This window comes from Phycodurus eques, chromosome 3, assembly GCF_024500275.1.
Source record: "Phycodurus eques isolate BA_2022a chromosome 3, UOR_Pequ_1.1, whole genome shotgun sequence".
Taxonomy (NCBI): domain Eukaryota; kingdom Metazoa; phylum Chordata; class Actinopteri; order Syngnathiformes; family Syngnathidae; genus Phycodurus; species Phycodurus eques.
In genome coordinates this window covers 4,252,834-4,316,756 of record NC_084527.1, presented here as the reverse complement: position 1 = coordinate 4,316,756, position 63,923 = coordinate 4,252,834, and the positions used below count along the sequence as shown (strand labels likewise).

General features: G+C 43.9%; 2 protein-coding genes across 11 annotated transcripts; both read right to left on the bottom strand.

Annotated features, from left to right (window-relative positions):
- Positions 1-15,189: 15,189 nt before the first annotated feature.
- ebf2 (EBF transcription factor 2) lies at positions 15,190-46,498 on the bottom strand. Of its 10 annotated transcripts, none has more exons than XM_061673288.1 (16): positions 46,288-46,498; positions 44,837-44,993; positions 43,617-43,680; positions 40,100-40,155; positions 39,912-39,985; positions 38,127-38,195; positions 19,700-19,781; positions 18,210-18,351; positions 17,188-17,318; positions 16,948-17,074; positions 16,747-16,835; positions 16,529-16,594; positions 16,148-16,322; positions 15,876-16,066; positions 15,638-15,719; positions 15,190-15,466 (listed from the first exon to the last, which is right to left on the bottom strand). In XM_061673288.1, exons 1-16 carry the CDS (start codon positions 46,419-46,421, stop codon positions 15,435-15,437), a joined length of 1,671 nt encoding a protein of 556 aa, XP_061529272.1. In that variant the 5' UTR covers positions 46,422-46,498; the 3' UTR covers positions 15,190-15,434. The 10 variants fall into 10 exon arrangements, with proteins under 10 accessions (XP_061529272.1, XP_061529268.1, XP_061529270.1 ...); XM_061673284.1 differs by having other exon boundaries at positions 15,638-15,808; positions 15,884-16,066; XM_061673286.1 differs by having other exon boundaries at positions 15,638-15,808; positions 15,884-16,066; positions 16,136-16,322; positions 17,188-17,320; positions 18,236-18,351.
- A 5,409-nt stretch (positions 46,499-51,907) lies between these two features.
- On the bottom strand, positions 51,908-58,439 carry LOC133399757 (eosinophil peroxidase-like). The gene is made up of 16 exons (XM_061671541.1): positions 58,352-58,439; positions 58,151-58,216; positions 57,990-58,074; positions 55,949-56,124; positions 55,563-55,695; positions 55,309-55,435; positions 54,992-55,198; positions 54,553-54,907; positions 54,298-54,458; positions 53,960-54,218; positions 53,718-53,888; positions 53,396-53,633; positions 53,121-53,320; positions 52,984-53,031; positions 52,704-52,781; positions 51,908-52,637 (listed from the first exon to the last, which is right to left on the bottom strand). The coding sequence occupies exons 2-16, from the start codon at positions 58,209-58,211 to the stop codon at positions 52,228-52,230; spliced, it is 2,709 nt and encodes a 902-aa protein (XP_061527525.1). The 5' UTR covers positions 58,212-58,216; positions 58,352-58,439; the 3' UTR covers positions 51,908-52,227.
- Positions 58,440-63,923: the final 5,484 nt, after the last annotated feature.

The following is a 63,923-nucleotide window of genomic DNA, read 5'->3' as shown; positions in this document are numbered from 1 at the left end:
ATGATGATTTTTCTCTTCACTTTTTCTTGCAATAAACACACTTTCCTCATGCCTTCAAACGCCACTGACTTCGCCCAATTCTGATGTGCTAACCAGTCGCCCAACGTGCCACCCGAGATTTAAACAATTGTATTATTTTGAAGGATTAGCTTTGAACGGTCAACAATCAGTTAAGAGAGTAAACATGTTATTTCAAATCATGCCTCTACAGTTACAGTAAAAAAAAAAAAAAAAAAAAATACAAATAGTTTACCAGGTCAAGTTTGTAACCCTGTAACAGATGAATTATTTTTCAGTTATTTTCTAGTCTGAATCCAAACAAATTGGAGGTTGGCCAGGGTCAATAAACCTTAGTGGCTCCACTGTAAATACAAAATACTGCTTGATCAAAATCTGATCATCAATTTTCCAAATCGTACGCTAAGGAAACTCCTTCACTCATTCACTGCCAAGCCTCCCAGTTAACATGGATATTTGACATCAAAAGCCGTCAATAGCAGTGAACGAGTTTTAAAATGAGTGATTACTCTTCTATGACTCAATGAGATCCGGATCCACACCGAAACTTAAACTTTGACTTAACGTTTATGACTAAAGGTTAACAAAGTTTTCATTTCTCTGAACTCGGTCTGGTGGAAGCACCAGGTCAAAATGAAGTGGCTAAATGATCAATGACACTATCAGCATGATTTGATGGACACCTGCAGCCTGTGTGCTTCTGACTGGTCCTCATTAGGGTTGCGGGTAACTGGAGCCTATCGCAGGTCACTGTGTTCCAGAGGCGGGGTACACCGATACATAGAAACAAACAACCACACTTATATTCGTACCGATGGACAATCTCGAGTCTTCGATGAACCTAACGTACATGTTTTGGGAATTTGAAAGGAAGCCGGATACCAAGAGAAAATCCACACACTCCACACAAAGATGTTCCAATTGAGATTCTAACACGGATTTCCTGCCTGTGCAGTGCCCCAGATTGCACTTAAATGGTCGCATTTGTACCCTAAAATGTGGCCACACTTCAGTCAGCTGGTTTGCCAGCCACATTAACTCCAAAAGCAGAAGAAAGTAGACGAACACTAAAGAAGAAGAAGGCGGGGCGTGTGCGAGAGCCGGGGAGAGCAAATGACCATTGTGATTGGCTAATGCGTGAAAAGAATCGGGTCTTGGGCGTGTTTCACGTGCTTCGCTGTTGTAACACGTGCAGAATATGGTTTGGTTTGTCTTGCTGAAATAAGCAGGGGCGTCCATGAAAAAGACGTCGCTTGGATGGCAGCATATGTTTCTCCAAAACCTGTATGTACCTTTCAGCATTAATGGTGCCTTCACAGATGTGTAAGTTACCCATGCCATTGGCACTAACACAGCCCCATACCATCACAGATGCTGGCTTTTGAACTTTGGGTCCATAACAGTCCGGATGGTTCTTTTCCTCTTTGGCCCGGAGGACACGACGTCCACAATTTCCCAAAACAATTTGAAATGTGCACCCGTCGGACCACAGAACAATTTTGCGTCAGTCCATCTTAGATGAGCTCGGGCCCAGAGAAGTCGGCGGGGTTTCTGGGTGTTGTTGATAAATGGCTTTTGCTTTGCATAGTAGAGTTTCAAGTTGCACTTATGGATGTAGTGCCGAACTGTATTTACTGGCATTGGTTCTCTGAAGTGTTCCTGAGCCCATGTGGTGATATCCTTTACACATTGATGTCGGTTTTTGATGCAGTGCCGCCTGAGGGATCGAAGGTCACGGGCATTCAATGTTGGTATTCGGCCTTGCCGCTTCCATGCAGTGATTGTCCTTAAACTGTTCGACTATTTTCTCACGCACTTGTTCACATAGAGGTGAACCTCGCCCCATCTTTGCTTGCAATTCAGGGAAACTCCTTTTCTACCCAATCATGGCACCCACCTGTTCCCAATTAGCCTGTTCACCTGTGGGATGTTCCAAACAGCTGTTTGATGAGCATTCCTCAACTTTCTCAGTCTTTTTTGCCACCTGTCCCATCTTTTTTGGAACGTGTTGCAGCCATAAAATTTTAAGCTCATGATTATTTGCTAAAAAACAATAGAGTTTATCAGTTTGAACATGAAATATCTTGTCTTTGTAGTGTATTCAATTAAATATAGGTTGAACATGATTTGCTCATCATTGTTTTTATTGATGTTTAACACAACGTCCCAACTTCATTGGAATCGGGGTTGTACTATCGTCATCTGGCCCTGTCACGGAAGGATCACGGGCGAAGTCAATGCTTTATCCGCTCTATGGTTGCTCATCGGACGACAGGAGGCGCTCAGCCAAATCTTTACCCTGCCGCTCATGTCGGATCAGCCTGGACATTTCCGATAGCAAACGTCTCCAGTGTGTGGCCACGGTGGCCTGCCTGCAACTGTCGTGCGTGGGCCTGCACCATCCTCGGCACCATCGAGTGTGGTGCAGACTTCTTTTAGCAGCTTTGGGATACCATGAACAGGCTTGGTTTCTGCTCCCACAGTATGGATGAAGTTTGAGGACCTTTTTGAAATTTCCAGTGGATCAAAGGATCGTAACGCTGACCTTTTAACCGCGTGAATCAGATTATCATCGTTGCATTTGCAGGAGATCAATTGGAATGGTGACAAATAAGCAAACAGTGCGGATTAAAGGTCACCGGGCTCTCTCTGCTGGTGGATTTGGGATACTACAGAGATCAACCAGTATCATAGTTTGCTGTATTCGTTCGTGAAAGAATGTACGCTAAATTGTGATAAACAGTCAAATGGTTATTATTACCGTTTTAAATGAGTAATGATCATTGCTGCCGTTATTTATCGTCATGTGTTTTATTTCTGTGTCCAAAAGTGTAAAGAGCTGCTGATTTCTTGTTTCGGTGAGTTATTCTTTTCATCTTCGAACTTTTTCTTCTCTAGAATAGAACACACTGTTAAACAACCATATCATTCACCATCTGCAATATTGATATAATGCATTAGTATCAATTAAATGATCAAAATGTTTGGATAGTAAAATGTCAAACAACATATTGAACAAAACAACTAATCTGAAACATAAAGGGTGATAATAAACATGCAGGATGTAAGTGACAACCACATTCATTAGCTACTGAACTATGACAAATTCTAGTTTCTTTTGGATTTTACATTGACCCCCCCCCCCCCCAAAAAAGAAAAAACATTTTTTTTTTTGCAGTGATCCAAACAAGACATAAAGGGCTTTTGAAATCAAACACAGCTCAGAAAAAAAGTAATAATCGAAAACACAATTAAAAAACAAAACAAAAAAACAACCCTGAACAGATGAGCTCATCGTGAACTTTGCAAGCAGAGCAAATACTTGACATTTGGCTCTGAAGGGAGGACGCGCTCGGTCTTTTTTGTGTGCGTCTCTCACTCCCTCGACGGCGCAATGCCAACAGTGAGAGCTCTGATCGGCAAAAGCCATACGGCAGATGACAAACCAACAGCGGGCTCCACGTCCGCCGTGTAGCACAGCTCAGGCCTTCCGCCACATCATCAGGTGATGTGGCGGAAGGACTGAGCTGTGCTACACGGCGGACTCCCCTCTGCATTCTCTGGAAGGATTTGATGGCGACGAGGGACTGAAGTGTCTGCAGCTCAGTTGCCTGGTGTCGCCTCACAGCTGCAGGGGTGATCGGACTGCAAATCTAAGTTGTCTGTGCTGTGTTAAGGGAGGCCGTCTAACATACGGCCTACGGGCCAGAACCGGCCCACTAGGCGGTTCGATCCGGCCCGCAAGATGCGTTTGAGAGTGAAAATAAATTCTGCAGCAACACTGCTGTTAGGCGTTGCGTTAAAGGTTCTGTGGAAATAGACCCATGCATGATTATAGTTGAAAAATGTGCAATTAAACGTTAGTCAACAGCTTCACCGTAAAAGAGTTGGATGTGTTGGAATCCTATTATTCATGCAATGCCATAAAATATACAGTACTAAAGTATTTTTATGATATGGTTAAGGAGTACAGATACATTTTTTTCTTGTACATTTAAAATTGTGCCCGCTTTAGTTTGCATGTTTCGGGAGTCAAGTCAGTTTTTGAGAATTATTATGAACATGTAGAAAAGGGACGGAAAATAATCCATAGAACTTGTGTGCACCATTTTTCAGCTCCAAATACCTTGTGGCTTAGTTTTGTGGCTTTATATAAAATCACTGTGATCAGTTGGAATGCACACAGGCAAAGGATAAACTAAAGCAAATAGTACAATTTTCTCAAGAATTCTGACATTCTTCTTCATGATTTGTAAAAGGATTGTTCAATAAATAAAGATATTCCCAATGTACTTGTATTGCCTTGCATTAAAACAAGGGGAAACCACCAACTTATTGTTACCTATATTAATTGTGCTGATGATTTTACTGGTCCAGCCAACTTGAGGCGTAATTAGGCTGTCTGTGTCCCCTGAACTCCAATGAGTTCGACACCCCTGTAAAGCAAAAGCAAATCCTCTGTAAGTCTCTTGAAATGGAGATTTGCATTTGTTTTCCACCCATTGATGAAAACAAACAAAAGTCAGTGGAATTCCTGCAGCGCTATGAGGTTTCTGAAGCACTTTCCAGATGGACTGTAAATGTAACACGATTTATGGACACAGAGGGGAGCGCCACGGCCAATTCACTACTGCCCTCTAGTGGTAGGACAGTGGTACAGCGTGGAGCAAGGTTCAATCCAAATGGCCGCTCGTCCTCATCCGAGTCACGTGTGAACTGGAGCCTATCCCAGCAGGGTGACCCCTGAACTGGTCGCCAGTCACTCACAGGGATCACTCTGAAGTCTACAAGGATGTTTCCTCAACTTAGTCAGAATCATCAATAAATAACATTCAAATGTCATGTACAGGGGACGTTTTACACACAAAAAAACATTTTTAGATACATTTAGCGTCCATCATTTTCTATCGTGCAGTGGCAAGTAAACATTTGCTCCAACTGAGCTGCGAGGAAGAATTTGAACACAAGAGATGTACACAAGATAGCGCCAGGTTTCACTCTTGTTAGCTTAGCTAAGAAAAGCAAAATGACTCTCAGCAAAACTGAAACAGAAGACAGATTGCACAATATAAAAGCAGCTTACAATGCTGCCCAAAAATGGAATTTTGGACAATGCATTGCGACAACCCATACGTACATACGCCGAGATTATTTGCGTGCCGCTGTTGAGTCCTGAAGCAAAGCAGAGAGATGGAGCAGATTTGAAAGTACTGGCTTTTCATTCATTTCAACATCTAAAATCATTTATGTTTACCTTTGTGGGTAGCGAAAACCAACGAAACGCTAGCTAGCACGTCTGCCTCACAGTCGATAGGTTCTGGGTTTGAATCTCAACTAGAGCCTTTCTGTGAACAGACTTTGCGTGTGTAGGACGGTGATTCTCCAAGTACTTGTCGGGGTACACGGGTTCCCTCTAGTGGATACATGAAGAATCTCAACCTAAGTACAATTCAGTTGTGTTTAACTTTTAAGTTCAATACATTTGCATTTACTCTTTAGGAACTGCATGCTCTTAAACAGTAGCAACAATTTCTATTTAACTTTTATGTTCAAATCATTTTAATTGAATCGTTAAGTACAGTTCCCCCCCCTCCCCCCCCCCCCTCCCCCCTCTATTTAAACACAGAGAATGTTCAAACTGCATAATGTTACAGTGGCTTACAATTATCTTAAATATACTTTTTAGGCATCAAATCTTTGACATACTTGGCAAATAAAGAGGATTCGGATTGCGATGGTGGCACTTGAAGGACTAAATATCTTTTAAGGTGTTACTTGGTGTAAAAAGTTTGAGAAAGACTGTGGTAGGTCAACTCTCATCGCCCTTGGAAGAATGTGAGTGTGAATGGTTGCATTTATAGACATGCAATTCAAAAAAGATTTCGAAGGTAGACCGGGTAGCGTCCGCTCGGATGGAAGATGACATCATCGCACTAAAACAGCGTACGCGTTCAGCGGAGCTCAGTCTAATAATGGGACGGGTTGAAACCGGAGATTTACATCAGCTCAAAAATCGACGTCAACTTCGCAATGCAATCAGGTCACTAGAACCAAAACCAATGGATTGGATTGTCTCCATTGCCTTGCGGAATCTAAAGGCAAAAGAGGGTGGGGGTGCGGGGGCGGGGGCACAATCCAGTAATACAACTAACTAATATAGTGTACAGTGAGAATTAAAGTATATTAGGCAGATGTTTCTTTTTAACAAGGATGGGAGACTGTGACAGAACCTGGCCGGGAGTGACCACAAGCAGGCCAAACGGTAATAATTCAGAGGGTAAGACCAAAATGAGGAATGAAAGAAGAGGAAATGGAGCAGGAAGCGTTGGGGAGGAGGCCAAAGGCCGGGGCGGGGGGCGGGGGTGGGGCGGGGGCGGGTCTGTCACCACAAACAGTTGAGACCTCGTCCCCCGAGTCCCATTCCCTTCCTCTCGCTCCTTCCTCATCTCTTCTCCCGTACCGTCGCTTTTCCTCTGTGTATTTTTCTTCTATGGATTCCTTACAAATGGCTTCCTCTGGTTTTCCCTTTGCACAAATGATTTCATCCTCCTTTCAGCTCCATCAATCTTTGGCCCACAGGTGCTCGGCCTCCTTTGCAAAAACGTGCACACCCTCAATCAGAAACACCACTTCTGTACCGACGGGCTCGTTAACGGCGGTTTCCCGATATTACGCACAGAGAGATGCTGTCCGTCAATGATGGCGGTGTTTCTACATCGAAAGCAATTTCGTCCATTACATACGTATGTTGTAGAAATGAACTACACGGGAAATAAAAGGTACCGTGCTGCCAGAAACATTCAGCAAAATCTGTCAATATGGCATTTTCAAAAATGCTCAATTTCATTCAATTTGATCCGAACCAGAAAGAAAGAAAGAACATCTGGTGATATAGTTTGAGGTTCCGAGTACTCCAATACTCTCCGTGGACCGTTGGAGTAATTACTGGTAGTTTTTTACAAGGTGTAACCAGAGCCAAAACAGACAGTAACTCCCCCTCATGACACTCAGCGAGTCCTCACTTTCTCCCAGTCTGCTCAACTAGATGTAACGCCCGCCTCCTTCCACCTGTCCTCTATTCTTCCTTTCTAATCGAGCGTCCCATGCCAATCAATTGGATCACCGTGACAACGGTTCGCAGGCTAGATCGGCCAAACGCCAACACCCGACCCGATAAACAAAAACAAAACAAAACAAACCCCCCCCCAAAAAAACAAACTCCGACAGCTCAGGATTGATGAGGGAGCATCTTGTCAAAGGCCAGAGATTAGATTAGGCCTGAAACACACACTCACACACACACACGCACACGCACACGCACACCACAAATCACAGGCAGCAGGTGCTTTTGGTTAAACCTTAATTACATGATCTCTGATTTCTCTGATTGGTATGCTAATGACTACATAATTAATGCAAAAGCAGAAATACCGGCAGCCTTCTTAATGAGTGGATTTATTTGATTAGTTATCCTCCTGCATATTCAAGCATGGCGATGTGTAAAGGGGGACGTATACAATGGTTGTTGTCGTCACAGTGTCGCAAGTACTGGCGTGCTTACGACGCTGCTTACGACGCCATCCCACACATACGATCACCTTATTCGTATATATGAATATAGTAAGTACATAAACAGCGCTAAACAACGTGTGTTTCATCAAAACAAGAAGAGACGTCATTAAGTGCGTTCATGCGAGCGCTTTCGATTTCGGTGGCCTCTTGATATTTTACCATTTTAAACAAGAATCCGAATTTTCAAACTGAACACCATTCAACCACTAAAACATTTTCTGTTCAGTAATGCAAGGAAATAACACAAATTTGACATGTCATTCAAAGAAAAAATAATGCTTTACTATTTTGCATTGTTTTTGGAAAACAAAATAATTGTCAGCATTCAAAATATGATTTCTTTTAGAGAGCATCAATAGGCGTATGACCCACAAACAGAACTCACACTAGTTAGTAACTTAGTTAGTTAGTTAGTTTTGAGAGTCCAAAATATTAGGAACTCTCAGTATGATGCAGTACAGTTCTTCACTACTGCAAACTACAAGAACAATAACAAATATATTTTTAAACTAAATTGAACATTATCATTATTTCTTCTATTGGATATCATTGCGTGGTGCAAATGTTCATAACGTCGTGGATGCTCAGAGTGTAAATAAATGAGCACTGACACAAATCAAGTTAGTGGTGACAAATGAACGTGATAAAATACTTCCACAGAAGCAACACCGCCATTGGTGTGTGTGTGTATGTGTGGGGGGGGGGCGAAACTTACCGGTAGGGGGCGCTTTGAGGCTGCTCACGCAACAGGACTCGTGCATCCTCCACGCTCAAAAGTTGTAATCATGCACTAGTTGCCATAACATGAGGCACACATGCACAAAGAGGTGTAATGGAAAGATATTTATGATGATTTATCAACATGTATTTATTATTGTGGTTGCACTTTGCATTGTGTAAACTGGACTGCATCACACTGAGGTGTTTGCATTTTTTTTTCTTCGTCTCTGATCTAAAAACCGTGCTGTGCACCGCAGTCAACTAACGCAGTAAGTGTTGTTCAAATATACTAAATTACAATTCGAAAAGCCTTCATTTTCTAGTTTAATAGCAAAAAAAACAACAACGGCTTTTAATGACCGAATTGGGGATGATATCATAAATAAAGAAGTTGATAAAAATGTTTTTTAAGTCAGTCGGCAGCTGTTCTGAGAGAAGCGCGGGGGTTATTGCAGCATTTTCCGGGCTCGGACAAAGCTATCGGCTTTAGTTTTGAGATGAGCGGGTGACACGGAGAAAAGAAATGGTCGGAGGAGCTCAGGGGCCAGTTGGTGTTGGAAGGCCTCGAGAAGCGCGGACAGCTTTGGAGGCGATTCCAAGGACTTTGAACTGTAGCCGATATTTCAGAAGCTGTCAAGTCGGTCGTGCTCAAAATAGTCTTCTTTGAAACGTACAAGAGGTTATCTTACATTTTATTTTGGGAAACCAACCGAAGATAACTCTTGCTCAAGGGCACATTGACAGTCGTCTGGATGCAGACTTGCGTCTCTCCAACAATTATTATTATTTCTTTTGTTTGTTTGTTTGTTTTGTCTGCAGTGGGACTCAAACCACAACCATCTATTCCTTACAGACGCGCTGCCCGCCAGCAGAGAACTTTTATGACAGCAACGCTGAATCAGATTAACAACTGAATGAGTTAAATTTCATTGGATATTCCTTGTGGGTAAAATAATAATAATAATCAGCATGTTGGAAAAGATTGTGTGCAACCTTTACGGTTAAACTGTATCGTTACTCAAAACTGATTTGATCCATCTGGTACTTGATTCGATTGTAAAGGCGTAGCTGTTGTTGAGTGTGTTTACATTCATAATATTGTAAAAAGCAAAATTCGTCATCGACTGCAACTTTGTACTTGCCGAGCAGAGAAACGCCATATGACAAGTCATCTTTAGGGGATGAGTAATCCCTTCTCCCCCCTGCCTTGACTAAACTCCAATATATTTTCCTATAAGTGGGAGAGTGAAAGCACATGTGGGCCATGACCAGGTGTAGGAGGTCCAACTTCACACTACTCCATCTTTTTGGGGCCCGAACCACACCACCCACAAGGCTGAAGACTTGCACGCAGGCAGCTGAAGAGGAATGGCTCAAATGACTTGATTCGCCCCTTTTTTCACCACAACCGAAACAGCGCCATATTTCATTTCAGGTCACTTTAGAACAAGTCCAAGGGCCTCTTTGGATGGTCCAATCTCCTAACCTTTATCCCACCTTTACTTAACCTTTGTTGGAATACGTCACAGCGTCACGGGGAAATGAAAAGGTGTTTTTTTTTTTTTTTTCCACACAGGAACTGTCGAAAAGCAATCCGACTCCACTTTTCCTCGCCGACGTCATCGTGCGACGGCCAGTGGCGCTGACTCTCCAGTAAGTCTCCAGCTTGCGGACTTTACCTGCAAAATATATTCTTAACAATAAAACGAAAGATGTATCTTTGAAAACATTTCACTGATTCTGCCCGTGTAAAGTGTTTCGACAATGATTAAAAAAAATCTAAATCAAACAATATATTAGGACCATTAGACACTGCGAAAGCCATTAAAACCTCGCCTCGATGTGCTCTTTACAACGTGTTTTTGTCTTTTTTGCTACTGATTGGATGTCATCCCCTGCCGGCGATTGTGCTTGTATGTTCTGTTTTCTGAATAAATAATGAAAAAAAAAATTGTTTTTGTCCTTTTACTCTCCCACTCCAAGTTTTAACCCTCGTACATGTTTCTGTATTTTGTGTTTACAGCTGTTTTTTGTTTTTTTTCAAAATATGAAAATAAGTATGCGGGGGTCTACTGTATCTATCTATCTATCTATCTATCTATCTATCTATCTATCTATCTATCTATCTATCTATCTATCTATCTATCTATCTATCTATCTATCTATCTATCTATCTATCTATCTATCTAAATCCCAAAATAGTGATTAGGGACTATAGAATGAGTGAATCATTACAAACATATGCCATTGTTTCCATCGGTTCACTCCCTGTACTTACCATTTCCTAGATTTGCCATTTGTAAAAGTGGTTCATATTCTGTTCTGTCATGTTGTCTTCACTTTTTATACTTCTTGGCCACCGTAGTTTTGACTTGTATGGTTTGGTTTAGTTCCCACAAGGTGCTTCAATGAGGAAAATGTGACATAAGACAACACCCTGAGACACTTACCAAAAAGGGACCGCTTTCCAAACGCTTTCCAAAAATCTGTGTGTTATGTTGCCAACTAATTCAATTGGGGGTCGCGAGCTTCACGACGTGCTCGCCGAGACAGACGGCGAGAAGCTAATGCGGGTAATGAATGGCGCCTCGGTTAACTAACTTACCTCTTTCTTACGGGGCCACGCTTGATGGATGGCCTTACAGAAGCCGGGTCAATTAGCCAGGCAGACTTTCCCTCCGTGTCGGCAGCAGACAGTACCACCGCGGAGTTCACCTCTGTCACACGCCGAGTCTGTAATTAATCACCCACCCACCCACGCCACGCCACGCCACGCCACGCCACGCCACGCCACGCGGGCTCTCCTCACCTCACTCCGCCGGGGGCGCGCACCCTCAACCAAAGCACGCGCCTGACCACATGTTTTATGCACGGCCCTCTTGTAAATATTGTAAAACTAACAAGGATAACTATATCCTACTACTCGTATATTTATAAAGTGAAAAGTGACCACACGTGAACTGAACTCATCTTGAGCCACAGAATCACTCATGGAAACCCTATTTAATGAGCAAAATATAATACCTCACAATTATTTTGTCAACAACAGGATCCTTAATTAATAGATAACAAAATAAAACTCCCAAATTAAATTAGAAAAATATTTTGTCCGCATTTGTAGTCATTGAGTAGAACCATTACTAATTGTGCCTTTAGTAAACAAGTTGTTTACATATTAACGACCAACTCGACTGATGTAATGTAGTTTACATATGGGCAAAAAAGGGCTGTCCCATGTAAAATCAACCAAGAAAAGTGAGAAAACAACGCAGGACATAAAGCGTTTTAGTTTTAAACCTCTAATTGAGACAGCTGTAAGCTAATAAGAAGCTTTATATCATTTTCAAGCTCTATAGTGCTACAAAACTTACAAATGTTGAATTTTTCTCATAATAACATGGTAGACACTACAGGATGTGCAGTTGAAGCTTCCTCGTAAATGTTGTATACTAATACTTTTTGAGTGATTATGTACGAGTCAATTAATCAATCAGTTGTGTCGTTTCAAATGTTTCAAGTTGTGAGGTCTCTCTAATTAGCCGAAAATGAGTGAGCCCATACCTTTCTCGTGGAGGTTTTGAACAAAAATGCAATCCAATCCAATGTCACTATGAGTGATGTTTGATTTCATTTGACCAATCAAATGGAGCCAGGCAGTCGCATGACCCCACGCAGAAGCAACGTTTTCAAAGTGAAACGTGACAGAAATCAATCGTTACCGTACAGGTAGGCTCCAACGGCCCCCGTTTTTTCAGCTCAAGGATTTGACCGTCGTAAGGGGGACACGCTGCCTTGAAGAACCAACGAGGCAATCATTGGCTAGACGCGATTACCGAGCACCTCTTTGAAGCAAGTTCACACATGCGCATACGTGGACAGAGCACAGATTGAGAGGTAAGGACAGAGACGTCACTCTGCGTTCACACAACTTCCTCCTGAGCTCGCGACAAAGGAGGCGTGCTGACAGATGAGGCTTGTGTCTGGGGGCAGGGAAGTTGTGTGTTGCCGCTGTGCTGTGTGCGCGCTCTGCTTATGCATATGTGTATACATGCATGTCTGAGTGTGTGCACCTATACGTGTTTGTGTGTATGTGTGTGTTTAGTTGAGGAGGGGGGGGGGGGGGGGGGGGGGGGCGGTCTCATGGGGCAGCTCTGTGTCTGTCCCATCTGCCACCCCACTCTACTGACACCCAGGGGAATGGCATAAGGGGCAGGGGATTCATTTTAGAAAAAGGAATTGGGGTCCAATGGTCTAATGGGCAACAATGCAGGTTTTACTGACCGGCTCAAGTCAAAGGACACTGGCTGTGCGCGGAAGCCAATCTTTTTGACAAAACAGTGGGCCGCCCCTGTCAAGCTTAGCCTCATACTGCCTAATAAGGCATGGCGCAAATGAGAAAGGGGTGCTGCATATTTTAGGCACACACACGTATCGCATACACCCGGGGCTAACGTCAGCCTAATGCATGGCCATGCTGTGGCCGGAGGGCTAATTGGGTATATAAACACAAACATCTCCCTTGAGAGTAAAGAGGGGGTGTCTGTTTTGGGCGACAGAACTGTGCCTTCAACTTGGAAACTCATCAATACATCTGCAGTATCAATAATGAAAGATAACGTGGTCTTTGCTCTCATTAGAGCAGATGCTGCGTTTGCTCCCAAGCGGCGCGTGCAGTGTGATGTGTAGCGCCTCGGTAGCAGGTGGCATCTCATCTTGTCTTCGTGCAAACTGCGATCAGAAGGCAGTAAATGGTGCTGATGCTGGCGCCGCGAGAACGGGCAACAGTGGGAACAGTCAAGTGGAGAAGGAGCATATGGCTCCTGCACCGCCGGGCAGGAGGAGCACTCGCTAAGATGAATGCGGCGGCGGCGGCGGCTGGAACAAAGCTGACTGTAACTACGCAAATTAAAACCATATCAAAGGAGACAAGAGTCAAGAAGGACTTTTTTGGGTTACAAAAATGGAGCTACAGTGGAGGTCACATGACTGCCAGGTGGTTTAAGCGCCACGTTTTACCAGCAGTCGATTCTGTTTATCCATAAATATATTCGATAAAGGCACGGGTGCTACCCTGCCCCCTTATCGCTTTGAGCGCTATGTTAATGAAACAGTTGCCGTTTCCTGGCATTACATTAATTACCCGATCAAAATAGAGTGGGTAATTAACTGCCCTCCTTTACCAGTGCTAATTACATTAACGGAGAAGGGACATTTCAGGAGAACAAAACAGAGAGGCACCAAAGCAAGGACGTCGCCGTGCCAGATAAAGAAAAAGCAAGGAGCCATACGACATGTTCCGTGCATGGGAGTGCATTTGTCAGAGTTGGGGAAAGACGGAGAGGAGGAGGCCACGTTGGAGGGAGACTCATGTGGTTCTCACTTGTGGCCCCCAGACGTCGGGTCCTCAGAGACAAGCAGGCTTATTGGCGAGGAGAAAGGGAGAACGATAGGGGGGCTTGGGGGGGTTGCTGGGTGTTGTTGTTTATCTTGACACGCTCTACTCAGTCTTTAACGCTCGCATCGCAATTAAGATGCTGCGGCTCATCAGCTGCGTATACAAAATAAAAGCCGCGCGAGCATACAGGTGACTGATCCAAACTAAATCCAGCTCAATACATTCGGAAACTATTAAGGGCCAGTTTAATTGGTACTGCTGAGAAACCGATTTCAAATCCATGCCGTAAGGGCTAACACGATTAAAAACCAAAAATGCTCAATGATTTGCTTCATTGTTTTATTCGGAGCACAAAATATAATTACACCTTGGGATATACAAATCACATTTGCACCATGTTTGTACCGTTTTAAAGAAAGATGGCTTGAAAACAATATCAAAGTTGCTAATATTTTTTAAATAAATAAACTTAACCAAACTTGAAAAACAATAAATGTTCTCGACTCTGTGTGTTTCTTTTTCTTTTCACATCCTGAGAGTGGCGTTCGTGTCGCAGTTTAGTATCAGCGGCTAACACAGAATAATACGTTTCCACCCTTGATGTACTGATGTCTTTTATTGTGCTTTCATTTACTGCACTGCATAGTGACTCACATGTGCTCTGCAGATACTTGCTGAATGAAGCTGAAAATCGTAATGTGATGCTTTTGAGTCCAATTTGCAATGTAGGATGACATAATTACAGCGCCGCGTTGGTTCAACAAAGCATGCGTTACACATGAAATAAAAACATTTTGCCCTTTACACGAGGACAATAACCTTTTATGGTGTGACTCAATGTGCATAACATTCATCCTCGTTATGCAAAGAGCTTGCAAACTGGGGATGTGTGATTCCAATTCTTGCTATGAAATCCACACGCAATAAAAAATGTCTAATCGGATGGCATTGTTGTTGAACAAAGTTAATCAACAGTTGGAAAAAGAATCACTTTTATAAAACATGTTTATATTATTCCCTAAACTAGCTATAATAAGTTAAATTGCTTGTACTTAAATAAATCAATATATGAATTCCTTTAGTAATAAACCTTGAGAAGAGAGAGAGAGAGAGAGAGAGAAAAAAAAGAACATTCTCACTTGCAAAATCTTCGAGATCAGAACAAAAAAATAAAGGGTCTATTTTTCTGGAATGTAAATTGTCTTCAAAAAGTCTACTACAAAAAAAACGTGTCGCTAACTCACAGACAGTGTACACACATGCTGTTTAAAGTGTCCATAAAGACGAATAGCACCCCGCTTAGAAGAGCTGTCCATCATTTGAGAATGTTCAGTGCTCGTGTATACATCTCTGGCAAAGGTTTGGGCAGGTGTTGGAAGAATCAAGAATATGGCATGTGATCGTACACCAGAACTAAACACTTGAGCTTTTGAAGCTTGCGGTTGAAATCGGTTTGCCTCGTGTCACAGTGTGCTATGGTCCGGTGTGGTTAGCAAAGAAACATTGCCTGCCTGTGGTAATCGCCTCTACCTGTGGAATAGATGTTTTGTCTTTGGATAGTTTCTAAAGTTTGCCCGTTCATCTGCCTGGGTAAAAGAGGACTAAGAAATGGCTGGATGGGCTCAGGTAGCCAAGTTATTCGTGGTTGCTATTGATCAATTTTCCATTCTCCCTGCCCTCTTAGTGCCAAAAGAGGGGCTAAGTGAAGCAGTGGTCTGGGGTAGATTTGCTACATCGGGTGGACAACCAGGCCGGTCATCGCTGGAGAGAAAAAAATATGCAAAATCTATGATTCTAATTTGGCATTCACGTACTGCACATCCAGCAACTTTCTTTATCTCGTTCAGTCAAAGCTCGTCGTGGTTAGAGGAAGTGGTTAGACTGCATTCGTAAGTTCAGAGAGCGGGGTCAGATAATGAGTCGGATGGCTACCTCTGAAGCTGTTCCCCCCTGAGGCCGGGCAGGCAGGGGAAGGGGAGCCCTGGGGCCTGAGCACGGGAGCGAAAGCACTCTTCTGTTTAGCGGCGGACGGGAACGAGGAGAAAGGCAACAGAGACGACGATGAGCTGGAGCTTCCCGGTATGGTCGGGCTGGAGGGCATAACTGTGGAAGAGAGCCTGACGTCAGTCCCGAGCCTCGACAACGCAACAACGCGTCGGGCGATCGCAACCGTCTTACTGTAGGACGATCCTGTTGGGGAAGCGCTGCTGAAGCCAGGTGAGCCGGGAACCCCGAGAGTGGTCATAGGAACGGTTCCGTAGCCTCCGGTCATACCGCCGCCGCCGCCGTAGCTTGACTGCTGAGGCGTGGAAGCCGAGGGGTAACCTCTTGGCGATAAGCTGCTTGAGTTGCGAATATAACCTGGAGGAAAATATTCAAAGGCTGAGTTGTCGATAAAACGATCAAATGTAGCGTGTTCAAATGACAAGCCGCTGCGCTCACCTTGGCTGCTCTGTCCTGGCTCCCCGATGCTGACACCTAATTGGGAAGGGTAGGAACCCAAACCCATGACGCTGCCGTGGGCTGGTGAGCTGGGCAGTGCTTGCAGCTGACTATGAGGACGCGGAACACTGTAGAGGGCTTCCGCGATGTCGGCTGCTCGTTTGAGCAACATGTCCTACGGGAGAGACGCCAAAAACGAGTACGGTCATTTCTCCGCTTTTTGGACGACGAATAAAGCAAGTTATGGGACTCCGCTGAAACATAATTAGCGGGTACCAAACGATCTGAAATGCAAGAAATGTGTGAGAGATATTTGTAAGTGTGGTTAACCTTTGCATTTTGGCCACAGTGTCTAAACATCAAGTCATTTTTGCTTCTGACCTGATTACTGTGTGGATTCCCATACAGAGCCTCCACGAGATCTGCTGCTCTCTTCAGCAAAATCTCCTGCAAATAGTTGGTCATTATAATATATCACATTTTGTCCGAGAATAAAGAAAGATACGGTTCAAAGGGGCACCGGTACATTCGGTGGCGGATCAACATCGAAACCACCCCCGGTTCCGCCGCCTCTGCGTTTGAATGTGTGGGTCTCTCACCTTAGCCATTTTTTCTGGGTCACCGGGATGCCGTGGAATGACTTTCTGAAGCCGCTGGAAACCGTAGTCTATCGTCGGCTCATTCAGGGCTAAAATAGACAAGCATATGGTACCCCAAACATTTGTCACAAGTTCCAACTGTGAGCAACAACACTCGCACAGCCTCTAATTGGCAAACGCCACAATCTGTTGCATGATCACCCGTGTAGATGAATCGTCCGGGGGATCCCTTGCAGAATTGTTTCGATTTATAAGACAATGTGACCTCCACCACCCCTGGAATGTGGCGAGGTGGAGTCTGGACACGGATAGCGTGCGGCGTAATTAGCTGCGGGGAAATCACAAATTCATGTCAGAGAAAAGTGGAACAGAATACATGTAGAACGTGTGTATGTGTGAAATGTCACCCGCAGTAACGAGATGAGAAATGTTCCTTCTTACCTCACTCCAAACTAACATGCTTCCGAACACCACCTGCAGTCCGTCGAAAAAGTTCTCCCCGATGACGATGACCATGGCCCCGCCTGTCGTCCAGCCCTCGCTGGGACTGATGGCTTTGATGCAAGGGGTGGCTGAAAAGAACGGCAACGCAGCAATTCGGAATTACTGGGAGCGTTTTGCGCTTTGCGATGTGATGCGTGGGAATTTGGAGTTCAACATGGGGACACAATTGGAACTATTTCACCCATACGTCAACTAATGGGCTATATAGAGGTACGAGTCTGTTGCTGTAGAGTTTTGGACAGTACATTAAAACAGTTTTATTCATTTCTCAAATATATGGAAATGTTGTTGTTTTTTGTTGTTTTTTTACCAAATGATTTGATCATTTTCATATTTCTAATAATGGCATGGAAGTATGGTGCTTATTTGATTGCATTTAATAATAATCTTTCATTATTATCTATGCATCTTTTTTTTCTGACTGACCAGGAGAAATTTCCTGCCACATAAAGCATGTGGCATCCATTTCAACATTTCAACTCATATTTACGCTCGCATATATGAAACTTTGTCTTATAATGGGCTACAACTAAACTGTGGCATATGCAACTAATAGCTCACATTATTTTATTTATATATATATATATATATATATATATATATATATATATATATATTTGATTAGATTATTATGTATATTTTTATTGTATTTATTGTATTACATTTTTATATATTTATATCTATTATAGAATTATTATATTCATATATATTACTTTTTAGTTATACATTTGTGATTATTATCAATATGTATTATTTTATATTACATGATCTACTAAAGTATTATAACAGCGTAATTGCCCTATGAATAATCTTATATCCCGAACTAATCTTTTCCTACATAGTGTAATTATGAATGACAGTTGAATAACTGAAGTTTAGTATGCCGCTTTATGAATATGCTGCATGTTTCTGGACATGAATGCAGAAGTAGATGTTAACGTCACGCAGTATTTTCTCACCATACTCCATGGTATTGTCCGCGGAGTCGCCTGGCTCCAGCCTGCGAGCCCGCCGACCGTGTTTGGAGTTGTTGTGGACGAACATGTTGTCAGACACGGCGAGGACGTGGCCGTCCACGCTCACAGTGCTGGACAGGACCACCTGACACGGACAAAATGACGCGTGAGCGGGCTGCGCGTGACTTGGACAGCGCGCTGGGAATTACAATCTCTGGTTTCAAGCGGCAACCGCCCCCCGGTGAAGCAATTTGTTTCGGCGCAGAGGTGATGCTATGATTTCTCAGTCTGCAATGTGACATGAGTGGGAACTTCATAATATATCTGCGTTCACGCAGCCCTCCACACTACTCTTTTGGGTCTCCATCTGGCCTCTCCTAACTTTGTGATTCATATAGCATGCAGCCGGCTCGTCATCGCTGCGCGATCCTTCAATGACACCGAACATATGGAGCAAATCTCCTACTTTTGCTGGCTGTTAAATCAGGGCATGATATATGGGGTCCTTAATTTTCTCTGGACACACCATGTGTGGGTTCTATCACGCATCTGCTACGCAAGGATGACACGGCCGGAAAAAAATGAGAGGACACTTGTGGTGTGTCTATTTGATATTATTTTGAAAGTGATAATCAGTTTCAATCATCAGCGGTTAGTTAAAGAAAAAAAACTAATAAGGGATGTTGGATTGAGGTCAAATATAAATTTTTTGTATCTAGTATTGATTTTTCTTTTCGAAAATCACACCACTGTTTGAAAATAAACGGGTTCATAATTTTGCCCATAAAAAAAAACCCCAAAAAACAATTGGAGGAGAAAAAGAGAAAAAAACCTGCTTTAAGTTATACAAAGGGAGGGTCGCTCTAAGAAAAATAACTGTAAATTATCGATCAAGCAGCTGACTTGTGTCCAGCACTGAGCACCTTTTAACCCAGAGATGAGAGTCTTTGTGGGCTCATAACTTCTCAGCGTGTGTCACATCCCAGGAGTTAAAGCAAACACGGAGGAACGTGCAAGGCGGAAAAGGGGACAGGGTTAGCCGGGAGAAACTGAATGCCAGACAGGGGCCGCTGGTGCTGAAAGATGGCAATGGAAGTGAGGCAGGAGTGTCCCCGGTGACCACTTCCTGGGTCACGGAGTGTGACCTCTTCCATCTGGAGCCAATCACTCAATTCTTGACAACTTCCTGAAACACCTCAAACTATTTCCTGGATCACAGCAGCCTCTCTTAAACATATAAAAACATACTTTTGTCTTTTTATCTCACTCCTTAGTGATTTAATTTCACCTGCATTCCCTCTTGATAATCTTGTGCAAACACTTGATTGTGGTTCATCATGTTTTGACAAACATCTTTGAGATTGAACCGAAAAAAAATCAGAAAAAAAAGAAGTCATTAAAGTTGTGCGCATTAAATGTTATGTTTTGCACAGCGATGGATTCTGCATCTCATCATAACGCCTCATCCTGCAAGCATACATTTGTTTTTTCACCTGAAATCTCCTCATGTCCCTGGGGTTTCCTGCCGTCTTCAGACAGTTCTGGTTGCATTTCAAGAAAAACTTCAAGAAAAACCTGCAGAGGTAAATAAGAGGACACGTGTTTGCATAACTACAGCAAGTAAGGAATAACATGAAAAAGATCATGTGTAGGATTACTTTGCTCACAAACAACACGAACTGTCAAAGGAGACATTCATTATTTTCAGAGGCAGTCATGGTGGGTGCAGGTTTACGTAGGTGTTGATGCAAATCTATCTGATTGTAGCTCTGACATCAATCCCAGCAGTTAAGTTTATAGTCTGTTAAGTCAATGCTATTAAAGTGATGAGAATGAGAAGGGGAGTCCGGCGAAAAGCTTTGCTGTTTTTCAAAGTGAACTACAGACAGCGATGTATGCCTGCAGACCCGAGGGAGCGCCGTGTCCCACAATGCCATATCTGAACCGCCGCATGGGAATGAACAGGGACGGATATGAAGTACAGAGAAAGAGGAAGGCGGTGATGGAGACCGAGGCGCTGGCACGGACATCATAAATTTCGTTGGCGAGTACACGTGTTTCATTATGGATGTGAGTTTATTTTGAGTGGGAAAGGCTGCATTGAGAGGGCTGCTGGTAGCCTCTGCTCCACCAAAGAAAACCAGAAAGAAAAAGACGGAATAAATAGGGGAGAGGAAGACTAGGCAGAGACTCCAAATCCCAGGTGTACGCAGTTCGGCAACATAGCCCGCTACCATGGCAACGCAGCTCTGCCGCAATCCCAAAGTCCCCACGCTGAGAGGCGAAGACAGCGATGCGAAAGAGAAGCTAACAACACATCCTGAAACCACTCTAACGCAAGAAAAAGAGATGCTTTGCAAGGTGAGATGCCGAGGAATGAGGTGGTGGGGGTTTGCTGGGTAAAAAAAAAACACATTAGTCTCACAGTGAATTAGTCACATGATGTGAACCAACGCACAACAAAATGATTTGAAACAACAGTTGGCAAATAAAACATCCTTCGGAAGTCCATTCCTTCCACGGAACAAGTTGCCTATGAAAGACACAACCCTTAATGCTCCGATAAAAGTGTTTCCCCCACCCACGCACACTCTGCTAAATAAGTTCAAATATTATCACTTATCTTCAGGGAGCGCGGAGGGAAACTTCACTTTAGCCCCTGAGCACAACACACCCATCATATTCTAATCTCGCCTTCATTTTGTCATCTTTCACAAATATTTCTTCTATCACTCTTTCCAACTTCCTCCCTTGTGAGAGCAACATGGCTCGCATAGCTCCAGTTCCAATTGTGTATCCAATATATCATTTATATATTCATTAGAGGACAATCAATATTGTTGTTGGCAGACAGTGATAATAATTTATGCCTAAAAGGTCAGGCATCCAATTGGAGAACAATATACTGTGAATCTGACTTTGGCTTGGGCGTAGTTCACATCTGTTAAGTCTGCAGCTTGATCTTGAGCATGAGTGATCCTGTCAGCCCGGTTGATAGCGACCTACGGGAAATTGTCATGTCAATTGTACGAAGGAGGAAGAAAAAAAAAAAAAAAAAAGTTGTAACGTTCGCTCAAGTCGTGCCTGTCGCTCATGTCGTCCAATCAGCCAGTCCGGTCACTAAAGGAAATATCACCCACAACCTCCGGCTTGGCACACTTTATGAGGGCCCTTGACCTTGTTTGTTGACTTCTTCTTATCATTCATCGATTGTATGACACCAGATGCTTCACACAACAAACACATCCACATGCGTGCATGCACACTCTAATTCATTTACAACCCCCCCCCCCCCAAAAAAAAAACATTGAGTCAACTTTTCACCCCCCCTCCGTTCGGACGCACACAGCTGCAAATGCTGAAATTAAAGCGAGACATTGACGCATATATTAGCATGTATTAGCTGCTTTCCCCTGCCCACTTAACATGCAAATCTCCCAGCCCCGTCGCCTCGCACCTTCTGCCACACATTCATTTGCTGAATTATAATTAGACTAATCTTGCATAATTAATAAGAAGTCGAGGACCCTCTGTTTTTTTTTTTTTTTTTTTATCCCTTCCTCTATTGTGGTTGCAAAAGTTTAATACTGCTGTTGTTTGTTTTTGTTTTGGTAATGTAATACACCCACGCACCTCCCCATCCTTAAAGAGGAGATGAAGAGGAGAACATACAAAGAAGTGGAAGTGATCTTCATGCCACGGGGTTTATCAGAGAAGGGTCATTTTCAAAAAAGAAGTGTGTTTATGTTTATTGTGTGGTTTAGCCCATTAAATATTCCAGTACATATAGCAGACTACAATTGGAGTCGCTGTGAAGAGGAGGGACTGTAAGGCTATATAGTCGGACGTGACGCAGAAATGGTTGAAAAAAGCGAAAGTCGATGGGGAAATTGACGAGCCATTAATGAAATCCAGAAATAAACCAAGTTTCTACTTTCTTCATCATTTCTTCTGCACAGACAGACTTAAACGCGTGGGCACAAACAAAGCAAAGACCGAAGTCTTAAACTGAGGGCTCACGTTGCACACTGGAACCACAGGGAGTCTGTTTTTTTTCTTTTCTGTCTTCACTTCTACATCTCTGTTAACCCCTTTTGTCTGCATCTGTTTCAGCTCCCAAGACTAAACATGGGCCTCGCAGCATGCAGTCACTCTCCAAATGGTGACAACTTGCTCAACTTCAACTACAACAATCACCCTCTGGAAGCAAACATGTAAATTTGGAATGCTTCTTTCCTCTGGGACTCTCCGTTTTACATTTCTGTCCATTGGGGAATCGAATGGAAACCCACCATGCTTTACATGTGGGCTTAATAACAGAGGGTACACCTGAGCAGCACAAGACCCCCAACAAAACTTTCATAGGCACTAATGATTGTTGACAAAAACTGCCTTTTCACATGGACATAAAAGACATCAATCACCCTCTTAGTTCGTTGTAAATGAACATTTACCAGTTGCAGCAACTGTTGAGGCATGTGACGCAAAAGCGTGATAGAAGCTTTACTTTATTCTAATCCTTACGGAGGTCTGGGCTCCTTGGCTTGAGATTCCCACTTACGTTAACATAGCCCAAAGAAGAAAAGAAAACGGCACTGTGTGGCACGCAGACCTCCAGCAAGGCTTCACTGTGAGCACAAGTGGGAACAAAACCATATTTGTGTTTGTTAGCTGGCCACTTCCTGCTTCGTGGAGGAAAATATGACGACATGTTATGCCATTTTTTTCTTAATTCTATGGGGGGCAACATTTGTTGAGATATTTTTTTTTTCTAACTGGGGGGATGACGACTTCATTAAAGTTTATCGGTCTGTTTTGTTTTTTGTTTTTTCCCCGGCAAGTACACTTCTTGTTTCTTGGAGGATAAATTCACTTAATTGAGCATAAAAGAGTAAAAATACAAATAAAATAAAAATCGAGTGTGAATAAAGGTGGTGCGCTAAATATTTTTCTGCCCATTTATTAGTAAGTATATTTTATTTATATCGAATATTTCTAAGGACTCACACAATGCTTTACATACTGTAGTTACAATACACAGACATTATACAGTTAAAATGTATATAGAAGGAGGGGTAAAAAAAAAAATCTAAAGTCCTGATTTCCTAAACAACAAAGTTGTTTTTAATCAACGCTTTTAATTTTGCAAGCTATTAATCAATGTTTCTTGTAATAATGCAATACCCAGCAGACTATGATGGACTATGATCTCTCTCTCTCTCTCTCTCGCTCTCGTAAGGCCGAAACTCTGAACAATTAAAAATAAATAAATAAGGTCCTTCAGTCACATTCAGTAAATGTCCATAATCAGGACATTCCCACCAGCCAGCTGTGGTAACCCGTTTGGGAATGTCCTTTGCTCGCTGCTACATCTCAAGAGAAGTTACACCGGAGATAGGGAACAATAAAATAATACACGATAAAGGACAGGCATTCATGTGACTCTTAAGTCATCTCGCCAACTCATACGCAAACCACAGCCGAGGTTTCATGTAAAGTGCAACATAAATCAAACCCGACAGTTAAATAATACACACGTTCAATAAACTGCGGGGAACAGGCATGCACGAACAATAAATAAACACGAACGATAAAGATTACTTCAGCATTGCATGGAGCAATACAGGCTGCGCAGCTTCACTGTCGCAACAATACTCTATTTATTTTCCGATGAGTTTTGATTTTACTTTGTTCAATTTTTTGCACCTGTAATTCAAATTTGAAGATTCTGGTCAATTATTTTTGTTGTTGTTGTTGTTGTTGTTGCTAAAAATATGCATCACAGCCACAGATGTGCGACATCTGGCGCCCAGATTTATTGAGCTATATTCGAGCCAGGTAGGTAAACCACAGTTAAATTCAAGAAAAGAAGAGTTTCTGAAGAAACCGAATGTTTAATGCTACGTGCTACATGAAATGTAGCCAAAACAAGCATCACTCGCAGAGCCTCACAGTTGACAATTTACAATCGGGTTTTAAGACTAAGATGCCTTCTTACTGCCTTCATGTACGTGCTGACGCTGTGTACTGAGGTTCAGGAGCAAAAATCATAACCACCTAAAATAAATATTTGAATTGGGTACTATTTTACAGATATGGATTTTAGATGAAGTGAAATAGTCATTTTTACTTCAAGTTGAAAGCTAACTGCACGCTCCACACAAAAATAAAATGACGAACACAAAAGCAGACGTCATTTATGGATCGCTGCAGGTGGATCATCGAACTTTGACTTTAATCGCATAAATACCAAGAGGACTTAAATAGACTTTTTTTTTTTTTAAACGTAAGCTTTAACCATGCGTCTTTTTGAGGTGTTCAAAAGGTTTTGTTTCATGCGGGAATAAAAATGTTGTGTTCTCCGTAGCAATTTATTAATTTCATAAATGCAACACACTCCAACCAAACCAAACGATATATGCAGTGTTATCCTCACTTCAGAAGTCAAAAAGGTTTCGTGGCTCCCGTTTTTTTGTTGTTGTTTTTTTTCTGTCTGCCTTTTGGACAGTCAGCTGGGATAGGCTCGAGCTGCTCGCTGAGAGGCCTCAAGAAGCTGGATGGATGGATGGATGGATGGATGGAGGGAGGGAGGAAACTTACCATTTGTATTCTGGGAAACGGTTCCTTCATGAAAAATAAATATTAGGCAAAGATGTGGAGTCAAAAACAATGAGATTTACAACAAAAATGAAGTCTCTTTTTTCATTCTGGCTTAAAACAGAACAGTACTTCCTGAAGCTCCCAGAAACACCCCGTGACTAGAAGGAAGAGAAAGAAATTAAATAGCAGAAAAATAGACTGAGGAAGAGCGATGGCGATTTATTGAATGTCTTGTATCCAAGGCCATCACTCATTCAATATCCTCCCCCCCCCCCCCCCGACACACACACACACACACACACACACACCACCCAGAAAAAAACAAAACATTGTCCTGACATGGTGGGGGGAAGATTAGGAAAGCAGATGTGAAGCATTAAAACATACTGACATGCTGAGGGCCTTCCTCTGCCACACTCACACACTGGGAGCACTAAGTCATACAGCAGGCCCGCAAATGTGCACGTATGCGTCACGCACGTGTCACACACCGGCACAGGCCGCATAGCGTGTGTGTTGCGAGTCCACACACCATTAATGACGGCCTGTGTCAATCACACAAGAGCAGAAACACAAAAGTTAAGATCATGGTTCCAACTTATTTTGGGCCTAATGGCTTTGGGCTCAAATTCGGATAAAGCCGTGTTGACCTAGGATAGGCTCGATGCAAAGACAAGTCTACAGATGGTTCGTCACGCATCGGTGTATGTATATGCATCCAATTAGTACATGTGCCCAGGCCGAAGAACGGCCAAGGGGGAGGGTTGGAGATGTTTTGTTTTCCTCTGTGGGGAGAGCTATGTTTGGGGGGGGGGGGGATCGGTAATAAATACTCCTGGACTTGGGTCCCCTGGCAGACTGGAAGCTAGACTGGTCACCAGGGTTAACACCCGGGGCACATGACCTTTGACACTGCTAATGGGGCACAGAAAACCCTCAATGAACTGATACACCCTCTGTCGCATACCACCACAGGACCTTTCACACCGGCCTTCCAGTCCCCCCCCCTCTTAAAACATACAGCCGTATCACTGGCATCAGCTTCTCGCAGCCAAACAGACTCCGTTTTTTTTTTCTCTTTGCTCATTTCAGTTGAAATCAAATGTGTGTTTTATTGACTTGGACAAGACTTTGAACGCTTGAAATTGCCAATTGGGCCTATGTAGCCCTAAGACATTGGGCTATTGAGGTGGGTTGCCCTGGACAATTACCGAGGTGCTTGTACACCCTAATTCACACCTATGGCAAATTTGGAGTCTCCATTTTGCCAAATCGCAAGTTTTGATGCAGGCGGGCACAGGCAGAACATGCAAAAAGCACAACAGAAAGAATTCGGAACTCCGGACTGCACTGCATGCCCGTGCATGACACTGGCATCAGTAGCAAGACTTTAGGAGAGACAAACATGTATTTAGTGATAAATATGAAATGGAAATTCTTTTTCTTTTTTTCATTTTTGCTTTAACCCTGCTGTTCGAAATTTTAGGGACAAACATTCTGAAACAGAAAAACGTTAGTCCCTGACATTTTTTAGGTGTCATTTTTCGCATTTTTTTTAATCTTGTTATTAAAATGATAAAACTTTTGCATCTTGTCTTGCATTACCTGAACATTCCACTGATTTGTGTTAATTGGACGGCATCTCTCGGTCTGTTCTCCCTCCACCTGGACAATAATGCCAGATAAAACATTTGCCTTTGGAATTTTGGTGGTTTTGTTTGAAAAATCAAAAGGTCAGAGAGCTAAACGACTCCGGCTTGACTCTGTCCCTCCAAATTCACCCCACGAAATGCGCGACCCACCTCTAAACTTGAGAACTGTGACAAAAGCAAACATTTCAAAGCACTAGTCCTGATTTATAGAGCTTAGTGGTGTTGTAAAACTTTCATGTGTAGCAGAGAGGAAAAGAAGGCTGCAGGAGGTAATGTGGGGAGCAAGAGTAAACAAGAGGGACTCAGGTGTTACATCAAGTTACTTCTTTGTCTTACTTGCTGGAAATGTGCTTTTAATAAGACTTGAATTCAATTTGAAGTCTCCCAAGCTTAACCAAAAGAGTGCCACCACATGGGACAGCGGTCAGCCTGCCAAACACGATGGATATGAAAAGATATTCCGGAGTCTGGAGAACATGAATTCACAACCAGGACAGGGAATTGAAGTCCCATCCGTGGCCTGACCTCTCCCAGAATGTTTGGTTCCTCCTGAGGGACAACGATTCAAAATATACTCTCATAGCTGTCAAATGGTGACATGGAAACTCCTTTACAGCGGAACAGATTTCAACATGCCAGAAGGTCATGTCCAATACGCGAACGCTAATCGAGCTTTTTCATTATCAATCAGCCACTAATCAGTTTTACCGCTACCACGTGTAAATCAAAGCTTGACCCGCACATTTCTCCGAGAGGAAGCGTGGATCAGGGATGGATGCCGCCAAGTGAGGGAAGAGAGGAAAGAGAAGAGGAGAAGCGACAGAAGAAGAGATGTCTTCTTAATTAGCCAGTAATGATAAGATCTGACAAACAACATCTGTTTCGTGAAAGCCAGAGGAGGGGGCGGAGGGGTGGGAGGGTGGGGGGGAACCTGTGAAGTCTCTACAACAGGGACCTGCTTGTAAGAAAGTAAAGGGGGAGACGTGAGGGATGGAATGCTGCGTAGCGTGACACAATAGTGGAGCGGAGGAAGACAGACAGACAGGGGAGAGAAATCTGACAGGGTTGAAGGCATCTAAAAAGCCGGGATGAGTTTGACAGACAGAGGAGAGGAAAACAGATGAAAATGAGAGGAAGAACGGGGCGGCAGATAGACACAGTGCGAGGAGGTGTGCTGGGTAACGGTCCTGCGTGGAGGAACGTGTGAAGAGACGGGAATGCAATCGCTCACAGGTCCAGGGTGCTGTAATTTACCGTCTGTGGCTAACACGCAGCAAATGTGCGCAGTCCAGGACGGCGAGGGGAAAAGAGGAGCCGAGCGGCGGCGGGGCCCGGTGGGTGTCGCTGGCGGGGGGGCACGCCAACTTTTGGGGCTCACAGCATGCCTGCTGGGAGGCTGTCAGCAGTCTCACGGCCCCCCTGCCCTCAGCACTGACAGATTCATCAGCGCCGCTACCAACACATGTGCACGCCCAAACGTTTATTGTGACATTGAAAGAGTTCAATCCCGACTTCTATTTTGCTCCTCCTCTCCGAGGAGGACTACACGACATCTGCTGCGCGAATGATCAAACGCGTACAAGACCATTAGAGCACAAGAAAAATCCGTTTAGGCTTCTTTGCTGCAATGTCGCCTGTCCCGCAAAATGACAGCGTGATATCATCTGCAACAAAATAGAAACTACGCCAAAGTCACATTTGACTTTATTACCTGGGACACGCACTTTAGTACACACACACAAAAAAAGAAAAACAATTTGATTGCAAGTAATATTTACAACCTAACTGACGTAATACAACTGTAAAATCAATTGATGAGAAAATGTGAATTGAGGTCATTGGGGCTTCTTAATTATATACATTTCTAGGAATATATATATATATATTTTTTTTATTAAACACAAACGAGGTGTTAAAATAAGTTTTATTTTAACAAACAATACAATTGGGTGGAGCCAGTTGAAAAATGGTCTCTTTAGTGTTTTTGGGTTATGTTTTGTTTTGAATGCATTCAAGAACAGCAACCTCTTCTGTCATTATTTATTTTAACCTTTATTGCCAGGGGGGGGCGGCTAATTGAGAATAAAAATCTCTTAAAAGAGTGTGTTGGTCACGACAGGCAGCAATCACATGAAACAGGTTTGACAGGACAAGTTTAAACAGGCAAAATCTCATCCTAATTCTTCTGGCATAAGCCAACAGGAACCCCAAGGATACAACTGTTTGAGGTTTATTAAAGTGTAAATATTAGCATTCCTGAATGTTTTCTTTATAAAAAAAAAAAAAAAAAAAAAGCAAAAAAATCCAACTCCTGAGAGATTTGGTCCGTCCAGATTGCAGCTAAACGGACGAACAAACAAACTTGGGAGGCTTGCCGGGTCTGCGCAGCACCAGGGGGCATTGTTAAGTCATTAGTGAAATTTAAGACCTTTGCACAGGAGGATGACCAGGCTCCATCAGGCACGCACACACACACGCGCGCGCACACACAACAACACTAGTATCCAACGAAAGAAAACAGCCCTTGTTCCTAAATACCAGCGTGACTGGCAAAACTCACACAAGAGTCTGATTACACGTATGACCCAAAAAATGGTAATGCTGATCATTTTGCCTGACAGCCAAACCGCACAGAAGGAAAAGTCGCATCCACCCGTAAAACAACAAGGCTCTCAATCTGAAGTGCCCTCTAAATCATGCTAATCTGCCCACTTGTGATCCTCTCAGCACCCCGAGTTAATCTCCGCACTGCTCAGGCAGAGGTGAACCCTATTAGGAGTCAGATAAATGGGAGCGATTGGCCCCACGACGCGGGCAATGCCACGCAATTTGTGGGCTATTTACACAACATCAGTGACGGGCAGTACCAAAATACACGTACTCTGTTATTGTACTTAAGTGCAGTTTACAAGCATCTGTACTATTCATTTTTCTAACAACTTTTTACTTCCTACATATGAAAAAACAACAACAAAATCTGTACTTTCTACTCCTTACGTTTAGTTAGTTAGTTACTTTTTTGCAACTCTGCAGATGGAAAAACGGAAAAAAGGGGCAAAAAAGACAAAACAATGATGGCAACCACAGATTAAGAGAAGCAAGATATTCCCCAGCCATGGCTTTATTGAAGAGAATTGTTTGATATTGTTGGCTACAAGAATGATTGGTGGCGAATGTGTTGTGTCTTGTGCCAACTGAAAAACAGACAACTTCTGGCATTCAAAAATTCTCCATATAATCAGGTAAACTCATATTAGAAGGTGTATTTTTTTTTTTAATTTGAATTACCTCAAATGTGAAAAAGTAACAACAACAAAAAACTAAACAAGTATGCATATTTGAAAAGGAGTAGGAAGAAGTCAAACTCATTTCCCTCTGACTCCTTTCAGTTCAGCAAAGCTATGGGAACACATTGTTTTGATTGTGGAGCATAAAAGGGGAGCCAACGTTTGCTAGTTCTTGGTTTAAAAAAAAAAGAACTTTTTTTGGGGCGGGGGGGGGTTTCAACAGCACCATGTAAGTTAATAAAAGAGGGAAATCATTTTTTTTTTTACCCCATTGTGTCAAGTGATAAACACACAGCATATAATTGACAAAAAAAACTTTTACATTTTACTTTTGTTGCTGAGCACTTTACTTTTCAGTCTGTTATCTTTTACTTTTAAGTACGGGAGTTGAATCAGGACTTCTACTTTCACCTCAGCCTTTTTTTTTTTTTTTAAACACACTTTTATTTTTATTTTTTATAAATGAATGAACATTCAAAACAGTTTTGTTTTGAATGGGTGCTGACATGATACGTTTTGTCCGATCCCATAGTGATTTTCTTCAAGAACAACTTTTATTTTTATTTTTTTTTAATAACAGTACAACTGTTATTTTTTCATTGTAAACGGTGACACATAAAGCAGGCCAGGCACATATCCGGTCTGCACATGTGCTAGCGTGTAACTGCAATAACCACAAAATTGTTTGTTAACGTGGTTCCCATCATAATAGGTACAGTACATTTCCTGGCCCGCTACCGCCGTGAGCAGAGTCACGTCATTTACGGTACTTCGGTCGTGCTTAACATTCCCATCAAGAAAGACTGAAATCTATGACATGGCCGAGCGACATTGCCTACTATTGGCCTGCGACGCAATTGACGTTGTTACCAGCTGTTTTTACTTCCATTATAATATTTGTAATTTTTCTCTACATTTTCTTCTCCTTCTATTTACATTTTGCACCCGTACACATGATGCATTTATTTTTTATTTTTATGCATTTAGTTAAACTGTCAATTCTTCGATGGCTCATTCCTCTCCTATAATCTTGTTTTCCCTTTGACCTATTCCACTTTTCAACTGCGCGTTTACATACTCCTGCACTCAGCCACTGCAACAAAACAAGAATGCGATTTCGATGTTCTGCTTCCGAGCTCAGACGAGAAGTATCGAGGGTCTGTGTGGACCTGCAGGGATCATTTCGACAATGTTGTCATTTGAATGTGAAACTTTCATGTAATTGCATTCCCTATTTATGTCCATCCATCCTTCCATCAATTCAAAGTGCCGCTTCTGTTCGTCCACATTTCCCAATTGGTAATCCGTTCCCTTTATGACCACAAAGTGTCTCCGTTTGTGGACAAAGAAAGGAAAGCAAAGGTACTTTGCACATGATGTCGCCGTTCAAAACGCTGCAGTCATCATGTGACAAAACACAAACTCAACCGAAAAGCTTCACTAATCGCAGAATGTCTATCATCCAACCTCCCCTGCGCTTATGTTTGAGCCTGACATAAAGGTCCGTAAACTTTTAGCAGTTTGACTGCGCGAGGCTCTCAGGCAGTACCTGTCAGAAAATGTGATTTTGTGGACTACGCGTGGTCTCTCCCTGTCTGCCTTTGTCTCCCTCTTCCCTTTGCGTCGCCCCAAGGGAGGAGGCATCCCATGGTCCTGTGCCAGCTGCTCAGTGGTCCAGCCTGTGCGAGTGAGGTGGTGTGCACTGGAGCCTCAGGGCCCTGTCGCCAGCCTGCATCCGCCCCCCCCCCCCCCCCCCCCCACCCACCCACCCCGCACGCCAGCCCTCGTCTGATGGACTCACTGACAGGGCTTGTGGAGAGAGTGTCCAGGGTTCGACCGCCAGGGAGAGACCGTGACAGTGGACCGGAGGGACCAGTGGACCTGACTTTATATGTGCATAGAAATATCGGCGTTATTGTGTTCTACTACCAACACTGTAAGACAAGAGAATAGAATTAGAAAGATATGACTACAAACTTTTACTAAAGCATACAAGTTCCATCCAAATGTAAATGGGTTCCCCCCGCCCCGCCCCCCTTGACTCATGCCAGTGACTGCGCACCATGTTTGGTGAGAACCAGCGGAGCAGTTTTTATGTAATCCTACCAGCAGACAAACACTAATGATGGTGAAAACAAGACCTCCGTAGTGGCGGTAAAAATACTTTTTCCATGAACTATTTTCAAAATCTCCAGTGAGTCATACAATGAATGGTTAAGATGCCAAATATACAGCGGACGTAAATTCCGAGTACGAAGCCGTTACGGTCGTGTTCGGAAAAGCTGCAAAATGAGGCCTGAGATTGTAAACGTATCACGTTCACCAGATAGGCCTCCAGAAGCGAGAGGCATCGGTTTATAACATGTTTGCCAGCATCAGCAACAGCTTGTTCCAATGCAAAACAGCTCAAATTCAGAAAAACAAAATGCAAATGTACCGTCCATTCATACTCAAGTCTTTACATTTTTTACTTTACTTCATTTTCGAGACAAAATACATAGCGGTACCTCAAAAGGTTAAAGCTCCAAAAGGCCAAAAACAAAATATGCCTCAATGGTGCTACAAAAATGCAATAAAATGTGAAGCCTTGTGTGTCTATGGTGCCTTTGAGTACAGTAACTGCAAAATTTGCTCATCAGACCCAATAAGGAACCCCCGCGTCGGTGTGTCTCATTACTGCGATGGGTTAATTGCAGAGGACAAATTCTATTATTAAGTATGTAAAACTGTCAATTCATGGAAAAAATAAATAAATAAATAAATATTCTTCCGAGAGACATCGGACTGTAAAGTTAAGACAATGACTTACATTAAACACAAATGCCAACCAACAGCTGCAACTTGATATCGAAAGTGTGTTCTACAGATTGAACTTTAACTTTTAAACTTGAATTTATTAGGACATTTATTGTGTATATATTCAGCCATCTTTCCATTTGAGCCGGAGTCTACCCCGGCTGACGATGGTTGAGAGGCGAGTAACTAGGTAGTCGCCCACCAATTGCATCGTTAAGTGCGAATTGCCAGATGCAACTCGTTACGTCCTGTTCATTGGTCACTAAAGTTAAGAAAGTGTTTAAAGAGGGCTCGTTTGTTTTAATGTATTACTTTTACAGTCGATTTGTAGACCGTTACTTGTATGGCTGTTAAGAATCTTCGAATGACTGCGGATTGCCCGTACAGTCGACTCTCATCCAATTCGAAGAAATCCTAAGAGGAAAATTTGTTTTGGATGGTGTTCAACTTCCAAGGCTCCATGGTAGTGTGTCTATAAGTTGGAAGTTACCTCAGTGATTGCGCTAGGAAGAGCGACAAGATGATGTTAAGGCGACAGGCGGAGAGCCAATCCCCTTCAATGTTGTCTCACACGTTCAGCCTTGGAGTGCTTGTACGATGATGACCTAACAGGGCCGTTTGGTACTTCAGTGTACATCTGGGAAATGAGAGGAATGTGACCTCTGACACGGGACAAAATTGTTGGTGCATTTATTCTTTGGATGAGACTTTCATGTTCTTTCCCAAAGAATTGTTGTATTTTGCTTTGAGCTCGAAGCAAGCGTTGAGGAAGGCGTGACCCCCACCCCCCCTCCCCCACCCCCACCCCACGTCCCCCGCCCTCGCTGCTCCATGCCTGGGGGTACGCCGTCGCGGCTGCTGAGAAAACAGCCGAGTTCAGAAGCGACGCTCGTCGTCATCGCGCGCAGTTTGTTTTTAAAATTGGTTTAAGTCAGCCGTGCTCAAGCAGGTGGAGCCACGACCGCTGAAACAGATGGTCTCCGAGACATTGCAAGACATTTACATATAACAATAAGTGATATCTGAATAGTTTTTTGTCAAACCGCCCAGACAGTTTTAATCCATTCAAAGAAATGTTGGCTACAGATTTACTGCTCCAGCCAAAGAGATTTACGTTTATATGACCTCATACCCATAATTTAGTAAACAATATCAGCATTACTAAACATTCCAGTTGGTCTTTTGTCAAAGAGTTGAATTGTGTGGAAAAGGTGAACTGGACTAGTTGAAAACAGACGGTGGTGCATGTACATAACCAGAACTAGAAGACAACAAATGGATCAATACAACCCCCAAACCGAGATTAAGACTAATGGATTCCACTGGCAGTCCCGAATCTGAAGTCAAGCCGTGACACACGTAATGACTGCTCAACGAGGGAAGCAAAAATCTCAAAAAGTACAAATAGCTCTCCAAAAATCACCCGTGACAAATGTCCCCTGTTGTGACTTTGTATTGTTATTTTGAAATGTTGACATTTTTTTTTTTTACATTTAAAACGTATATTTTAAGATTTGCTGACCTTACACGAGCTCTGGTGAGCTCATTTTGGGTCTGGGGGAGGGCACCACAATATTGACAGCATTGGAAAATTCCTATTGATTATTCTTCTTTTCTCGGAGTGCCGGCTTGTTAAAAAAGGCCGCTCTTAGAAACACGATCAATTAGTGAGATAGTGCTTGCCATTGATCACCCCCCGACCCCCCCCCCCTCACCCCCACGACCCCCACAGCACAAGGCCGCTGCCTCGCGATGGATCCCTGCACACACTCCTTATGACCAGCTATTGATCTCCGCTTCTTAGCCCAATATAAATGCACACACGCCCTCCCAGTGAATGCTGACCTCTCCAATCCAAAGCACACAGTCCATTCTCACTAATACTAACACTGACATCTGCTTGTCTCCATTGTGAAGCCACCACAGCGCTCATAAATACAGAGGTCAACTTGGGCTCACAACCAAGAGAACTTCTAGCTCAGAGGTCATCGCGCCAATAATGCTGCCATTAAAAAGAAATCTTGGCGGGGTAATTCTAAGGTGGCTTTCACAGAAGGATCGAAAAATATCACTGACATTTTAAATTGTTTATTGTTATTAGCTTTAAGGTGCAAGGGACGCCAGGTTAGATTTTTGCAAGAAAAACGGGCAAAATAAAAAATAGCAGACATTTAAAGGTTCTGAGCCAGAAGTATTTGGAAGTACAGTATTCATAAGTTCCTTCATATTGGCTGACGCACCGGTTCCAGCGATCGTGTCACTACGCTTCATCGTGGAGTTCGCCTGTGACCGCTCAGATTTGGTTTCACGCCAAAGATACCTTTTGGAATTGTGGCCAAGAATTTCGCCCTTTGTTTTATTGCACCGTAACATAGTTGCCCTGCAAATGCTTTTAGGAGACTTGAACATCTTGGCAAAATGTTGTGGAGCCTGAATGTTTTTCTTTTGTAAGAAAAGGCAGAGGAAGATTTTTCTTCAGCCGCCACTGGGACTTTCGTCAAGGTGGCGAGGATTATGAACACTTGCAAATAACAATCCCTTTTGTGCCCTGAACATTCAAATGTCGGCAAGTAGAAACTGAATTGCACCAGAGCATCCAACCAAATCGACAAAATAACTTTTGGAATGGCCCAGCCCAAGTCCAGACCTGAATCCAATTGAAACTACGTGGGGGTGATCTGAATAGGACTGCAGAAGACATCTCACGCAACCACACAGATTTGGAGCACTTCTGCAAGGAAGTGCGGTCAAATATTGTCGTGTCAACATGCCATTCAATTCAAAAGAAGACTGAATGATGTTATGATATCCACTGTACATGTGTAGTATCTTATATAGGAACCCAAACCTAACAGTCAATTAAGAAAGAAAAGATGTGACGAATGATTTGTTTTTAGAACACACAGAGTGAGAAGAGTTAGCAAAGAATCATGGCTATGTGTCCCGAGGAGTCAATCTATCGGTCTATTGATCAGCCGTCGGACCAATCAGTGAGCAACGCTGTCTATCAGTCAACGATAAGTGCTGCTCTCCAAACAGAGACGTGACACTGCGGCCGAGAAGAGTATCGAAGAGTTGGTCTGAGTTAAGATGAGACAATTGTAAAATGATTAGACACAGCAGGCAGCGGCCTATTAAATCATCTTCTCCCTAGGACGACTCGAGAGTCATCTCTTTGTGCCCTCGTCTTCCCTCCACCCTCTCTCCATTCTTTCGCCCCTCCTCATGGATCAGCTGTGATCTCTTTCTCCTTTCACTCAAATCGGGATTAGGGAGAGAAGGGGGCGGCAGGAGGAGGGGGGGAGAGGGAAAACTGAAACAATATGGAAAGGAGATTAGAAAAGTGGGGGTTTGGGTCATTTGGGGAATTGCAAACTACCTTGTGCTTGGGTAGGTGTCCTAATGACACTGCCTAATTATGGCAAAAATGGAAAAGGGAGGGGTGTTTACTGAGATGCTTACTCAATGGGAAAAAAAGAAAGGGAATTAGATAATAGAGCTTGAAGTGGTACGCAAGAGCATGTTGGGCAGCAGGAGATGAAGCGGGGTGCGCAGAAGTTAGGATGCGAGGAGGTGAAAGCAAGGGAGGAAGAAATGGGTGGAAAGCGACACGGGCAACGGGGGTGAGCGAGGCCCCCGCGCGCTGCATGTTAATTGGAGAACAGGTGTTGGGGCTGGGAGCAGGAGGCTGATTACTGGAACCACAGAAACAGACTACACCCCCCTTCCCACAAGAACACACACACACACACACACACACACACACGCATGAATAATTTAAGGCCCAGGCAGTGACTGTGGGGGGAAAAAAGGTCAGAGTAGGGGTCACTGAGACACATATACAATTGCACATACATTCACATACATAAATAAACGTGAGGTTCCAAAAACACTCGCATGAGAACATACTTCTATTTGTGTGCATGCAAACACTCCCAACATTCACACACTTTTTTTTTTTTAAACCAAGCATGTGGTGGACAGACACACAGTGGAACGAGAACATGCACATAAGGTGAAATAAAACGGACCACACCAAACTGTGTTGGCTTATGAGAAATTAACAAGCTCCTAATGGGCTGCTCCCAGAGGAGAGGATTTTGCAAGCTGGTCGAGAGGGAGAGACCCCCACCAGGACGGGATCTTCCCCGTGCGATTAGAAAAGGAGCAGAGGTCAAGGATTCAGTTTAAATCAGCACTTGCAGTCGCACAAAATCCGCAGTGGAAATACTATATAATATATGCGCTGTTCTCCCCGTCCCCCTGTGCCACATCCCAAAAACATGCGTGCTAGGTTAATTGAAGACTCTAGATTGCCCGGAGGTGTGAACGTGAGTGCGAATGGTCATTTGTTTATATGTGCCCTGCGATTGGCTGGCGACCAGTTCAGGGTGTACCCAGCCTCCTGCCCGCGGTTAGCTGGGATACGCTCCGGCACGCCCGCGAACCTAGTGAGGATAAAGCGGTGTAGAAAATGGATGGATGGATGATGGATGGATGGATGGATGGATGAGTCGCTCTCTCCGTAATAGGCTGTGGAGTTACTTAAATTGAGCTTTAAGGCATGTAAGGAGGAAGTGTATATGGGATGGGACATGAAGAGAATAATGCGCAAATGAGAAATGCAGCTGCTCCGAGGCATTCTGGGAACACTGAAAAGACAACAGCCTCGTTTTTCCATGATATGAAAAATATCCTGAGCAGAACTCCTTTGAGACGCACTGTCAACAGGCAGCCAGCTTGAACCGAGAAGGGGAAGAAAAGGGTCCTTGACATAAATGAAGTGAATGCTTTCTCCCCAATTGTTATGAAAGACGGAAGGAGAGGAGGTGCGGCACGCAGGACGGAGAGCCAATGAAAGTCGCGTCGATGACATCACAGCCGAAGCATTCACGCTTATGACCATTCATCACTCGGCTGACAGAACCCGTGAAAATTCCCAATCGCTCGGACGCAAAGGCCTTCACACACTCGGATTACTGCGGCGGTTAAAGTGTGATAAGTGGCGCTCGGGGTGAACATTGACCACATGTGTGAGTCTGCACGCAGATATGAAACATACGCATGCTTCTCATGGGATAAATGTCTGTTGGGGAGTGGTGGCGGGGTTTAGGTGCAACTGGTCCTGATAAGGTTGAGAACTGAACAGACAGCCATAACAATACTACACTCGCTGGACACTTCATGAGGTACACGATGCGTCGATCTAATTATCTCCAATGAAGCGCTGTGTCAACAGTTTGGATTGGCACTGTAAGGGGAGGTTTAGTACATAGCACATCTAACATAAAAACATTTTTGGATAATGACCTCTTTAGTGGATCTATTTTTAATCGTCACCGTGCAATTGTCCCCTTGCATTGGCACCATTAACTGGCGCGGCGCAAGGACTGCTTCTAGCATGACCCATGCCCAATTGCTTCATCCAGCCAGTACAGCCGAGCACACAGAGACCAAGCCAGATGAAGTTTTATTGCGTGGAAACGCAACAGTGGTCATATTTCCACAAGAGCACAATCTCTCTCTCAATGTGCGAGTAAGTGAGTATGAGTCGGTGCTTTGTGTACGGTATTGGAGCTCCTTACCTGTCAATGATGACTGGGTCAGAGGGCGTCTCATTTCGGTTGCCGCAACTCTTCTTCTCACAACAGCGGCTGAGTGGGCAATTAAAGGGACAGAAAAGACAACAAGGGGGAAAAGTCAGCCAGGAAAATAAGCAATTTAAACAGGAGGAGCCCTCATTTGTCCGCAGGCCTGGACTCTGCAGTCCACCAACATCCAGCAGCACACAAAGGAGGCATGAGAGGGGAGGGCGGAGGGGCGGACAAAAGAATAGAAGAGGAAGAAAAGGTACAACAACACACCCTACAAACAGTGAGAGACCATTCAAAAGTGAAAAGGCAGCCAGGCAATCTGTCACATTGATTCCGAAATCAAATTCAACCCCCACGCGCGCCCGCACGCGGACGCACACGCACACGCACACGCACACACACACACACGACCATTCGTCAGCAGTCCTGTCCGAGGAGCCTGCTGGTCACCCCCCCCCCCCCCCCCCCCCCCCCCCGCCTCCAAGTCCCCTTCACTGCATAACAAAAGTGCCCCCACCCCTTACCATCTGCCACCCCTACACCTCGCCTCACCCCTCTCGTGTCCCAGCTTGGCCCTGCCCTGCCCCCTCCGCCCCCCTGTCAGACGGCCTCACTCCCCAGCTGTGACGCTTGCCCTCTGCCTCTTCGGCTCCGTTATTAGCCAGCTGTGAGTCACATTCGGGCATCTGCTGGCTACACAATGGCACAGCCCGCTCCATCGCAGCCCCCCATCCTTTGCCTGCTGCTGCTGCCCTCCAACTCTGGGTCACCGGCCCACTCATCCCTCCTCTTCCTCTTCCTGCACACACCCGTGTTTACCCATTTACCTTCATAAAGCACACTATTATTATATGATCATCATGCAAACCCGGTGATATGCAGCACACGGGGTCTTCAAGCCCCTTCAAAATGTGTCACTCGTCGCACGCTACCAAAGTTCAAACATGCTGTCTCAGCTCATTCCTGGAGTGTCAGTTGGATGAAGGAATTGTAATATTTTAGCGCTTCTGCTTACGTCAGCTGTCGTCTTTGTGCGTACAACCAACACTATAGTTAAATTGGGATGGATTGTTATTATTATTGTTATTACAAGGCTACATTTGTTGACAGCGTGTGGAAAAATACAGTAGAAGTCAGAACGACGACAAGGGAAATGTTGTTTTGGACAGGTTGGACGATTCAAGATTTTGACTGTCATACATGACTTTGTGCGAACATCTTTGTGCTTTCTTTACCTTTCTCAGCATAAAGTATTGATGAAAATGCTCTGGATCATGCAAGAGTTACCATGATTCTTTAGAATATTGCCAACGAGCTGTACATTGTTCGACAAGATCCGACAAAAGATTCATGTTCACATTGTAAAGAATAGTTCCTTAATATGCCTGAACACAACTCATTACAGATTTTTTGCCATTTTCTTCTAACTTTGTCAGCCAGAGAATTTCGATTCAACAACTACAAATAATAATAATGATAAGTATTTTACAGTACTACTGCAGTGGGTAAGACGTTGAGAAATGTGCAAATATTGTGCACAGCATAACATTGAAAAAATCTGTGCAAATTGTTATTATGGGGAAGTGGGAAAAGTTACAGATAAGTGTTCAGTATTTCGGCCAAATATATCTCGAGAGTTTTGCTTTAATAAGATGTTTTGCCGTAACTTTCACAGGGCCTGCCACGACCCTCAAAACATTTGAACACCAAAGGGCCCAAAAAATTGGATTATTCTGAAAGCGTTGTGCGTACAGGACGAACATGTATATCACCCACCTGCACATGACCTCATGCGTAAGCAGAACTCTGCACATTTCTGGATTCTTGTTTTGGCCCTCGTACGATATCGGCTGCGAGGAGGGGGGGGGGTGGACAGTCAACAGGACATGTCAGTTGCATGTAAAATGATTTCATTCCCATTTCCTCGAAAGCCGATTTCCATCAGGAGAGCCGAGCTCACCGACCTGTTTTGTGACTGAGTCGATAAGTCGTGCATAAAGATCTTGCTCCGTTCGGACCCCTGCACAAAAAGAGCAGATGTTTAGTTTTCATATCTTAGCATGACAGACCTCTTTTACTAATCGTTGTTAATTTTTTTTTTTTTTTTTAAGTATGATACAAGGGATGAATCTACAAATTATTATCACTCAGGACCTCCAATTTTTCGTTTTATGGATTCAACATGTTCACAGGAAGACAACCTGTAATTATTTTATTTTAAATTTGAATTTGTTCAATGCACTTGTTTCAATGTAGCCTACTTCAGATGACAAAATATACAGCTCCCCCCCCCCTTGATCCCAAATGTACAAAAACAATTAGGAAAAGTATTTCAGTTGAAAATATAATGAAATGGAAATTGAGTAGGGGAATCAAATCAGCTCCACAAACATGTTGATAATCTGCGCACCACCAGATAATAAATGAAAACGTATTCAGTTGACCCAAAACAGTAATGTACAACTCTGCAATTATTGTACTGGGGATAGTTAGAAATAAAAGATTTATGATCTAAATCTTATCCCCCAAAGTCAACCCCTCAGTAGAAAAAAACAAAACAAAACTGAACTTCTTCCAAGCAACATGGGGAAATACGATTGGCATGCACCTCATATTTTCTCTCTGATGGTTTCTGAGGGGATTGGAAGTTATTTCATGTTTGATGATTATTCGTTGTTTTCTGTTTGAGGACAGAATTTACAGCCGCGCACGCACAATTTATCAACGACGATGACATATTCCCAAGACTCGTCTGCGCAACTACGAGTCTGCACACCAACAGGTAGAACAACAACAACCAGCTTGATCACTTTAATTGGAGTCCAAAGAGAGTTTCCACTGTTGCTTGTTTAAAAAAAAAAAAAAAAAAAAAATGTCACAGAGATGAAAAAGAGGTGTAATCAACTGTTTCTTGGGGAAAGTTTTTTTTTTTTTTTTATCCACTACATTTAGGCAACTTTGGAGTGTATTGCTTTTTGAAATGTGTTCCCCTCATCAAAGTCCCTATTGAGATGCCTTTGATATCGCAAGGGGGAAGGGAATGAAGAGGAAGGGCTCTTGATGTGTGTGTGCGTGCGTCCGCGCGCGCGCGCGTGTACAAAGGGGATGCTGGAGAACATGTCTTTTATCTTCTCTCCCATGGGTGCCGCTGCGATGGCAGAGTAGGAGCAGCGGTTGCTCATGGGAACCACATTTCCGCGCGATGTGGGAATCGCAATTCGGGGTCGCGGTCGTGGTGTCGGTTGTAATTGCTGATCTCGAGGTTCTGGCGGGTTCTGGGATGGCAACGTGAACATGGACGATACACAGGTACTGCTTTTGTAGCCTTTCATTTTGTACATATAGATATTTGGTCGTGGAAAAGGTACATCAGGGTTAACCCGAGTGCCAATTAGGCCTTAAATGACTAAAGAGTCGACTATAATGTGACGGAATTTGAGTCGAAGTCAATAAATCGATGAAGTCGTTGATGTATATATTTTTTTGAATTGGCACAACAGCCGTCCCCATCATTTTTTTGTGCCGCGGACCGGTTTCACGTAAAAAAAAAACAAAAAACATACAGTATCTCGACTGACCGGCGTAACAACAAATGAAGATAAATGATTGAAAATACAACTCCCCATCACGCCGACTGTAGTTGCTGTAATTAGCTGCCCTTTTTTTTTTTTCTCTCTCTCTTCAACGAGCGCACCGCTGTCTTCTATTCCACAGCTGAGCGTGTTCTTTGACAGGACTGTAGCGGCCAGGCTCCAGAAAATTAAGCATTTCTTTGCTTCACTGTTTCTATTTCACTTGTGCTTTTATCGCAGTTGCGGATAGAAGTGACCGTGCTTCCTGTCACATTTTTGTGGCTGTATGCCACCAAGTGTTACCCCGCGGCGTCGTGCAGTAAAGCGACATAGTGCGAGTGTCGCAATGTCGGTCGGTGCGTGTTGCGATATGAATAAAGTTCTCGTTATCGCACAGTTGTTGCCTATCGCCGCCAGTTCCGTGGTCTCGCTGCGAAGAATATTTGACGACTAGCGGAGATGGGAATACGCAAAGCTAGCGAGGCTGTCCGCTATTCTCATTGACGACCATTTTGTTTTCAGACGCTCTGACTTGCGCAGACGTTTGAAGACTGCGTTGGGCTGACATTTTTCTTCTCCACGGTTAGTTGTGAGTCCGGCGACGGCAGCAGACAGCTAAGTTGTTAAAACTCCGTAAATTGGCCGACTGGAAAACGAGGTGCCAGAAACACGTGATTAGCGATTAGTCCACTTCAAGCTTTAAACATTGATGCGGAGAAGTCGACCCATCCGTTAGTAGTCGGCCGATCGGTTCTACCCCTAGACCCAAAAACTAGATATGCGCGGTACGAGAGTGTAGAATGGGTCCACTGGCTTGTCAGTGAGGTTGTAACCTCAAAGGTGTTCATTTTTGCATCTTGGACATCTTAGGAGCAGATTTCTTTGCCAATTTGAAGCAACTTGGCTGGTCAGTCTAGTTCGTGAGCTTCTGGGTCTGAGTTGTGGTCAATGTTGATAAGATGATTTGGGGGGAAAAGTTAGTTACAATGACAAGTTACATTGTTGAAAATGGAGTAGTAGTGTAACTTACAATTACTTTGTCAAAGTAACATGATTATTCTGAATTTTGAATGAATGCATCAGCAGGGCCTCTGGCCGTTTCCTCTGAAAAACTGGATTAAAACCATACATCATCATTTTGACATGAACCACATATTTTTTTTCTTCACAAAAATAATAAACTGTTAACAAAACATGATGAAATGTGAATAATAATGTTAAAAAATGTGTTTGTTGCTTTATGTGGACAGCATGTGGAAAACATGATACCATGTTGACCTAATGACAACTGTGAACAATTTATACAATATCACTTCATATGACAACCCAGATAAGTGAAGGTTCCATCAAAAAGTCCCAAACATTAACGATGAAACTGTTAAAAGGTAAAAATGTTCTTTTATTTGTTCAAAAGTGTAACTATGAGGCTAACCTTTTCAAAATCTCAAACTAATAGATTGCGCCACAGCGTGGCACTACGAGCTTTGGCTCCCGACTTGAAAAACTCCCACATTGTTTTGGTTTGTTTTTTTTGTCACTGGGATAGTATAGCCTGCACGTTTGTGTCATAGGAAGCCTTGAAACTGTTACATGCATTTCGGGACTGTACTTGAATTTGGTCCTACCGGTGCAAATGTCTTACTCGGAGAAAAAGTCACTTGAGTTGATATAGATGCAGAGTGCAATCATTTGTCACTGGGCCGGCATTCTCATGGGTGCAGCTTTAGGACCTTTGATGCTCGCGCCTTTGAAACTTTGGGAAGTGGAGTACATGATCGTGTATCTTGTACCTCGAGGGACGGAAATTGGCTGCTGCTGTACTTCCATTGCTGACAGTTGACTGTCAGCGCCCCCTGTTTAAACAATCCCCATCTGATCAATTTCAAGCTCTGCGTTCACGTCCTCTTACCGTTGCTGTAGAGGAGCTGGAGCTTGTAGTGAGTGCCGTTGTTGGTCTTTTCTCCCGTCTGCTCCTTGGAAACATACGCACACAGCCGCATGACACAGAGCATGCAGTTAAGCACGTTAGGGACACCGTTAAACACAAAGCCGATCTCTCCAAATCCCGCAGTTCGACCTTCTTCACCGTCGGGATCACAGGCCTGAACTGGCGCGCGCGCGTTGTCGGCACGAGCTCGGCGCTTAACCTCGGGTCACTTCGAGATCGGGCGCGGGAGAAGTTTGGAGCGCTACGAGCGCGTTTGACCAGCGTGCGCGTAAGAATGAGCGGCGGTCGACCTTGACGGGAAAACTATCCTTGGACTCCCCTGCGGCCCCCGCCTCCTCCCCCCTGTTTCTTTCTCGTCTTCTACCTCTACTGGTCTTTCTAAGTGGTCTCAAAGGAATGCTCTCTGGTCCAATAACCCAGGAGGAATCTCAGAGATGAGAGCAAGGGGAGAAGAACGAGAAGGCTGGGGGAGCAGAGCAACTGGCAAGAAGAAGAAGAGGGCAAATTAAGATGCATGAAGATAAGTTGGCATAGTGGAGTCCAAAGTCCAATTTGTAATATCAGGAGATAGATTGACGCCTGGCTTTGTAGGTTTGATCAATATAAACAGAAGGCCGTTTAGTTTGTCATGCCATCGCTCTACCTCTGCATAATTACAAAGCCAAAACAGATGCCAGGGTAACCATGCAGAAAATGAACCCACTGGCACACACTGACAGCTTTCAACCCTGGCATGAACACACGCACACACGGCATCCCTGGCATTTCAAGCCAACCTGACTTGACGAGATCTTGGTCTGTCAACGGTGGACACGAGGCCACGGTCCATTTCTAATTTCCCACTTGCCCGAGCTGAGGAATTCACCCCCCACCCGTTCCCACCCCGCCAACGCCCCTTACTGCTGTTTTGAGAAGACACTTTGATGATTAGCTCTCGATGGATAACGTAACAGAAGTGGGAATCATTGGCATTTTTGGTTTTTTCACCTTGTAATGAGGCAGGCTGCTAATTAGTCATTAAATATTCTTTTTCAATCGCACATCCTCAGCTCGCTGAGGCTCTACAGAGCTCGTGTGAGCGCGAAGCCGTCAGCCGATGATCAAGAGCAGCAACCGGATGTGTTTGTTTTCTTGTCGCAAATCGGACTCGGTTTACTTGAAGAGTGAGGCCCCTCACACACCTTGTCGTGCTCCACAAAGTCCACAAAGGCCGTCCTCTCCACTTCCACGGGCTGCCCGTGTCTGTCGTAGAGCGCCAGCACGAAGTGGAAGAAGTTGGACTTGCGCAGGTTGGAAGGAGGCTGCTTCTCGAAGTGAGCTCTGGACAGGGCCACGCCACTGCGGGGGGAGGGGGGGGGACACACACACACACACACACGCACGCAGGGGCACGCCATTAGACGGCCACGTGACGTCGTGTGACACCGCACGTGGTCTTCAGGTGAAACAAACCACACGTGTGCTTCACAATCAAAAAAAAACCACCCGTGGTTCCTTATATTGCTTACAATACACTCCACAAAATTGTGTTGAATACGAACTATTATTTCCACATGGAAGTTTCCTTCAATATGCATCACAAATTGTTACTAATATTATATCTTGTTATCATCAAATGGTTTTCCAACTTTTTGAATGCACGTTCTCTCCAAATCAAAGTTTTGAAAGTTCATCAAGACAACTTTGCAGCGTTCACAACTTGGATTTTTCCAAGTGCTGCTGAAACATATTAAATAATAAAACATGTATTATTATTAACATGACTGATCATTGAAACGAATTAATTAATAAAATACTGCCAAGCAGAGGTGAGCAAAACTGCACACTTAATGTATTTTTGATTTCAATTTCACACAACTACGTTTTCTTTCATGCAACATTTTACACACTATATTGGGAGTTTGTTTTAAATCAACAAAAGATCAAATCAAATTGTAACCAATGAAACCGTCAGTGTTGAACATTTTTTCAATGTATTGTGCATTACATCAAATCGGTGTTCATCTCTTTTCTTCAGCCCTATTGACTTACTTTGAAACTGTCGCTTGTTTTTTGTTTTTTTTCCCCCTCTAAACTTTTCAAACATGGCAAGAAAACGCACAGAATTCTTTTTTAGACCATTCAAATGAGATACCACAGACAAATGGGAACATTTCTTGCGAATCCAAAATGTTGTTGCTGTTTTTTTTTGTTTTGTTTTTTTAACTGTGGACTTTTCTTTTTTATATTTAAAAAAAAAATGGGTGCGTTCCAGTAAAGAAGTTCCCAAAACATTTCGTATTTCGTTTTCCAATTTGTGCAGTTGACTTTAGGTTCCCTGCGACATTAGAAAATCAAACAATTCCGCTACATGTGCACATTGCCCATAAAATGGTTTATCATTATTTTGACAATATTTTGTGTGTTTTAGATTTTATATATATATATTTTGTGTATATATATTTTTTTATTGGGGCTTTTTGCTCGTGACTTCTACAGAAGACATATGAGTCCCATTTTGCAACAGGTTTGCAACGCTTTTCACAAGAAAGCAATTCTGGCACTTTTGACAAGTTTTCCCATGCAGAAAAAAAAACAACCAAATATGATAATAATAACGCAGGCAGTCTGAATGGCAGATGACGGGCGGTACCTTTGCGCGGCGACGTTGGCGTCCACCACGCCGACATTTCGCACCCAAGAGCGGACCGGATCCATCTCCTCTCCAAGACTTCGCTCTTTTAATCCGCTCACTTCTCGCATCAAATGCTCCTGGATGCCGAACATTTAAGACGTGTCCTGAGTGGTGCAAGGGCGCACTTTTTGAAAGACCCAAAAGTCAAAGCACTTAAGCAAACACACACACACACACACACACACACAACCGCCCCCTCCAGGGCGCAGAAAAGAAAAAAGAAAGGAGCTTTGGTGAGCTGATGTTGCTGATGAAGTGAGATGTTTTGGAGTTTGTCTCGGTGTGAATCCACTCGCACTTGCGTTCAAAGGTGGAAAGATGTGACTCAATAGATCCCGTCGCAATTGTCAATCATGGTCCGACGAGCCGAGCGCCGGCAATCATCCGCTCGGTGCAACTCGCAAGATTGTGTGCAAGTCTGCTCGGTTGCCAGCGCAAATGCTGAAGCATGAATGAGGATGCGGCGTGGAGGAGGCGGGGCCTCGCTGCCATATGTTGCGGCGGGCGCTCCCATTGGTGCGAGGTGCGTCCAGTCGCTTGGACCGCCGCCACATTCGGCATCCACTCCGAGAGGCCGACACCAACTTTTCACACTGCAAAACACCTCCTGGCTCATCACCGAGCGTTTCCCGCATCTGTACACACTTTTGTGCCTAATATCGCCGAATGATGTTTGTTTCTTTTTTTTTTTCCTTTTTTTTTCAAACCACTTGGCGCATCCAGTTTTGGTTTGGACGTGCAATCGAGGTCCGGCACGCTCATCCGGTGTGCAAAATGACCTCTTAACACTCCTCACACGTCCCGCATTGAGATCAGAACCTGATGGAAAAGATGTCCAAAACGTTTTGCTACATGTATCTCGGATAAGTGATACTAGCCAACAAAACGCCAATAAAATAACAACACGTTTTATGTGTTATATTTCTTTTTTTTCCCCCCACTGTTAAAAACACCAAGTTTCGCCCAACCCGGCCTGATTGCTTCCCCCTCAGCCTATTCTGAGTAGCCGAGACAACGTCACAATGACAGTGTAAATCTCCCCCTGCACCATCTGCCGGCAGCAGCGGGACAAAGTCAGATGTTCCCCCCCAATTATGAGGGCCGTCCCGGGGAGTCGCGCTGCCTCGACCCCCCCCCCCAACACCCCCAACACCTCCAGCCTGCGGCAATGTCGCCTTGTCCCCCGCACACTTCCCCTCACCAGATCGGCAGCTCCACCACAAAGTCTGCGCACTGTTGGGACATTCCTTCACTCACTGTTTACTAACACGTGATGGAAAAGGAAAGTGCTCCGTTGCGTTTTACAGATCCCAAAAAACAAAAACAAAAAAAAAACATCGGAACTAGTTGTTTGAATCACCCTTTTCACAATAGTCCGTTTTTTATTTTTACTTTTATTAGCTGTGACATTAATTAGGGGTCCATTCCATTTAGGTTTTGCACACACACAAAATTGGATCCCTGCAACTTTTTTGCATTTGCTATTTGGCATTTTCGATTTCAGGAGGAAGCAGTTTCAAACTCATTCGCAGCCATTGAAGTCAAACATCCATTTGAACAAGGACGACCGGCAGTGGAAGAAGGAAATATTGAGATTTCTCTCAGCCAATCTGAAAATAAATCCATAATAATCATCACTATCGTCGTACTCATAAACATCATAATGTCCTCAGCATCATTAGTCGTTGTGGTAGCAGGAGGTGTTTTCCTTTCAAACTTAGTAGGCATAATGAATATGTAAATATTATTATTATTGTTAATTTATATTTATTTTATTTTTAGAATGACAGTACATATAATAACAGAGTATCTTTATTGTATATTGTAATAGCCTAATAATATTGACTGACGTTTTTGAAAGTAACAAGGAAAGTCTTGCAACATTCTACAATTCTGTTGCTCCAAGTTTTTATTTCCATGTATTGCCGCGAGTGTCTTTTTCTGGTTCTTTTTCACCACATGTTAAATGTGTAACTACTGTCCGTATCGGACAAATAAATCAATCAAAAATAAAATAATACATTAAAGTGTACTGTATAGTGTAACGGAAGATGGCAGTACAGTAAATACTACTTTTGACAAATTGTCATCAAGACTGATGCGTTTTCTCATTGTATTATAATAAATCGAGCCAAAGGTTGAGAGTGTGGCCTGATTCGTGCACACGACGACCATGTACGGAAGGACCTAAACAGCTCATCGACCTCAACTGATTAGTCAGTGGGAGGAGAAAATGTTGAGGACTAAACTTTGGTTGTACTTCCTGCACCAGATATCCCCCATTTGGGTCCCCTCAAAGACAGCATTGGTGTTATATTGGAAGTCCAGGAGGGATGCAAAGAGTCATGAGCCTTTCCTGTCCATCCTTTCATCCGTCCATCCATTTTCGATAGCACTTGCCCTCATTAGGGTCACATGAAGGGGAACTGGAGCCTTTGTGCAAAAAAAAAAAAGGCAGGGTAAACAACCACTCGCACTCACATTCACACCTATGGACAATTTACAGTCTTCAATTGACCTGATGTTTTTGAAATGTGGGCTATCGCAAGGGAAACGTGCAAACTTCGCACAGGAAGGCCACGGCGGAGATTCAAACCTCACAACTGTGAGGCGGATGTGTTCACAGTTAGGCAAGTTCAATGGTGAGCAGCGGTGTACGTTTTGTAACGCATTGTGTCAAAATTCAGCAAGTCATTGACAACTAATCGATCATCAAATGAATCCACGGCTATTTCGATCATCGGTTGATCATTTCGAGCCATTGTTCAACTTGACATTGTCTCAATCCTCTGATTTCAGCCTTTCAAAAGTAAACGGAGTAACTGATTTCTGTGCTCCTCCGTAAAAAGACGGCTGATTATGCAACGTTGTGTTCAACATCAATAAAAACAGAATACAATGATTTGCAAATCGTCTTCGCCCTATATTTAATTGAATACACTACAAAGACGAGCTATTTAACGTTCACGCTGATGAACCTGATTGTTTTGAGCAAATAATCATGAACTTAGAATTTTATGGCTGCAAAAAATCTGGGACAAGTGGCAAAAAATAATGAGAAAGTTGAGGAATGCTCATCAAACACCTGTTTGGAACATCCCACAGGTGAACGGGCTCATTGGGAACAGGTGGGTGCCGTGATTGGGTAGAAAAGGAGCTGCCCTGAATTGCAAGCAAAGATGGGGCGAGGTTCACCTCTTTGTGAACAAGTGCGTGAGAAAATAGTCCAACAGTTTAGGTTTGGTTTTGTTCCATCATCAAACAATACCGAATAAAAAGTAGTTTTAGCCGTTTATTTGATTAATCAATGGAATAAACAATAGAATAGTCCATTTAAAAATATCCGATAGTGCCAGCCCTATTTTGTACCTAGGCTAGGCTCGATCGAGAGAGAGAGAGAGAGAATCTGCGTGTGTGTCTGTTAGAAGTTGAAGTGATTAGTCAACTAGTCGATGAGTTGACTTTACTACTTGTCAGCGACGTTTAAAGCTGAAGTCAACTCATCTCTAATCACGTTTTTCAGCGTCTAAGTCTTCCAGTCTGCCCAATTACAGCGGACATTCAACCGGCCTGTCCGCTGCCGTCCCAGGTTCTGCTGAGCGGCGAAACGTCCGACCAACAAGTCCGCACCGTCGTCATACGTCGACACGGGTCCAAGAGTGTGAAAATAAGTCGGAGATGCGAATAGCATTTCAAATATTCGTAGCAGTGGTAGCGGGATGGCCCGAATGGCGACGAGGAAAGAAGGTCACGGCGCAAAGCGATGGGCCGTGTTCGTCGCTAAATATTAGGTCCATTTATACATGTGCTAACAAGAACTTTATTTGTTATGGAAGTATGATACAATGCACACCAACGTAGGATCCCTTGTGTCGCTGTCAGGTTAGACGGCCGCCGTAAGTGTGGGGAAATGTTGGACCGAAAATTAGACCGGGAGCTGCACAAAGTTGTAATATTACAAGAAAATTGAAATAATACAAGAAACAAAAAAAATCCAATGTTATCCGAGATTAAATACGGAGTAATACAAGAAATAGCCCAAATATTTAAGACAAGAGAAAAAAATAAAATAACAATAACACTGTTACATCACATTAAAAAAAACATTTGTAATTTATGAGAACAAAGTCAAAATATTACATTTTATTTTTAACAGGAATAATGCCACACTGTTATAAGCAAAAACCTAAATCTTTTAGGGGGGAAGAGGGGGGGGGGGGGGGGCGGGATATCCTAAGTAACGGATCAATTAAAATGTATTGCACATAAAAGGCAAATACAAAAATCACCTATATAAACATTTAAAAACAAAACAGTTCTTAAAGAAATGTAAATTTATTGAACTTAAAAGTTAAATACAACTGAACTGTACTGGGGGCAGTGATTCATTTGCATACCACGAGAGGGAGCCTGTGTACCACTTGTACCACACTCCAATGTTACAAATTTCATATCATGTTATTACTATTGCCATCATGAGTTTCCCGGCGGCCCACGCTTTACATGAGGTGATCCTCATGTATTTAAATCGTAAAATTAAACTGAACAGTTGAGATGAAAATCCAAAAATATGATCACAGATTTTTAAAGACATTAAAACAACGGGAGAACGCTAATTATTAATGAAAAACACTATTTCTCGTGCTTTAAAAGAGAAGGCTTGTCAAAGGTGGTCAACGTGCAGCACTACTCAGTCCTGACTGGATTTAGGAAAGTAAACCTCCACAGGTTGTGGCGCTGCCTACTTTCATTTACCTTGTATATTAGCGCCACCCAGTGGTCAATAGAAGAACACATCTTCGACAATATTTGTCAACCAACCGAGAGGAAGGACGAGAGCAGAAGTGTGGCCTTATTGTGGTTTTGTGAGGACTGCGGGTGTAAAGTCAAACTCGAGATAATGTCGCTGTATGCAAAACTGCACCACCACCCAAAAGTTGTTGCTCTTAGTCAAACACATCATTGTGGTCTCGAGGCGGTTTAAATCAATGTTGCAGGGGCTTGCCTGCACGAAAATGAATTCTGGTTGCTGCTGTTGTTGTATTATCTAGGGCCCAAGACTGACAAGTGCCCTAAATAACACAATTTGAAATGTGCAGCATTGCGTGGAGGGGCCCAAAGTGATTTTTTTTTACAGGGCCCCGCCACGCAATAATAATATTAATATTAATAATAATAATAATAATAATGTTTATAATCTCTCATATGCAAAAACTGCACTAGGTTGTTGCTTTTTTATTTGTGTGCGTGTGTGTGTGTGTGTGTGTGTGCGTGTGCGTGTGCATGCGTGCGCACGCGAGCGTGGGTTCGTCCTTTTATTTCTAAACTTGATGCAATACTTTTGGTGTGTGTGATTTTTTTTGATTCATCAATCAGCCAATTCGGCCCAAAACAATAATAATTTGTTATCTTTCTTAATAGCTCACGATGATTTATCATGCCAAAAGTTAGGCACCTTCTTTATTCACAGATTGATGTGTCATTCATGTATTCAATTAAATTATGATAATAAATCGGAAAAGGATGACTTCTATTTCAGATGGTCCGACCGACATCGTTTAGGAAGAGGGATGAGGAATTGGTATATAAAAAGAGAAATATTTATTTTCAAAGAAGGAGAATATCACATAGGCACAAGTGAGATGTGATTGTGATACTGCAAGTGTAACATTTGTGCACTCACTGAATGATGAATGAAGCATAAAGGGGAAATGAACATTGTTTTTCTAAAATTTGGGTTATACACGATCGAATGTTAGCAGATCCACTTTTCCAGTTGCAAACAGTTTCTTTTCTTTCTTTTTGTGGAGGAAGTAACAGCGCATTAGAGGGTTAAGTTGATCCCTTGTGTGTGGGCACGTTTTGTTGTTTGTTTGTTTGTATTTTTAAATATCAGCTTCACTCCTCAGTAAAGAGCAAATGCCCAGAGAAGTAGCTGTCTTTGGTCATACCATTGCCACCGTAGTTAGCCACAAGCCATATCTTGTCTCCCTCTTTCAGCTTTATGTATGTGCTTCCACTGGCCGAGAGGTAACCTTCCTGCCTCGTGGTGAACGAATGCAAAATCTTCTCTCCGTTACGCATCAGATCCACGCTGGCGGAGCGCTCATAGATGGTGCAGTAGAACTGGAATTCGTACACCCCCGGATATACGCAAGTAAATATGCCTGTGTTGGTGTCGTAGCTGCTCTGCCCGTTGTAGATGACCTCGCGGAAGGGGATAGGAACACCGGGTCTGGGGAAATTATCGCTCAATTGTACAGAGAAGGCCACTCTCTTATTATAGCCTCCGGAGGGACCTGGAGGTCCTGTAAAAGAAATAACATCAGGAACAGGACTTTGCCACTGTGCGCTTTGAATGATACTGGATTTACCAGGAGGTCCGGAGGGTCCGGGGGGTCCAGGGGGTCCACGAGGGTCATCTTTTCCACCGTATGGGGGTGACCAGATACCTGGAATGAATTAATGGGTGGCAGCAGTTAGCCAAACTACAATCTTGAGTAAATTATTTTCAACGCAAGAATTATTTAAATAGCTCAACACAACTGATATGACAAAAAGATTTTGCCTACAGTAATATAGTTTGTACGGTTTGCAAATAAATTTACAGTTGGGAGTTGTATATCTTCATGAAGAAATGTGTGCTGCGCATACCTTGAGTGGGCTTGGTTGTGCCTGAGATGGGTTCGTAAAATCCATATGCTAGAACACATAAAACAGTGAAGTCAATCATTTCAAAACACCAAGACAAATGGCACTATCTTTCGAAAGATTCCATTTGAGGGACTCACGGGTGTCCATCCATGGAGTGAGGTCAAACTCTGGGATGTCACTGCAATCGGTGTAACCGTTGCCTCGTGGCCGGAACAGGAAAGGTTTGTCTGGAATTTCAGTGATACCGGTGTTGTCGCAGATAATGCGGGATACTGATGTCCTCATCAGAGACGCCCTCTGGGACTTTGTGAAGACTCCCTCGTTCTCCCACCAAAATCTGGAAAGAAGATTTTGTCACTGAGTTGGTATTTGGGAGCATCTTAAAGACAGTGATTTGTTCTCAAGTCTTTACCGGTCTCCCTCTCTAATCTTTTTAAACTGAATTCCAATCAGGCAGGCAAACAATTCTCCAACTCTTCCTCCTTTCACCAGAGGCTCTGCGATTCCTCCCATCCACACATCAATGTTCTCAGGTGTGCCGTACAGATCCAGAAACTTCTTAGCCAAGTCCGTATTTTTCAGCACGGCAGCCAGCTCCGCCTCATTTTGTGGTTGTGACAAACCACAGAACTTGCGCCACTGGTTATATCCTGAGAACAGGGGTAAATACATCAGAAAAATCCACTCACGAGATAATGAACATGTTGTGTATGCGGGAAGACAGAAACAAGTACCCGGGATTCCGTGGTCACGTCCACGCTGCATGTTGAGAGAGCCCAGATCCAGTGCCATCTCAAAAGAGAATTTAAACAGCATGTCTCTCAGCTCGTCGGTCATGATGGAATCTTGGACGTTCAACTTAGCCGGCCGACCCACAAGGCCTCTCAGGATCGGGTCGATGCCGCCTGAAACCATCTGTAGATATAAGAATGTGCAAGGGCGTACGGGAAAAAACAGCTGCGGATGTTGACCATACCTTCAAAGGTAACCCTCCACGGTGTGTTCAAGGCTGTGTGCAACAATGGAGAGGGGTACAACGGGTGATCCTCGTAGTCCGAACTGAGGCGGAAAACAAATGGCTGAATCATCGAGTGGCCATATCGATAGGCAGCTGTTGCGTATACATTGGCGATAGACGGATTTATGAATTTATCATAGCCGGGGTATGTGGAGAGCTTCTTGGCTACAACCTCCGGCCCAACTATGTTGCCAATGTAATCTCTGAATGTGATAACCTGCGAGACAACAAAAAAATGTCAAGAGTAGAATTCATCAAACCAGATTATGGTTCATGTGACGGAGGCCCGCTCTAACCTGGAGATATGCTCCCATGATCTTGCGGGCTTCCTGGTAGAGTCGCTCTCCGTTCCACTCGGGATTTAGTCTGGCCAGCGCTCGAGCCAGACGGTTGTGTTCACGGAGGAACAGCGTGTGCAGCGAGGTCAGAACAATGTTCTCATTGGAGCGTTCATCACCTTCAAAGTTAACATTAAGTAAGATGGACGCTGCTGCGATGCAGAAACCCCTACGGAGAACATACCGAATCAGCTTGTTGGGCCTGCCGCTCACCTGCGAAAAAGCAAAGCACTTCCTCTGCATTTTTGTCGTTCGTGATGCGAGCTCGGGTCGCACACACGTTGGCCATCGCTTTAGTGAAGGGCAGGAGTTCTCGACCTTTGTCGGTAAACTTTTCATTGACCCTCAACAAACCCTCGTCTGTGCTGAGGTCACGGAGCTCTAGCGCTTCGACTTCATCGGAGCCGTACACCTGACCCGCGTCGATGTAAGCTGTGAGGGCGTTCAGCTGTTGTCGTACAGTGGGAGCGCCAAAGATGAAGCCCGTGTTGCCAGATCCGCAAGTCCCTGTTGACCGGAAGAAGGGGATGCACTCTTGGATGCCAAAACGTGGGTCATCCTTGGGAATCTGTGCAGAGTGCGAGCTGCGGTGAGTGTGTTTGTGTGGGCGTGCTTATAACGTGCGAGCCAGACGGCGTGGTCGACGACTGACCAGGATAGGGAAGCAAGGCTCAGTGCGTTCACAGGTCTCATCGCAGTCGATACCGTTGTTGAATGAACGGATGACCGGAGAAAAAGGCGCTAAGGTCTGGTCGTGGTCCGTCCATTGTCCAAAGGAGGGGAGCAGGTGAGAGAAGACTGTGTCGCTCACTACATCGTTGACGGCTGTGGCCAGGAGGCGGTTGGACACCTCTCTCACCTAAAACGATAAAGACTTCATTTCACCAAAAGATGTCCATTTCAATTGCATGCGGTCATTTGGATGTCATCAGTTGGATTCGACGAAGAGGCGAAATAGAATGATCATACCAAAGGAAGAAAGAAGCCATTGATTCTGATGGGGTCCCACCCTCGGGGCAGCGAGATACCGTCCTGGTACTCAGCAGGAACCCAGCGTGCGAACGGTGTGTTTGAGGCTCCCCATCGAGGATTGTGCCTGTAGGCGAGTGGAATTGATCAAGGCCTTCATTGGTGGTGTTCGTTTTGCTAAGTACAAACTAATAAATGCTCAATTAACTGGGAAGTGGCCGACAGCCATGAAACAAAAGCCACCGCAGCCTTACACGTTGTTGCAGACGCCGCTTGCGGTGCGAAAGACGTCAAGGTTGGGGGTTGTCTTGCATGAGGGGATGCGCTGTCGAGGTGAGCAGCCGGTCAGTTCGGAAATGAACTCCAGATCTTCCTCAGACAGCAGATCTACAACAAAGTCATAGCACCAGTGACTGACAGTCTACACAAACATGTCCGCAGTTTGAGTCTCTTTTCTGGCCCTCATTACGAAATGTCCACTCACGTATCACCTATGGCTAACGCATGGTTCCTTTCCAAAGTATAACATTTTCAAGGGTTCGAATGCAGACCCGTTGAGTGTCAACCTAAACGGATGCCCAGCTTTGGAGAGTCCATAATATTGAGTACTGACTAATATTGAGGTATTAGTTTCACTCACCTGTGGCATTGATGGAACGTCTTTGACGTCTTTCTGCCGACCTTTTGATGATATTTAGGGTGATGTCCATATAATCGGCTGATCGGGCCACCTCGCGGGTAATTCCCACAGGTTGCTTGAGAAAGCGCAACACATCCTCAGCTCTGGCTGCATTGCGTCTGATACGATCGAGGCACCTGGAGCATCAAGAGGTCACATTTACCAGCAGCATGCCTCTTGTTGTTCACAACAGAATTGCAGTGAATTCTTATTCGTTACACAATCTGATGGCACAAGTACGGTGGCCCTGGAAGTGCAAAACAATATAACAAATTGTGAAACACTTTTGCAGTTCAGAAAACAAATTAAGAAAAGCAGAAACAATTTTACAAAAGACGAAAGACCCGGAAAGGGAACGTCCCATTTCACAGACGTTCTTCGAAATCCCACCCCCTTTCTCGCCAAGACCCGCCCGGCTTCAACACGATTGGCTCCTCCATCGCGTCAAGGGTAGGCTACGCAGATGTAACGAGATGTCCATCCCAAATATAATTTAAAAAACAAAAAACTAAGAAGTTGATTATGGTTAGGTTTAGGACTAAGGTTGGGGTTAAGGCAGTTTACGATCAGTTAAGGTTCGGATTATGGTGGTTAAGGCTGGCGCACACCGAGCACCGCCGCCGCCGACTGAACTATGGCGCAGTCTGCGTGGTTAGGCAACTGTTTCCTTGAGTGGTCGTTCGGTCGGCCACTGGTTTTGACGTGATTAAAAATGATAATCTCCGTTGCACGGCGTCTTCACATCTTAGGCTACCGTTCCCGTGATGCAGGAGCCAATCGTGGTGAAGCGGGGCGGGGCTTGCCGATGAAGGGCGTGGGATTTCTAGGAATTGTCTGTGAAATGGGACGTTTCCTTTCCGGGTGTTTCGTCTTTTGTAATTTGTTTTGTCTTTTGTAAAAAATGTTTTGCTTTTGTTCATTTGTTTTCTGAATTGTAAAAGTGTTTGTTGTTTTGCACTTCCAGGCCGCTCTATGCTTTTCTGACATTTTTGTTTGATGGCGTGCGGTGAGCTTTTCCATCCATCCTTCCATCCATTTTCTACCGCTTATCTGAGGTCGGGTCGCGGGAGCAGTAGCTTCAGCAGGGACGCCCAGACTTCCCTCTCCCCAGCCACTTCATCCAGCTCTTCCAAGGGGATGCCGAGGCGTTCCCAGGCCAGCCGAAAGACGTAGTCTCTCCGGCGTGTCCCGGGTCGTCCCCGGGGTCTCTTCCCGGTGGGACGTGCCCGGAACAACTCACTGGGAGACGTCCGGGAGGCATCCGAATCAGATGCCCCAGCCACCTCATCTGGCTCCTCGATGTGGAGGAGCGGCGGCTCTACTCTGAGATCCTCCCGGATGGCCGAGCTTCTCACCCGTTCTCTAAGGGACGCCCCGGACACCCTGCGGTGGAAACTCATTTCGGCCACTTGTATCCGGATCCACAGCTCGTGACCATAGGTGAGGGTAAGAACGTAGATCGACCGGTAAATCGAGAGCTTCGCCTTTCGGCTTAGCTCCTCCTTTACCACAACGGACCGATGCGAAGTCCATTTGTTTGATGGCGTGCGGTGAGCTTTTTCTAATGCAAAATCTATGGGGCCTTGGCTCCCTGTGGTTGGGAAAGACTGGTCGACATTGCTTTGTCCTCGATGGTGTCACCGGTGAACTTGGAGCCTATCTCAGCTGTACAAACAACCATTAACGCCAAAGGACAATTTACAGTCTTCAGTTAATTGAAGAAGCTTGTTTTGGGCACGTGGGAGGAAACCCACGCAAGCATGCACACTCCACACATTCAAAACCCGAGTCTAGATTTCCCCCCGTATGACCGCAATGTCACCAGACTGTCTGAGATATTTTTAGTTAAAGAAATGCTTTCTTTTGTCCCTCTAATGTTGCTTGACATTACAATAAACAATAAAAGTTTGGCGATGATGTGGCAATCATTTTTTTTCTCACTGCAATGTGCCAGTTAGTGTGCAACATGTTCCGCCTTTAGGACAAAAGTGTATGAACTCACTCTAGTCTTGAATATTCATATGCAGAGTCAACTTTAGTCATGGCATCGTGAACCGCCTTTTCAATGGCGTTCCGGCTCAGATGTTCTAGAAGCAACAAAATCTGTTTCAAATGTCAAACTATATACAATGAAATGCGTGTTAGCAGGCTGCATTTACTTACGGGCATTCACTTGCCACTGCAGGCAAAGCGCTCCGAGCAGCAGGCACGCACGCCAAAACATCTCTGCTGCATGAGGAGAGGGAGGGTGGGTGGGTGGGTGGGTTGGAGAGAGGGGGGGGGGGGGGGGGCGTCAAAAATCACATAATTGAAACTAATGCAATGAAATAAAAAAGAACAATCCAAAATGAACAGCGCTGATACCTGTAAGGAAGGAGCTCTATAAGAAATCTGTAAATCCGCAGCTGCAGGCAGTGAACAGTCAAGAAGTTGCTCCGCTCGCACCTTTTATAAAAAAAAAAGGTGCGTCACTGGAAACATATCTCGTCACCAGGAATTTGGAGCATTTTGTTTTCCTTGTTTTGTTTTTGTTTTCCCTCCTCCTTTGTTCCGCCTTGGACAGCATCCAGGTTCAACCGCTTCAGCGCGTCATTAGGGAAAGTATACAGTCTAACGTCAACTTATCATAATTATTGCTGTAAGACAAAGCCCATGGGAAAAAAATATTATTTTTCTCTTTTTTTTCGTTTCTTTAGGAATTACTGTTATGATGATGTCTGAAAAGGATCGAATGTTGGGCACGTGGCAAGCGTGCATGCACGACAACGGACACAAAACAAAACCCCAAAAAAAACAAAAACCTGTTGACAAGTGATATGAAAGCTAAGCTTCCCGGAGAAGCGTTCGTGACAAGACACAATGCTTGATTACCAATATTCTTCCACAGTCGAGCTTCCACCCACGCACACGCATTTTTGTTTGTCCTATTTGATTTAAAAAGTAATGTATTATTTCATAAACGCATAAAGCATAAATATTCATTCGCAAAATATCACTTGCAGGTCTAAATACATTGTGTTCCCGTTCAAAGCTGTTTTCAATTAAAGATGAATTCCCACTTTGACCATATTACATTTTTAATGATTTGAAGTTCTCCAGAAATGTTTATTTGTAAATATGTTGACTATTCAAAAGGTATTTGGACAGTGCACTTGTTTTGATGATTTTCTCTGATACATAGCTCTTGCCAATCAAACCAAATCAAATCAAATCAAAATATGATTGAACAGTAGACTTTCATGTTTAAATGAAGTGGTTTCATGAAATAAGCAATCTTGCCCTTTTCATTTCATGTATAGAATACTTACATTTTCAGTGGCTCATACTGTACATTCTACTATTAGAAAAGTCACAAAAAGTATAAATTATTCAGCTATACAGTTATTGGCCAAAGTTTGTTATACCTTAAATTTCAAAGAGATGTAGAGTATATTATTTTTTTCCCCCTTTATAAAGATCATGATGCTCAGTTTCGATTGACACTGACGCATCGATTTATGATTACTAGTTTATCGTTTTTTTTTTAAAAACAACACATTTAAGTTTTGGTTTCGCTACTGCAAACTCCAATAAACATATTGTTAAATAAATACCTCTCGGACGGTGTCCATCAACAGTGAGCTCGCATGTGGTGTACCCAACGAAGGGCCAAAAAGGTTGTTTGGTGTATGTTTTCCTCAACAAATTATAATTGTGAATACACCATGTGCTCTATTGTGATCTGATGCACAGCACACAGAAACCTTCGCTGCCATCCATCGAATTTAAGTCATCAGATTGACTTGATGAGTGCAAACAGTACAAGCACTTCATATGAGCAATTTTAAAGTAAATCAAGAGGGAGAATATTCTAAAAGTCTTCTTTCAATGATTGGTCCCCCATAAAGGAAGTGTCCGCTTCATCTCATACCTGTGTCTGTCTTACAGTATGTATTTCCCATTGTGTTTCTCTCAAGTGTCCCCGTCCGTCACCGGGCCTTATATTTTGGTCTATCTTTTTTCCAACTGAATCCATCTCTGACCGCTATCACGGCACATCAATGTTATGACAAAAACGCAATACAACGACACGCAACTGTGCCACATAATCATCTGGGGCAGTTCCGACTCAATATTGATCTCATAACGTGACAAGAACAAATCAATGTCACACCGACTAAAGATGCTGATTATAAATGTATTATACAGATTGCGTTTTGCTCGTCAAAGCCGGCTGTAACAGGTTTTGCTCTCACCGACCGATCAGAGGACCAAAACAACTGATATCACCGAGGGCGGCCAGAGCTGCGAGGATGAATTTGAAATCTGAAGCAGGGTTAAATAAACGGTCCCATTGCTAAGAGTTGAAGTAACATTGGTCACTGTTGATGCTGAAGGTCCTGCATGGGCAGATTAGATTGACATGGCAGCACGTTGGGAACAAATTAATCCAATTTCATATACAAGCAAGATTGGAATTTAGGTTGCAAATGTAGGCCAGTGCTTCTGATAGAGTTTAGGCCTTGCTGGTCACCACCGGTAGAATTGTGCAGTATTTGGTTTCCCCCAAAGCGCTGTTGATTGACTTGAGCCAGAGGAGGAAGAGATCGTAGCGTGATTGCGCTCGTTTTGAGGATGTTGGGTTTATTTTTATACTCGGATGTGCCTTGATAGGAACCTCAGAAGGCTTTGACTACCTCACAGATCAGGTTGTGCAACATGCTTCGAATGTCAGTCACAGGCTGTCTTGAAGTGTGGCAAACTGTAGACCGGGTGTGAACAGTACACTACTAATCAAACTAAAAATTAAATATCGTCCCCCAGATTTTTTTTATGTTTGATGATTTAGCTGCTGACTGAAAATATCAAGGAGCGCATGCATGCATGAAGAGCATACCAAAAAGAGACAAAATGGATGGTACAAGCCTTTGCTTTAAGGTACACTGTGCCACTATGACTTTGACTTTGGGTGTGTCTGTCAGAAGGCACAGGTTTGCGCATGTGCTCTCCTTTTTATTCTCACAATTATAATCATCACTTAAGAGCGTGTAAGTCGCTCGGTTACAACAATAAAACATGCGAGGGCCGTATTTTGAATTTCAACAAATGCCAAATCGGACACATTGAGATGAGCCCCCAAAATGTGCAAGAATAAAAGTGAGAGGGTTCTTCCGCGGCCCAAAACAAATAGCTGGCAAAAAAACAACCGTTGACCGCCGTCCAGGTCACAACGGACTGGACTCCTCTGTTTTCTCCATGGACGGAACCGTGTAGCTCGTTCGGGCTCATCCTGGGCCCCATAGGTGGCCTTTGTGTGACTGGAGTGAATGTCAACCTGTAGATGGCATGGTAAAAATGTATTACATCTCAAATGTTTAAAGAAGATCAAGTGTACTAATGTCAAGTCTCAGAGTTGAGTTCCTGGTATTGTGTCAGCCATCAGCCGTTTACCAGGAAATGGAAGTTATTTGAACGTGAATGCAGTCAGTCCTTCTGTCTGTCTGCTTTTTGCCCTGCGGCACCTGTTGCGGTAAAGCTTTGCTCAACTGCGTACTCATTTTAGCTTTCCAACAACCACACATACTGTACATGTAACAAATCACCACGTAAGCAACACTTCCAAAGATAAGGAAATACTTTATGACTGGTTACAGGATTTAAAAGGCCTACAATATCGTGAAAAAGAAGCATTATCAAATAAAACAGATAAGAGAAAAATACTTTATTTTACAAAAGGTCTCCGGGGCTGTTAAAACAGCAACGTCTGTGTTACACAAGATACACTGCTCACTAAAAGTTGGGCATATTTGGCTTCCGGTGAAATTTCAGGATGAACCTAAAATGTCCTATAACCTTTACAGGTCAACTTCATTTGACCTTTGACCGAAACTTTTGAATGCACATGTCCAACTGTTCAATCTTTCAGTACTTTTTTGTACAACCTGCTATTCTCTGAAAAGCATTTGAACAGCAAAGTGCACAATGGCCGCACAGCAAAGTCAAAGGTGTTATTAGAAATACAGTGTGACTTGTTACATTTAATTCCACTATGTGAAAGTACAACAACCAATTCCAATGAAGTTGGGACGTTGTGTTAAACCTAAATAAAAACAGAATACTATGATTTGCAAATCATGTTCAACCTATATTTAATTGAATACACTACAAAGACAAGATATTTCATGTTCAAACTGATCAACTTGATTGTTTTTTGCAAATAACCATTAACTTGGAATTTTATGGCTGCAACACGTTCTAAAAAAGCTGCGACAGGTGGCAAAAAAAGACTGAGAAAGTTGAGGAATGCTCATCAAACACCTGTTTGGAACATCCCACAGGTGAACAGGATAATTGGGAACAGTTCAAAAGTTCAAAAGCCAGCATCTGTGATGGTATGGGGCTGTGTTAGTGCCAATGGCATGGGTAACTTACTGTCATGTGTGTGTGTGTGTGTGTGTGTGTGTGTGTGTGTGTGTGTGTGTGTGTGTGCGTGTTCCAGGTTTTGTCTTCCTCTCATCAACGTCCTTCTGGGGAGTTGCGACCCCTGCCAATACCACAACGTCCTTGGTCAGACATTTCCGTAGACTTTGTGACAGGATTACCGGCCTCTAAAGGCAATACCACCATTCTTACAGTTGTTGACAGGTTCTCTAAGATGGCACACTTCATTGCACTCCCAAAACTCCCCTCAGCTAAAGATACTGCAGAGTTAATTATCAATCACGTATTCAAATTCCACGGTTTCCCTAAGAATGTGGTGTCTGATAGGGGTCCCCAATTCATTTCGCAATTTTGGAAGGAGTTTTGCAATCTCATAGGTGCTACCGTCAGTCTGTCATCTGGGTTTCATCCTGAAACCAACGGCCAAACCGAGAGGCTGAACCAGGACCTGGAGACGGGGCTCCGATGTCTCGCTTCACAGGATCCGCGATCCTGGTCTCAGAAATTGGTTTGGGTCGAATTCTCCCACAATTCCCTCCCCTCTGCATCCACTGGTCTATCGCCTTTTCACGTTGTGCATGGTTACCAACCATCTCTGTTTCCTGCCATAGCCCCTGAGTCCACAGTTCCAGCGGCATTAGCCTTGGTGAGACGCTGCAGGAGGACCTGGGAGCGAGCCCGACAGATGCTGCTGCGCCAGGGACGGTCCTACAAAGCCGCTGCTGACCGTCGGAGGACACCGGCCCCGAACTACAAAGTGGGTCAGCGAGTTTGGCTCTCGACCAAACATATTCCACTCCGGGTGGAGTCCAAGAAGCTCGCTCCCAGGTTCGTTGGGCCCTTCCCAATCACAAAGATCATCAACCCTGTCACCGTGAAGCTGAGTCTCCCAAGGTCGATGCGGGTCCACCCTGCTTTTCATGTCAGCCTACTCAAACCAGCCCGGGAGTCCCCTCTGGTCCCGCCTTCCAGGCCCCCTCCTCCCCCCCGGTTTGTGGATGGGGGCCCGGTCTTCGCTGTGAAGCGGCTGTTGTCGTCTCGTCGGAGGGGGAGGGGGTTTCAATATCTGGTGGACTGGGAGGGCTATGGGCCTGAGGAACGTTCATGGGTACCGTCTGCGTTTATCATGGATGATTTGCTCATTCGGGACTTCCACGTTGCGCATCCAGGGGCCACAGGGCCGTCTGGGGCCGGCCGTTAAGTGGGGGGTACTGTCGTGTGTGTGTGTGTGTGTGTGTGTGTGTGTGTGCGTGTTCCAGGTTTTGTCTTCCTCTCTCTCATTTCTCACACACCTGCTCCTGTGACCTTGCCTCTTTGCCTCATGTTCTTGGATACTGTTGCCCTTCTTGGATTGCCTGCCCGTGTACCGACCTATGCCCGTCTATTAAACCTCTCTTTTTGGAAACTGTCCATTTGTTTTGGAGTCTTGCATTTTTGGGTCCTAGCCTCTGTTCCGTTCATGACACTTACACATCTGTGAAGGTACCATTAATGCCGAAAGGTACATACAGGTTTT

Coding starts and splice junctions, on each gene's coding strand:
- LOC133399757 (XM_061671541.1), bottom strand. CDS start 58,211: ATGTTTTGGCGTGCGTGCCTGCTGCTCGGAGCGCTTTGCCTGCAGTGG. Junction 55,199..55,308: donor ATGGCTTCTTTCTTCCTTTG/GTATGATCATTC, acceptor TTATCGTTTTAG/GTGAGAGAGGTGTCCAACCG. Junction 53,889..53,959: donor GTGGAGGGTTACCTTTGAAG/GTATGGTCAACA, acceptor AGATGGTTTCAG/GCGGCATCGACCCGATCCTG.
- ebf2 (XM_061673283.1), bottom strand. CDS start 46,421: ATGTTCGGCATCCAGGAGCATTTGATGCGAGAAGTGAGCGGATTAAAA. Junction 17,319..18,209: donor GGACAATACCATGGAGTATG/GTGAGAAAATAC, acceptor CGTTCTTTTCAG/CCACCCCTTGCATCAAAGCC. Junction 16,595..16,746: donor ACCCAGAAAAAATGGCTAAG/GTGAGAGACCCA, acceptor AACTATTTGCAG/GAGATTTTGCTGAAGAGAGC.